Genomic DNA, 72,089 nt, shown 5'->3' with positions numbered 1-72,089 from the left:
TGAAACCTTTATTTTTACAGGTGCTGACATGGATGTGTGCCTTACAAACTATGGTCATTGTAACTATGTGTCGGGAAAACATGCCTGCATTTTCTATGACGAGGTACGTTGGCTTTGACATCATTGCCGTGTGTGCTTAACCACATGACCCTATTTTGGGCATCTTATTCTAGGTGAAAAAAGATGAAGCATTTCTTGTACAGTTAAAAACTACACACAGTATATACTCTGTTGTACACGGGTATCGTGTGGTGAAAATGGCTAGTTTCACTGTTTATTCGGCCATATAACGTAACCTCCCATCCACTTGCATTGAGTTGCTCACCGCAACTTGCATGAGGCGTTTTCACCCCGGGCCGAAAGCATGAACGAGCACCGCAAACAATATATTGTCCGATGGGGGTCGGCGGCCAAATACATATATTTTTGGGGGTTCTTGACATGAAACTGTTTGAGAACCACTGACATAGAAACATAGGGGTTTTTCAGAAAACTGTCCTGATTTAGAAGGCATTTGTAGAATCGTCCTCAGGTCTAAATGGGTTAAGCTACTTGTAGTTGTTAGACGGGGGTTTTATTTATTTGTTAAGACACAGTGTGTAAATTATCTTGTTCTGTGTCCCCTCAGAATACTAAGCATTATGAGCTCCTGAACTACAGTGAACATGGGACCACAGTGGACAATGTGCTTTACTCCTGTGACTTTTCTGAAAAGGCTTCACCATCACCACCTAGTGGCCTGGTGTCCAAAGTGCAAGGCATTATCCGTGAGTTTTCTACCCCCCCGCCATTCTTTGACGAAGCCATGGGGAGAGTATGCTTTGCACTCTGTCCGTGTGTGTGTGTGTGTGTCCGTCTGTCCGTGTGTCCGGATGCCTGACATCATGATTCATGAATGCAGAGTACAAATTTGTCAGCTTAGTGTCCGTTTGGCACAGCATTAGTGTCTTCACAACCGTTTTGTACAAAATGCAGTAAATCATGTACACAGCGTCCGATTGCAGTGAAACTGTGCATGCATATTCCCCCTAGGCCGAGGAAGAAATGCCACTTGACATTTGTCCAAAAACGCTCATATCCTGGTTGAGACCTGTGCCCCAAGGGGCACTTTTTCTAGTTGTTCTCCACGTCCATCAGAATAGCCCTGTTATGGAAGCACCTTTTAGCCACTGAAGAGAAATGATAAAAGCCTGAATTCACAACCGCAATTGTGCAAGAGAATAACATCTTTATTAAAAAAATATATAATTGGGAAATATAAAATTGCACTAGTGAGGGGAAAAAACGGGAGCGTACCTATGTTCCCCACCATGCAAAAAAGGTTCTTTGTTCCCCACTTAGAATAAACCTAAACCAGAAACATAACCTAGTAACTCTTGTAATTCTAGTAAGACTAAAAGTATTTTAGCAACATAGTCGTAGTGTTACTTTTAGTAGCAAATTCAGATTTAAGCATAGGCTACTTCCCTGGTTAGACATAATAATAATAATAAAACTTTATTTGTTTAGCACCTTTCATGACATGAAATGTAGCTCAAAGTTCTTTACAGAGCAATGGAGAAAGTTGTGGAACACACTACCACTGCACCTTAAAAGGGCGACCTCCCTTGATGTTTTTTAGAGCGAGCTGAAAACTTATTTTTTCAACTTGGCATTTGTTTAGATTTATCTTGTCTTCATATTCAATGTTCTGATACAATGTTCCTTACCATTTTTAGTTTTGTATTGCTATTTCTATTTGCTAATTTGTATATGTTGTCTTGTATGGACCTGCTTTTTTGTTTTTCGGCATTCCGCTGCTTGTTGTTTTTTATGTGAAGCACTTTTTATGTATGAAAATGTGCTATATAAATAAAGTTTATTATTATTATTATTACTTAAACTATCTAGTCTTAGCCAACAAAAAATTAACACTGGCATAAAATAAACTAAAACATAATTGCTCAGACTCTTCAACAAAGATGACAAAAACAAACATTCTTTGTTCTGTATCTGTACATACAATTGTATAGTACAAAACACTGAAGTCCTTAAACCAGAAACCTATAACGCTAACCCTAAACCCTAATGTAAGTGGGGAACATAGAACCTGGGGAACATAGAACCTGGGGAACAGCGCCGAAATATGGCTGCAGCTGTGTAGCTCTAATTGTTGTCTCTATCCCCTGTAACTGCAATGAGTGCCTGCACAACAAGAATTTCACCCATGTTACTTGTAATGTGTTGTGACAATAAAAGTTTGATTGATTGATAGGGATGACCCGAAAAAACATCATCATTCTGAGTTCGAAATTCACAATAGCGTTTGTCGCCAGTCTTACAGTAAGTGTGTGCTGGCTTTTGAAGTCTTCAATCATTCCAGTGGACAGGAGGTGTGTAGAAACGTGTACGTGCAGCTGCTCACACAATGCTTCCCTTGTCTCGACATGCTTCAGGCCGCAGCAAGAAGAGGGAGCAGCAGGAGGGGCCCAGGCCCACTCCCACCGTGGGTGTGATGCCGGCAGGCGGAGTGATGAGCAGTCAGCCCCAGGCAGGCCCCGGCCTCACGTGCAACTGCAAGGCTAGCAGCTCCAGCCTGATCGGAGGCAGCGGGGCCGGCTGGGAGGGCACAGCACTGCTCCACCACGGCAGCTACATCAAACTTGGCTGCCTGCAGTTCGTCTTCAGCATCACCGAGTTTGCTAGTAAGCAGCCCAAAGAGGAAGAGGCGACCAACAGCAGCAGCAGCACCACCACCTCATGCACCAGCACCACCACCAACGCCATCACAACCACCCACACCACAGTAACCATACCTGACACTGCCACTGTCGGCACCCCGTCCAATCAGGGCGGGGCAGACAAACAGACTCTGGTCATCCACCAAGTGCCCGTACTTCGTTGCAGTTCAGTTCCATAGCCCACAGAGTCTGCCCTTTTTTTGTTTTGCACCTTCTTTCTACTCACAATGAAGGGAAACGCTGCACAGCTGGTTGGTGAACAGGGAAGAAAATGTTTATTTTTATTTTTTCATTTTTAATGGTTTGTACCTTTTGCATGAACTTGAAGTATTATCGACAATCTCTTCCGTTTTATGAACGACTGACTGTAATCTTTTGTTCACTTAAGACCATTGGGACTTTGAGCGGACATTATTATTATTAAATACGCTCAATTTTCTTTCTTTTTATTTTGCCAGTATAGTTATGTATGGTGTAACATTACCTTATTTGTCAGTCAGCCCATTTAGCACAAACCTTTATTTTGTAGTATTGAAGTCATACAATATAATTTCTTTTGCTGCTTTTGCACCACAGGTAGCTATATATGTATGAAAACATACATGCTTATACACTTTTATATGTATATATTATGTAAATATATACAATTCAGTGCCTCTCAGTTGGAGAAACATTGGATTTCATGTAGATATACCATTTTTTGGTTTTTAAGTGTACAGTTCCTCATGGGATTTGTGATACTTGGTAGAGTAACAGAAGTTTTGTGATAAAACTTGTTCTTAGTCTGTACTTTCCTCTGTAGTCCATCTGTAAATAAGGTACTGTTTTAGCACTCATTTTAACATCTTGTGCTGCTCTGTATATAAGCACTCTTTGTCTGTACCTGCTTGTCTGTTAAAAACCTGTAAATACAGAAAGATTTTCTAAGAACAAAGTTAATAACATATACGAGTCCATTTATTTTTACATTTCTTTGGCCATAAACTCATGCATAAAAATTTAAGAATCTTTTAGATTTGTATTTGAGTAAGCCTTTGTCATAGCTTTCTGAAAAAGCACTGCAAACAAATAATCTACTGGGAGTTGTAGCTTCACAAATAAGGGGAAATAGCCTCACTACAAGCTGTAGCCTACCATGTGTGGTGTTATGTTCTCTGACCTATGACCTACGACCTACATTCCCAAAAATGGGGTGACAGGTTGAATTGGGTTAAAGGGTAAATCTGCACGGATTCACAGGGCAGAAAACTTGCTCCACTTCTCTGTGTCACACCTGACCACACCCAGTTAGTGATGTCAGCACAGGTATGTTGCAGTTGACAGCTAATGGAAAACACCTGCTCTAACCCATGTGATTCAGTTTGGGCTACAGCAAATCAACCAACACTGTGGCACTTATATGGGGCTGACACTGGCAGGTGAGTGATACTTTCAGTCTGTCTAAAAATCTTATGGTGGGAATTGCGGCGCACACATTGCGTTAACACCCAGTATTTGGGTGTGACTGAATGCTGCCTGTCATGATATGTTCCTCTGAACACTTGTCACACCAGGAACGGAGTCCATGGCCATGTCTGTCTTTCTGTTGGTCATCGGTGTAATCGTAGGAGTTGGATATATCTTTCATAATATTGTAGTGAAGGGGAAACGATGCACCAGCAACACGAAGCTGCATGGTAAAACGGTGATTGTGACAGGTGAGTTACTTGTTTAGGTACTGTAAAGTATTAGTGCTTTTTCTGGTTTTATCCTCTTAGCAGATTTTGTATTGACCTGTACTTTCCTTGAACTGTACCCATTCTACAAACTGTTAATAAAATGATCGATCAATCAAAGGTGGGATGAAGCTGTTAGCATATTCCCTGGTCGGTACTCTTTGTCTTGTTCCCAGAAGGTTTTAGAAGCGAGTTGATATCCATGTATTCTTTGTGACCATTCCATTTAGTGTTTTAAAAAGTGTGGAGGAATTTCATGGACTTGCAGAATGCAGAATGTCTTGCATCAGACTGGTGTTTGAATCACGTTGAACATTGCAATACAGTCACAGTTACCTCCATCGTCTGTTCAACTACAGGCAGCAACACGGGTATTGGGAAAGAGACAGCCATACACCTGGCTAAAAGAGGGGCCAGGGTCATTCTGGCCTGTCGCAGTCAACATAGAGCTGAAGCTGCTCTGGCTGAAGTCAAGAGGGTGAGAAGTTTATTGAATTATGTGTCGATAATTGTACATTTCACCACACAAAGTAGCCTACAAATGTATTCTTCTGACGGCAACAATGTTAACCGCAATCTGTTTGCCCTTCAGCTGGGTAAAAGCAATGAGGTGGTATTCATGCAGTTGGATCTGGGGAGTCTGAAGTCTGTTCGCTCCTTTGCTGAAACCTTCTTGAAGACTGAGCCCAGACTGGACATGCTCATCAACAATGCAGGTTAGCGGCAAACAATACCACTGCACAGATGACATTGGTACTGCTAAACTGCCAAAGCTTTGCATGGATTAGATTTGTTTTGTTGCAAGGAGTTGTGTGACTTGGGAACTCGGGGCTGGCCGGTGCGCCTTGCTGTCGCCATGTTGTCCCTCCCTTTCCTGTCCCACGGGCGTGCATTGTTTTTTAACAGTCCCAGTCCCAGTAAACCCACTCAGAATGTTTAGTCTACACGTGTAGTAAGTCTGCACGTGTAGTCCACCCAGGACTAGTTGAGCTGGTACATACCTGTTTGTCTGGTTGCATAGTGAATTTCGACAAAGCGTCAAAACAATCCAGACCTGGATTGATCACCTGCAAACAGTCCAACTGAAAGTGTTGTCTTTGTCGTTCTCTCTGCAATAAGAACTGTTTTCTTCACGTGACCGCAGTTTAATTTATAGGTATTCTATAATAGTTTAAAAAAACGTATGGTTACAGTGATGATCTATGAGGGGCCTGCATGTTAGGTACATACGCCAATCATTACCCTAACCTTGGAGCTGGAGTTGCTTGTTTAAATCTCATTGTAATAGTTAGGATGGGTTAAATGCAGATAACAAATTCCAGGTATGTGCAAATGTACTTGGCAAATAGGCTACGCAATAAACAAATGGGAATGAATCAAGGCTTGTAAAGACGTGTAAAATATTTGATGTTCACATGATTGGAGATGGGCTTGAACTTGAAACATCACCTTCCTTTCTGTCATACAGGCATTTACGTGCAGGGTAGAACGGAGGATGGCCTGGGGATGATGTTTGGTGTCAACCACATCGGCCCCTTCCTGCTCACCAACCTGCTACTGGAGAGGCTGAAGGAGTGTGGTCCCAGTCGCGTGGTCAACGTGGCGTCTGTTGCACATAATACAGGAACGATTGACTTTGATTCCCTGAACACCCACAAGGCTCTAGGGTTGGGGGAGTCGTTTGTAGCTAGCATGAAGATCTACAGTGACAGCAAGCTATGTAACGTCCTTTTCACTCATGAACTGGCAAAGAGGCTACAGGGAACCCAGGTCACCTGCTACTGCCTCCACCCAGGTCAGCTCACAACTCCTATTCTATGCTATTGAGGCAAAATCGGGAGATATTTGGTTTGTTTGAAGCTCTTTTCTCTCGTAAGACAATCTTTGAAAGCTTTCTTTTACAGAGAATATGCTTAACCACTTTGGAAAGCAGGGGATTGTTTTGTAGGGTGTACTGTAAATGATACTAAAATGTCTACCATCAGGATGCCTTAATACCCTTTCATGGTAACCACTAACTACCATATGTAACTGTTATTTGGTCTTTTTTTTTTACAACGCAAGTAATATTACTTCTACTTGAGTTTAACTCTAACGAGAGTAGAATATTCCCCCTTTTTTTAAAACTCAATTATTTTTTTATTGATGTAGCAATGAATAAACATACCTGTATTAGAATATTCCCTTTACGCCCGTGCTCACAGTGTGTTGAAATAAGGGGTTTATCATAATGCCTTGTGCACACTGATCCTAATGGCTCTTCTTTTATTTTGTCAGGAAACATCAAATCTGAGCTTGGGCGGCACGCCGGCTTATTTCTGACAATCATTATGAAGCCCGTTACTGCCTTATTCTTCAAGAACATTTTTCAAGGGGCCCAGACGACTCTGCACTGTGCACTCCAGGAGGGCATCGAACACCTCAGCGGACGCTACTTCTCCAACTGTACCGTGAGGAAAGTCTATGCTAAAGCCAGGGATGATGCTGTAGCCAAGAAGCTGTGGGAAGTGAGTGAGAGACTAAGTGGACTGTCATAAAGCCTTATACCTCGTTGCTTGAGGTTTTTAACAGGTGGTGTTGAATTATTCTAAACCATCTTTCAGTTTAACCAGCTGAACCTTAGAGCCCCTATTCTGGGGATGCCATAAAAGGAAAACATTTGGCGAAGAATTCACAAGCTCAACGTGTGAGCACAAGTACAAGTACAATTGCTCTTTTTCTGTGAAAGGATTTGTAGAGGGGTGAAAAGGAATGGTCACTGATTTTTAACATGGCCTGTTGAACGGCCCAGGAGTTACTGTGATAAATATTGCCTTTTTTTTGTGTATGCTCAGAAAAACACTTAACATGAAACCTTTAACTTAACTGGACTAGATTCGTTTTTATATTATTCCACACCTATTAAACATAAATAAAAAAAACTTGAATCTAGTGTTTGTTTTCCTTTTGTAATTTATTTTCTGAATTCTTAAAGGGATATTGGCGTAATTTCATCTTCTACTCAGGCTTTTTAAATTGCTTGGTTAATTATTTTGATATTCATGTTAGCTGCCACGCCCCCTTCCTCTACAAACTAATGAACTTCAAACTCCTTGGTTCTGGTGACTATTGTTACATGAGGGAGCTGTTTTTCAATAGCTTTTTTATTTATTTATCTATTTTGGAAAAATGAATAATCCAGATACGTGTAAAACGAAATATGAAAAAGGTGATTGGGAAAAAACATGCCCCCTCACATATTGGGACAATATCTGTCACCAGAACCAAGGGTGTTTTTGATTAATCTAACATGGTTAAAATGTAGTTTGAATTACAATGTGTTTGTATAAGATGGGTGTGTCTACTGAATCAAGAACTTAAAAACTGAGTTAACAGTTCACAAAAGCCTGAGTAGACAATAAAATGACCCAAAATTTTAAAGTGAAACCCCCAGAATTGTACTTGAACCTTACAGACGCTGTTTGCACTATACTCCCTGGCCTGCAGAGGGCGGTGAAAGCGAGACATCTTCAAAAATGTAATGCGCTAATAAGGGTTGTAAGGGTAACAAATGGGTTGCCAAGTCTGCCTGTTTCCCGCCAATGTTGGCTTGTATTTTCCCAGAGTTGCGTTTTTCCCCCCGAATCGCGGGTTGCGTTTTTATTTAGGCTTGTTTTGAATATCAAACAAGCCAACATTTCTTTGATGTATACAAATAAAATACCCATAGGTTTGGGGTAGTGTGAATCTGATTCTGATCACATGACGGAATCGGTCTGGTGTTTCTACTGTGTGTAATTGAATTACACACAGTAGAAACACCAGACCGATTTATTATACTACTAATAGTATAATAAATGACCAACATTCATAATTATAGACCTACATAGTATTTATAACGATAAATGCACAAATTATTTATTATATGGCGATATTATTGGGCTTGTTTTGGCTTGTTTTTCGAGGTAAGATTTGTCTTATTTCTCTCGCTAAGAGTTGGCTTGTTTTGGGCTTGTTTTTGGAGGTGGGTTGGCTTATTTCTCTCACAAGAGTTGGCAACACGGATGCGCTTCCGTCAAAGGCTTGAGTTGTGGAGAAGTGTGAGCTATTTTATTTCAGCTCACCTCTCCACTGAGCTCAGCCTCTCACACAGTTATCCCAGGATGGATGCGTTTGTACTTATTGGAGTGGTTCTAGTGGGAGTTTATGTGATTATTTATAATGTTTGCGTTAAAGGAGCTTCATGCACAAGCAAAGCAAACCTGAATGGGAAAACAGTGATTGTTACTGGTGAGTCTTTCTAGTATTAATTCTGTTGATTATCCTACTGAAGATAACTGCAGCTTTATAATGTAGTTAAGTATTTGTGTATCAGATAATAACTTATGAGGATTAAAACTAGTTTATTAAACTGGAGAAAAGGAGGCACTGGAGCAACTCAGACAGTTGCCTTATTTTATTATCAGGGTGCAAGTAAAAAAAACACGTTTCGATGTTTCAGTTAACACAGTAACAACACAGTAAAGCTTAAGTACACACATGGTACAGGGACAGGAGGCCCAGTTAATCAATGTCACACAGCCAGCAGTAATCATTAGTTCATAGTACATATTTTTCAAGTCACGTGCAGGAACATTCAAGTGAGGAATTATCCCGATGAAAAGTAAAGTGTGCATTTAGACTATGAATATACAGACTATAAATACACAGATGTAGGAAAGATAAGAATACAAAAACAGTTTTAAATTTAAAAGACCACTATCAAGTTCAAATTCATATTTTCAAATTTCGTATTTAAGTACATATAAAAAATATATATTTATGAATAAATTAAAACCAAATATGAGGCAGAAGACCAAACCTAGTTTGGGAATGGATAGCTCTGGTCCATAGTATTACTGCTTCTATGATTCTGGGCAGAATGGTGGTGATGACACTTGACCCTACACTGGGGCCCTATTATTGTTTATTGTGCTGTATGTCCTTGGCCATTTACCTAGTTGTTTGCCCCCCAAAGCAGTCTATTCCCAAACTAGGTTTGGTCTTTTGCCTCATATTTGGTTTTAATTTATTCATAAAAATATATTTAATATGTACTTAAACCAAAAATATGAATTTGAACTTGATAGTCTTTTAAATTTAAAATGTTGTACTATTTTTGTATTATCTTTCCTACATCTGTATATTCATAGTATAAATGCACACTTTTCATCTGAATAATTCCTCACTTGAATGTTCCACGTGAAAAATATGTATGAACTATAATGCTTGCTGGCTGGGTGACATTGGTCAACTGAATTAGCCTGGCTAATAAGCCAGACCGAATCAGCTGTTGGCAAAAAACAATTGCCTGCCCACACGACAGTGTGATTTGAGTCTGGGTTATTAGCCAGGCTACAACTGAATGGCCTGCCCCTGTACCATGTGTGTACTTAAGCCTTACTGTGTTGCCCCCTCGGGCTATGACCTGACGGAAACATCGAAATGTTGTCGCTTTTTTACTTGCACCCTGATAATAAAATAAGGGCTTAAACTGTCTGCGTTGCTCCAGGGCCTCCTTTTGTCCTGTAACCTGTCCTGCCTCTGAGATGCACCAGACTGGCCTGCCATAGGCTAGAGGCCTGGTTGGAACTCCCTTCTGCGTAGTTTATTAAACTGTTTTTGCACAATATTTGATGGATGCTATAATGCACAGTGCATGGTCTCAATAATGGGATTCTATATAGTGATAACTACACAAACAATGTTTGTTAATACAGAGGACAATACACTACATTACTTTCAGGAAGTAACACAGGAATTGGGAAGACTACAGCCATAGAACTGGCAAAGAGAGGAGCCAGGGTCATTCTGGCCTGTCGAAGTAAACAGAGAGCTGAAGCTGCTCTCACTGACATCAAAAAGGTAAAAGAAAACAAATAACCCTGAAGCTAAAGGGTCTTTCTTGCCACTTATGTAATGAATCATGGTCTCCTGCAGGAGAGTGGGAGCAATGAGGTGGTGTTCATGCAGTTGAATCTGGGGAGTCTGAAGTCCGTTCGCTCCTTTGCCGAAACCTTCTTGAAGACTGAGCCCAGGCTGGACCTGCTCATCAACAATGCAGGTAACAATGATTTTTTTCTAGTTTAAAGTCATCTCCACATATGGGCATTTTATTGACACACCATGTCCATTATACGGCCATGCTATGTTTGTGATGCCCACCGCCCACCACCCCTCCAAGGTCGTTCTGAGACGAGCCCTAACCCATCATCATCGCCTCCAGTCATCCCGGTTCTGCATACATCTGGACAGTTTGCCTGTATTTTATGCTGCTGCATCTTTCTTGAGTACGCCCACTATGTACTGTATATTAATGCAGGACGATCTTGTGACGGATGATTTATTTTCTTCAGGAAATGAAGATAACCACATATTATTAGAACAAAGCAATACTGTCTTATCAAAGTTGGTACTGTGACATTATATATTGTCAATTTTGCATTGGTCCAATGGAGTTAAGAGGTTTTGTCCTTTTTAATACTTTCTTTGGTTCAATATTGTTTTAACCAACACACAGACGTAAAGGGTGTTCAGTAGCACTGATTATTAAAAAAAATCAAAAACCTCAAAATTAGAATTGGGTGGTTTCCTCCCGAAAACTACTAATTATATAAAATATTATTTAGAAACAGCAGGATCAGTGCTTCCTGTCTGTTGTGGTTTGGTACAAGTGCCAGCTTTCACCATGCTGTCCAGGTACGCCAGTGGTTCATAAATGTTTGCCTTCCTCGGTCCACCATACAGACCTTTCCTCAACCCAATAGAAGAGTTTTTCTCTGCGTAGATCTATGACCAAAACACACACATACATGGCGAAATCTATTACGGGCAATGAAACTAGCCTGTAGTCACATAGCTGTGGAGTGTTGCCAAGGCTGGATCCGGCACACCAGAGGGTTTCTTCCCCCGTTGCCTGGCAAGGACAACGTTGTGGACGAAGTTCTCTGTCCAGACCCAGCACAAAGGGGGAGGGAGAACAAATCTCTCATTGACAATATTTTGCACACTATTTTTGAGTGTATTGCAATTCACTTGGCTTTCTTGGTTTGTGCAAGTCTGTATTTTTCGTACCTCTGCTGTACAGCGAGGTCATATATATATATAAAATAGTTGTTCATGGATTTACAAATGCCGTATATAACAGCACAAAATGTTTGGCAATGATGACACACATGTTCGAGACACCCTGCTCTGTCTACTTTCACAGGGATTGTCATGCAGACTGAAACAGAGGATGGCCTGGGGATGATGTTGGGTGTCAACCACATTGGTCATTTCTTGCTCACCAACCTGCTACTGGAGAGACTGAAGGAGTGTGGTCCCAGTCGGGTGGTCAACGTGGCGTCTACAGCTCACAACTTGGGAAAGATTGACTTTGACCTACTGAAAAGACACAAGAGGCTGGGCATGGGCGACTCATTCATACAAATACTTAAGACCTACAGCAGCAGCAAGCTGTGTAATGTTCTCTTCACCCATGAGCTGGCCAGAAAACTGCAGGACACAACGGTCACTTGCTACAGCCTCCACCCAGGTCAGCGCTGACTGGTTATATATTTTTATTTCAAAATGACAAGTTGGCATTTTGGTTAACTCTGTTGTTTAAATGTGCTTCGTTGTTTGTGGAGATATCTTCAACAGTTTAATATTTAGCTTAAAATAACGGATTGGAAAAATGTCATGGAGTGTATTCTATGGTAGCGTGCACTGATCCAGCGTGTGTCACGGTGTGTGTGTGTGTGTGTGTGTGTGTTACACACACACACACACGGATGAGAAAATAATTTCTCGCTTTATTTTGAAAGCTACATTGTCCAACTTTAGGTGAAGTGAAGTGAAATGAAATGACAATAATATGGACTGCATGTCTTTGACCCTTAGGTGTTGTCAGCACAGAGATATCCCGTGATGCCAGCAAGCTCTTAAAGCTGTTTTGTAAACCCATCTCCGTACTGTTCTTAAAGAACCCTGTTCAAGGGGCCCAGACCACTCTGCACTGTGCACTCCAGGAGGGCATCGAACACCTCAGCGGACGCTACTTCTCCAACTGTACCGTGAGGAAAGTCTATGCTAAAGCCAGGGATGATGCTGTAGCCAAGAAGCTGTGGGAAGTGAGTGAGAGACTGAGTGGACTGTCATCATTTAAAGATGGAGTGCCATGATTTTTGTACTTTTTCCAATTTTTCATGTTTAAGAGGTGAAAGTACTTCATTAGACCCCTTGGTATGGTTATGTGCAATGATGTCTTCCCTTTGTATTTAGGGTTTCTTCCTGGAGGCTAAAACCTTGACAGTCAAACGTGCCAATGAAAAAAACAGTAATATAGTGACATCACACTATCAGCCCACATACAAACGACATTTTAACAAATACTGTACACTGTACAAAATTGTGAAATTTTTACAATTGTGAAATTTGTATGCTATTTTGGAAAAGCTTTGACCATATTCATGTTGCACCAGATCTAAGGGACACATATTTAGTAAAGGCACAGTCAATAATCATATTTTATTTTAATAATGTATTGGAATATCTTTCCTCTCCCAAAATTTGTCACTACCGAAACATAGACTTTTATTCCCCCCTGTACAGAGTAGACCATTTTTAAGAATTTAGGTAGGTTCCACAATTTAATACATTTAAATTGAAATTTAACAATGTTTTTATGTTGAATTATTGAGAGTAATCAAAAACAGCTTTGAACTGATTTTAGCAGAAAAAACGTTTTTTTAATTTAAAGAAAATTCACAAAATCAATCTAAATATTTCAACTTCCCTTTAAGATAAATCAATAAGATTGATTTAAAACCAACATTTAATAAGTTGACAAAAATCATTTAGATATTGTTTTCATGAATTGAAATTTAGGAGTTAGACGTTGGGACAGCCACCTCCCAAAAGAAAGTAAGTATATCTTATATATTACATTTTCTTCTATCTCAATAAATATATTGTGATTAAATAGATTGTTTACTGCAATTTGAACCAATTCGGTAGAATGGCTCATATAACAATAAGACCTGATGATCATGTTTTAGGGTGGAAAAAAATCATGGCACTCCATGTCCAAGTCTAACTTATCCTGTACTTTACATATACCGGTACTTATATTTTCGATAAGCCCCCACTGACCCATTTAGTGACTTAAAATCACACCGTAATCCATTGTAAGTGTGTTTTATAAATAATGCATCATGACATGAGCTTCATGTTACCAACATTAATTACTTATGAACTGGAAAACTAAGAATTAGAAGAATTACTAACAAAATCCAGACCTAATAAATAATTTAATGTAGTGTATTTCTTTTATAACTTTTTTGTGGTATGTATTTTCTGACTTAATTCAGTATCTGTGTCTAGTAGAAGCAACATGTACTGCACTACAACTCCTGGCCTGCAGTGGGTAATGAAAGCAATAGATCTGCTGAGACAATGTGCACAACAGTGTGCTTGCATCTACAAGGGGTGTGTTGTGTTTATGTGATTTCAACTCTCACCCACATAAGTGGTAGATGCCGACAGGGTGTGACAATATTGAAGGGATGGATGCATTTGTGCTTATTGTTTGGTGGGGTTCTAGTGGGAGTTGATTGTAAGGTTTGTGTTTAAGGACCTTTTATGCACAAGCCAAGCAAAACGGTGATTGTTACTGGTGAGTGTATTTCTAGTATTCATTTTGTACCCTGCAAGACCCACCGTTGCAACATTACAACCATTTATATTAATATATTAATTCATATTCTTTTTTTCACCTAAACATCATCATTGATGTTCATTGTTTAGTCTTGCAATGCCATTCGTCATATTTGCATATAAATACCCCAGAAATTACCCCAGAGGCAGAAATTCACACAACTTCAAAATCTCAGGACTTTTTAAACTTGACCTTTAACCTTTAACCCTGAAAAAGGTAAGTAAAATGCCTGTAATATATGTTTTTGTGATCATTAGAATGGCTAGAAAAGGTACATTTATTATTGTGAAAAATATCCCCCAAAATGCAAATGTAATTTATTTATTATTATTATTTTAATAATTATTAGAAATGTGCATAACATTTGCATAAAACTTTTTTTTTTTTTTTTTACATAATTTCCTCTAGTCCTAGTTTCTGCAAGTAGAAATATATCCGGGTCTTGCTTAGGAATGTAATTAAGGTATTTAACTACTGTACATTGAAACTGTAGTTCATTGAACCATGTTATTGCATAACATTTGGAGGATGATTGCATTATCCATAATTATGGAATATATTTTTAAGCATTGGCCCTGAATCCCAAACTCTGGCATTGTGTGCTAACCCAATAGCTTTGCAACAGATTCCAGAGTACTTTGCATACTACTACTAACTGTGTTTGATTATATGAGGACAATGCATTTCTTCCAGGAAGTAACACAGGAATTGGAAAGACTACAGCAATAGAATTGGCTAGAGGGAGCCAGAGTCATTCTGGCCTATTGCAGCAAATGGAGAGCTGACATAAAAAAGGTGAGAGAATGGACATTTGGCTCCATCTGCTGTGTACCTGTGTGAACTTAGCGGTGCAACAGTACTGTACTGTACTCTACTATACTGTATTTCTCGTACTGTACTGTACAAGCACCTGTGTGTGTGTAAGGGACACTGCGCAACAGTACCATCCAGTGTTGCTGAGGTGTTTCAGCTGTCCGTGCTAGGACAGACACATACATAGGGAGGGAGTGGGACACACATAGCTGCGTAATGGAGCGGAGGCACCGCTCAAAAAACTAGGGGCCCTATCCTGGGCCACCCCTTACCCCTAAACTTATTTGTCATCTTATACTATTTTGAAAAACATTTTAAAATAGTTCAATTAGCCGGTCTACATCGACACGTTGTGAGCTTGTAGATTTCAATTTTTTATTTCAAAATTTGAACTATTTTATATTTATATTTTATATAATATATTTAATAAATGCATGCACATGCCGTAATATTAGACAATCCAATAATCTCCATGCTCCCCTCAGCCGTATCACTCATAGCCAGTTCCCCATTAAACACAGAGGTTCTTTAGTCTGGAATACACACATACTTATTGCCAACTCCACATTTTCACCATAGAATTAAGATCTTCACTCAGTAACTTTAAACTTAAACTCTAAGCCTCTCCACTTGCTTCTACCATATAATGTATATAACTACTTCTGGCTGGTGATCTGTATCCTATCCTGTGCGTTTGATGATTTATGTTTATTTTGTATGACAAAGTATAGGACTTTAAGCTAATAAATATAATTTAATTTCTACTCGATCGGTTATTTTGATCACACGTCTGAACTTCCTCGGCAACCAGTATCACCCAAGTATAGGGACTTGGGCGTTACAGGTGGTATGCGACTCCACCTCCCCATTTCCACACACAGTCTATGAGAGGCCAACCGAAACCGTGTAAAGGTTATCCTCAAATAGTCCTCAATGTAAGGTGTACTGACTGGTGTTGGCATAGAATGGACTCAGATAAATATGGGTTGATGTCTCATGATGTCTTATATTTTGTTCCCTCTTTGGATTGCAATTCATGAATCATGTCCCTTCGGTCACTCTCAATATGATCTTGTTTCTCCATTTATCTCAGATAAATGAGAATACATTACTTGGTTGGAGAACGAGCCATGGTGCAATCTGTCTAGCCGGTGTGTATATGGTCTGCATTCTACTCTGTGGCAGATTGCCAGATTGTATATAGTATAGCTTGCCTGACTAGTTTTCCCAGTTTAGTAGTTAGCCTGTTCACTTTGTGAAGTGGCAGTGCACATCTTCCTTGTGAATTTATCACCGACCCTGCTTTGGCTATAAACAGCGCAGGGGGGCACTGTACAACAGTTGCGACGGTACCTGACGCAATTGTGCTGTCGGGGGCACTCGCTGATTGGCAGCAGTGGCAGCATGTAAAAACAACACTCGCCACAGACACTTCTGACTTCCTTCACGTTATTAGCCTACACTACAGCCTGGGACCGAGGCTACACCAAGGAGAGGGAGGCGGGGCACATTAAGACCGGAAAGGCACCCGTGTCAAATAGCTGATATACAAGCTCATAGAGAGTTTGTAGATCTGCAATTATTTTGAAAAATCTAGAAAATTTGTGCAAATCTAGAATTGTTTTAAGCAAACATGTTTTACTATAATGGCCAATACAATTTTGGGTGTCCCGGGTCCTTGACATGAAAAAGCGTTTAGATTTGTATTGTAGAATTGCCTCGGGTCAATAACTGGAATATGTTTACACTAGTCCACACAGTCTCTCACTTACATCCCACAGCTTCTTAGCCACAGCATCATCCTTAGCTTTAGGATAAACATCTTCGACTGCACAGTCATTAAAGTAGCGTCCGCTGAGGTGTTCGATACCCTCCTGGAGTGCACAGTGCAGGGTGGTCTGCGTACCCTGAAGAGGGGTCTTTGAGAAAAGCATGAGGTTCATGAATATTGCAAATGCACTGGAGTGGCGGGCAATCTCAGTTTTGATTGTACCTAAAAGAGAAAGAAAGCTATGTTAATAACCAAGTGGGGACTCTGGTTTGATGTGGTTTCTTGTAGTCTTTTAAGCGCTATTAGTCGTTATGCCGGGTGTAGGACAGACTTGCTCAGGGTTGGTAGTAGGAGATGGTTTTGTGGAGTGGTTTGGTCCTGATTGAACAAAGCATGTGTGATAAGAGGTTGGGAATGAAAGATGACCCTACACAGTACACAACTACACACCAAAACCCATTTATCTTGACATCTAGGCTGGGTTTTACGTAGTCAGCCCTTGAAAGCAACGTCAACACACAGATGCTCACCTACGGCAGATGGCATAAGGTAAAGTAACATATCATGTGAAAATGTTGTTGTGGACCTTTAGAGGTCAACTTTCTCAGCCATGAAAAAGGAAATTGTACATTATCCTAACCTAAGCTCATAATGTCATTGTGAGAGGGAGGATGACTGATTTAAGCAGTCACACCTGGCCTGAGTCAAACTAGAACTGGACTCAGAGCTGGATGTGGCCACACCCAGCTCTGATTCCAGTTCTAGTTTGACTCAGGCCAGGTGTGACTGCTTAAATCAGTCATCCTCCCTCTCACAGTCATGTCTAGAAGAATACTGAATGTACCTGGGTGGAGGCTGAAGCAGGTGACCTCTGTGCCATGCAATCTGTTAGCCAGCTCACGGGTGAAGAGGACATTAAACAGCTTGCTGTCGCAGTACATCTGCAACAATGCTATCGAACTACCTCCCGCACCAAGATCCTTGTGAGTGTTTAGGTAAGTGAAATCAATCTTGCCCTGTTTGTAACCTACAGACGCCACATTGACCACCCGACTGGGACCACACTCCTTCAGTCTCTCCAGTAGCAGGTTGGTGAGCAGGAAGGGGCCGATGTGGTTGACACCCAGGATCATCCCCAGGCCATCCTCTGTTTTACCCTGCATGAAGATCCCTAGTAGATACAAAACTAATAAATAACAAACTAAAAAATATATCATCGATGGATATGGCATAATTTCCAGATTCAGCAGCAGTCGATATAAGCCATCGTGTCTTTAGGACATTATCAAAAATTGTTTATGTTGATTGCATAATATGACCTGCATTGTTAATGAGCAGGTCCAGCCTGGGCTCAGTCTTCAAGAAGGTTTCAGCAAAGGAGCGAACGGACTTCAGACTCCCCAGATCCAAGTGCATGAACACCACCTCATTGCTCCCACTCTCCTGCAGGAGACACAAGGTGACACAGGCTAAAAGCAGTTTAATCCCTTTAGCTTTAGGATGTTTTTTAAATAGACATGATGGAGACCATAAAGTAAAACTGGACACACTGCACAACTGCTTCCATTAATTGGCCAAAAATATTTTTTGTCCATTTAGTGTCTGGGTTCTTTTTAAAATTTTAAATATTTTTTTATTTACCTTTTTGATGTCAGTGAGAGCAGCTTCAGCTCTCTGTTTACTTCGACAGGCCAGAATGACCCTGGCTCCTCTCTTTGCCAGTTCTATGGCTGTAGTCTTCCCAATTCCAGTGTTGCTCCCTTAATCAACCAACGTTGGTTTCTTAGAAAATGTCTGCATCATTGATGGAGCAATAATACCAATCATAGTCATGCTTCTTTCATTCTAAATTATAGTATTATTGTATTATTATACTGCAGATTGCAGTATAATAATATGTCAGTGTTTCTTTTTCAACCAAGGTTCATGTTTTAGGTTGTTGTAAAAGTAAAAAGATGAGTGTTATTATTTTATTTATTTTTCATTTCAGTTTAGGGATTTTAGCTGGGTTTCTTTTTTGCTTTTTACAAAATTTTATAGCCATTTCTTTTTTTTATTATTATTTACTATAGGCCTACTAGACCCCAAGAAATTACATCTGGCCACAAAAGATAACAGGATCTACTGAATGTGAAGGTAGCCTACTGGAGGGAAGCCACACTGTGTCATAGGCTTGACACAAGTAGATCACGTGATCTTGTGTGGTCAGATGTAATTTATTGGGGTGGACTATAGTAAATAATAATACATAAAATCGCTATAAAATGTTGTAATAAAAATGATAAAATACATATTTAGCCCCATGCTCTAGCCCCATGCCCACCCGTCAAAAACAGCTAAAATCCCTAAAACTAAAGAAAGCAGCTAGCAAATGAAAAAAATATAACATATCTTTTACTTTCTCTAATAACAACCAACAACCTAAAACATGAATTGGTCGTTGAAAAAAAGTTGTCCTGTGGTGTATTATCACTGCTTTCAAAATAGACCACCTGGGGCGTTGGCCTTCCTGTTTGACTGATAAGTGACAGAGACATTCTTTGGCTATAGTTTGTAGAGGCTACAGTTTGTCTCTATGCATTTTATCACACACACACACACACACACACACACGCACACGTCTCTATGCATTTTATCACACACACACACACACACACACACACGCACACACACACACACACACACACACAGGAAATCAAATAACAAAAACGATCTTGCACAAATATCGAATTTCACCAACACCTGTAAACCTGTGAGCGCGACAATGACGTTGATTCTGAGAATGAAACAGACAAGGTTAACTCACCAGTAACAATCACCGTTTTCCCGTGGAGTTTTTTGTTGCTTTTGCATGTAGGCGCTTTGATTCTATAATAAATCAAAATTATCACATAAGCCACCAACAACAGCCCAGCAGCAAGTACAAGGCCAGGGGTATCCATTTGGCTATAACAACTGGTAGCAAGCAAGCGCACTTGTTTACTTCCACTGTCCCACCGTCCTCTGTCTACTATAGTAAAAAATAATCTATATATAGATTATTTTTAATCTATAATCTATATATGAATGACGCGTCACCGCGTCATTCAAAACCTCTGGCTAGTCACTGAAGGTCTGGACTCTGGAGGACAGTTCCAGGACACTTATTTTGTAGACTAATTAGTTGGAGCGACAGAGAGAGAGAGGAGTGTGTGTGCGTGTGTGCGTCAATTTAACAAAGGTGCAGAGATCAGAAATCAGCAGAGTGGTCGACGTTTGCGCTACTCTATGCCGAATTGAAGTGGACTCGGACCCAGACTTTTTTTTTCTCTCCCTGGAAATAAAAACGTCTGGGTTTCCGAGGCTACTTATTTTGCATCTTTGTGGCATTGCTGCCACCTACTGGAGTTTATTTTGGGCTCTTGAACAAAACACGAGTTTTTCAACTGAAAATGCATTAGTTTGTTCAGGATCAGGAAACATGTAATTGTGTAGTTAAGCCTAACTCAAGCCTTGTTTGAGTTGATGCCAATTACTAATCATTGTGGGTGCATGGGTCTCTCACCTGGTAGTCCAATATGATGTTGTGTTGTATAATGTTATAGTGTTAAGTGTTGAGCATGAAATGCTCAGTTTGCAAAACTCCAGGGGAGAGCGCTAGGGCTTTGAGAAAAGGGCAATGTTTTTTCTTAGTTTAGGACTTTAGGTGTTTGTGTTTATTTCTTATTTCCTATTCTTTCAATTTTATTTTTGTCCAGTCCAGTCTTAAGACATATTTTAAGTAGGCGCATGGGATCGTTTTATCGGATTTTGAAGGTAAAATAAATAAGAACAACCTGCATTCCTGGACTTTGTTGATTTTTGGAGACTTGTTACAACTAATCAGGCCTAAATTAGCTTAGCCTATAGATATACACAAATTTATATTAAAAATATGTTCCAACATTACGTTACCAATATGAGTATTTCTCACAATTTTGACAATCATCATATCAGAAGCCCTAAGGCAAAATAATTTCAAATGAGTCGACCCCCCCCCATTTTAATGATTCTGGTGATATTAATTATGAAATTTAGTATCTGGATCTGTCACTGTTACATGAAAAGCTTTGAAACTTGAACTACAGGCCTATGCCTATCCAAATCAATATACCATAGTTTTGAGGTATAACTGTCTAATAATCATGATAATAAATAACAATAATCATAACAGAAGGGTTTTCTCCAAAGGGGGAATATATCACACTTGAAAGATGCAAATGTGTTTTTAAAATCTACAATCTACACTGACATTACATTATATTGCCTACATTTGCAGTTTCAATTGCAGTACATTTGGATGCTCTCACATAGGCCTAATGTTATTAGGATTTTAACACTGATGGGAATTTGATGTGATTTGATTTTTAATGGCTTAGCAATGCACCTTACTACTGAATCATACTGTATGCCCTGGATTCTGGGAGTTATTTCTCTGTCAAATCGTCACTTGTTGTCAACACATCCATAATGCCATGAAAACCTCTGATCTTGCCTGATTTACTTATATAGGCTATGCTCTGTCAAGTAACACATGTTCAAACCTTCTGTGAAAACTATTCCCCAACCACTTGTATCCTATTCTGGCCTGGAACCCCCCTCAGGGACCCCATGGGGGGTCCCCGGACCACAGTTTGAGAATCACTGGTCCATGACTATGTCACATGCCCGAGCGGGACCAATGGTTCAGTACTTGGTTATGACAACATCTTCTGCTGTGATGCTATTGGTCAAAAATCATCACTGTGTGCCCGACCATGCCCGGGCGCGAAACAGCCGTAAGATGTAAGATGTAAACAGTATCGTTGTCCGTAGTTATAAGGATATTATTTAAACTTATAACAAACGACATAATTATGGACTCTCGCCGATGAAAGCGTCCTCGAGCTCAGTTGTAATTTGTTAGCTTGTTGTTATCGCCCATGGTGCAGGTTGCTGTGTAGCCCATGCTCTTGTAACCTGTAACAGCACTGCCACTGCTGTTAAGGTTAGCAGTAGCTAACGCTAGCTAGTCAGCTGGTTCCAATCAGGTTGGTTCAAGTTATTGAACTGTTGTCCAGACTGCTATTATAATGACAGTTTAACGAAGCCGTGCTGCTAAAGTTGCCGCATAAGGATGACAGTTACCATAGCTGTCGGTTACACAATAGAAATCGAGTGTTCAGTTCATAGCTGAGGGTGTATTGTTTAGAAATCGAACCAAATAATGACAGGTCTATTTGGCCCATGTTCATTTCTACACTCTAGTTACATGTAAACAAGGTCCATTTATACACACTCAGGATCATATAGTAGACTGTATTTTTGTGCCTAACTTGAATGAATAATCAGTGTTGAATTTCTGATTTGTCAGAGACGGATGAACATGGCTTCTTCTTCGCCCGCCGCCGTGGAATACACCATTGGAGGAGTCAGAATCAATTTCCCATGCAAAGCCTATCCATCCCAGCTGGCCATGATGAATTCAGTGAGCAATAAGCACCCTCACAATTTATAGCATGTCAAACTTCAAATGACCATAAGTGCATTTGATCAAGCATTATCTGTCATACTCCATCCTCCATCCATCCAAAATAAGTAATGTAAATGAATAAGTAAGTAAGCAAATAAATTAACCACAGATACGTTTGTTACTGGGGCTCTCAAATATAGCCTTGCATGTACTCTCCATTGGGCTTTAAATTGACAATGTATTGCATTGTTGTTGACCCTAACACTAAATGCAATTATGATTGTTTCTTTGTATTGCAGATAGTAAGAGGTCTAAATCATGGCCAACACTGTCTACTAGAGAGTCCTACAGGAAGTGGAAAGAGCCTGGCCCTGCTCTGCTCTGCTCTGGCCTGGCAGCAAGCACATTCTGGTAGGACTGCTCTTTATTAGTGTGGTTGCCTTAAGGTATTATTAATACTCATGATCAGAGGATACATCAGGTGTGTGGGATTAGTTTCAATAGGGTTGTGACTGCACTTTTATTCAATGTATTTTCAAATGCTAAATAATGAACAAAACTCAAATTCTTGCCCACAGGTTAAAATGGAAATAGGCTAAAAGTAATAGGGCAACCAGACTATAGTAATTGCCCAACTTTATTATGTATTTATAGTGTAAACATTATTCCGCCCCCTGTTGACGTCATGTATGTCAATACGTCGTCATCATACATCAGCAATCACACTTGCAATTTTCCAGAATTGTGTAAAAACCCCTTCATATTTATTATATATTACTGTACATACTGTACATTCTGTACATTCAACTACAAGTATATTTATTCCCATTACTGCATTACTGTATTGCACTCTGGTTGGACGCCACTATTCATTTCATTGTCAAAGTATTTGTATACTATGTGCAGTGACAATAAATTGAATCTAATCTAATCTAATTAACATAATCTGGCAATAAATGGTTACTGTTCCACATGAAATCAAGTTTGTAACAGAATTGGTCCTACTTACTTTATGAAATCAGCAAGAGTGTTCTTTTTTTGTGAACATTTCAGTCGCAACAGGGAATTTCACTGACTTCTAAAAAGAAAAGATTTGTCTATGGAATAATAGAGGTGTGATATGTTGTTTGTCATGGCCATGACCCTGTGTCATGTCTTTACAGTCAAATCTGAGCAAGGAGCAACCTCCCAGGATTGCAAAAGTCCTTCTGAAGGCAAGACACATACAGATGATAACAGTAAGACTCCAGATGTCACCACCTCGTGCCAGTGTGCCTGCCACGACAGGACTGTCTGTGCCCCTCCTACACCCACACTAAATGTTGTGGACTTAACAAAGTCACCAGACAAAATGGACTTAACAAAGTCACCAGACAAAGTGGAACAGCTGCTACCTTCAGCCTCTGAAACTGGTAAATATCTTTGACTAACTATTCTAACAATATGACTAACCATTAACAATTTGACCATTTAACGATTTGAACCATTCTAACGATTTGATTAACCATTCTAACAACCTTTCATTGTTCATGCAGAAGGACATTTCAGAGAGGGAATACATGTGTTTTTGTAGTTTTTTTCTTCTTAAAACAAAACAAAGCATTACGTCTAAAACAATGCTTTAGACTTGAAAAGCATCCTGGCCTACATTCACTACTACCTCTAGTGACCCTAGTAGCAGAATATTGTTTAAATGCTACCTCTGTATTTCAGTGTCCCCACCAGAAGATTTTAAGTTGAAGAAAGAGTCATTGGCTTCCCGTCTGTCTGAAAAGATGCATACCTCCCCCAACTCTGACCATGAGGCGGATGACTTTCAGCCGGAAAGGAAGCGCATTCGCACTCCTGCCGTTGAGGACAAGGTAGCCAAACGTGAAGTTGTGCCCTTTCTCACTCTCTCTCTATTGAATGATTGCAATATTTATTTCCAGTTTTGCACAATTACAGTACATTTCAAGCACAACTCAATACAAAAACTGTTAACTGTGAGTGGACGACCCAATAAAGCATTACACTTGAGGGCCCACCTTGTTCAATTCATCAAAATTATTTATCTATTATAGATAAATGTATAGACTATACATTTCTATAGTCTTGAGTCTTGACCAGCAGCTACATTTGGACATTTTGTTGGTTCCAGTTGGTATGGTACTACATTACATTGACACAGAGACCTATTCATAATATTTTTAAATCCGGCATAATTATGTGTGTCATCCTCTCCTACCCATCTTTCTTCACAATATTGTCTGGCAAAGCAGAAGTGTCTTCCAAATGGTACTGGACATCAAAATTACGGTTGGCTTGTTAGGGGTGGGTGATATCGTGATAATGTTTCCACGATATGCAGTTATCGTGATACAGTCTATACCTTAATTTATTTTTTTCTTCTGTAGAACGAAGGTTTCGTTTGCCAAACATAATAAGTATTTTGGTCTAAAATAAATGGTCTCTTACTCCTTTTTCTTTTAGTTTTTGTTACATTGTAGGTGGTTGTACTGTTAAATAACTTGGAAAAATAGCCATAAAAAACTCATGACAAATATCGTGATAATATTGTGTACCGTGATACTGCTTGAAAAAATATTGTGATATTATATTTTTCCATATCGCCCACCGCTATGGCTTGGCTAGTATCAGCCCAAGTGGCTTGTTGCGGAGTCACAGCCGCAATCAACGCGTGTGCTTTTCCTGACCATTTTAAGATTGAACCCTTTTGTTTGTACCGTCATGTTTTGTCCTGCAGAGTTGTAAAAGGAGGTGTGGGGACCGGGGGGTGATCTTCATAGACGATGTGGAGGATGATGAGTTGGACATTGGCCCTCGGCCGCCGGGGCCACCAAATTGGACCATGAAGCTGAGTAGCCAGGCCCAGGCTTTGGAGAAGAAGACCTCACAGTGCTGTGTGAGTACCGGTACACTTCAGAGAACCCATATGGACAGCTTGTGTTTAGAGTAAAAAATGTAAGCTTGATATTCAAAATATTGTCACCCTTTACTAGTACCACTAGGTGGCAGTACACTCCACACAATTGACAAGCTAAATTCATTTGAAATGTTGCCAAAAGAATAGAAGAGATTTAACTTCAATTCAGTATTAGTACACTAGATTTTTTTCCTTCCGATTATGTATTTATTTGAGCATCAACTCAATTGTTGATGCTTAAATAAATACATAATTGAAAAACTGAGGCTGATTCTTCATTTTTCAAAGTATTGGAAAGGAAGAATGATTTCTTTATTTTAATTGTAATACCAAGAGGATTTATAAAGGGCAACTTGCAATACAATAGACGGTCACAGCCAACTCAAAGGTGGCTACCGGTATGTCACTTGTTGAGCCAGAGTCACTCCTGTCCGTTTACCAGATGGAATTTCAGTATTTCCTCCAGCGCTTAACTTTTCGTTCCAAACTGAGCAAAGGAAGCAGTTCATCATCACAGCTCCCAGTCAAGTCCGCGTCAGGTGGCTGGATGGCGGTACATGGTACAGTCCAGCTTGTTGGAAGGTCACGGTGGCACAAACCTTGAATGGCTCAGGAGGTATGGGGAGTGCTCATGATTGGTCACTGATTGGAGATGATATATTTCTATTCCAGATTCCGACTTAGGCTATTATGTAATCGTATATTACATAACATATTTTCGTTTCTATGTTTGTACAGTACACCGGAAATAGCAGACCTATAAGCTCACAGCGCACGTTGTGAGATTGACGTTCATACAGAGAAGTATAAATCAGGCTTTGGTGGCAAGACCGGTTTATGACAACATGACCAAATGCTGTTCCTGAGGGTAATATAACGGGGCTGTTTCCAGGTAGCTCAGTCGGTAGGGCACTCGCCTCTCGACCGCAATGTCATGGGTTCGAACCCGGGCACCGCCAACTCACGGCTTGATGTCGTACAAGTACTGAGAGCTGATGGTAGGTGTTGCACTCCACCTCAGCAATCTATCTCCGTGCCCTGGCTGATACTGACGATAAGCATCTCTGACTTACTTATAACGGGGGGAAAACGCATAGAACCAAACCAAAGTACCCCTGAAATTAGAGGCCCCAATACTTTGAGGTGAAATTATTTATTTATTTTCTAGTAGGGGATAAAACATTGTGCAATATGTTTTTATTGTCTCAAAGCCTGGAAATGTACTGTGTATATAATATTTATTTGAGACACTACTGTGAGTGTTAAAGGTTCACATTAGGAATATCATTAATCTGAAGGTAATGGCAAACGGAAGAAAACACCTCTTAATTACATTGGTGGTCAAGAGTGTGGATGAATAATCCATGTTACTCCATTCACCCCACGTCCCACAGACCCGACCCGGGGTTACTTATAATCATTACACAAGCTCGGAGTGAATGCTTGTTCTTGTATAGAGATCCACACAACGGAGTAAACTCCCAGAGCCGCGCATCCAATACTGCCACAGGTGTGTGGCTTGGATTTGGACCGGCGGATGGCGGGAGGTGGAAAAAGAGGAGGAGGGAAAGCGAAGAGTCGAAAGAGCGCGGCCGTCTCTGGTTTCCCCGCAGCTACCTGACCCTGGCTCTTTTGTCCCACGAGCGCTGACTGACGGCCTGAATGGGGCCCTTTGAAGCAAGCTCCAGTTTTAATTAAGAGGGTTTGCCTCGCTTGGGCCGATGATCTGTGAAAGCCACGGGGATAAATATTGAATGGGGTTCACCCGCTGGTTAGTGCGCCCCAGGGATAAACAGGTGCGTTGGAGGGCGGATATTCGCCGAGGGCCCCTACCCACACGGTGTGCCCATGCACGGAGGAATAGGAGGGAGTTGGGTGTCCCATGTCTTCCGAGGTATTGGGTATTGGAGCCCACCCTTATTGGAATGCATTCCAAGCCTTCGAAGGCCGAGGAATGAGGAGCAAATTGGCGTCCAGCGAGAGGCGCCAGTGACACAGAGCCGGCCCACAGCCTTGCGGCCCCTCAACGCCCTTTGACTGGCCCCCCGGAGTGTGAGATTTCCATCTCTCAGGTGTTGGCAGTGCGATATAGCAACAGCAGCAGCAGAGAGGCCTGGGTATCATTACCTGTGAATACTCTGAGGTATTCAGTGACACCAATGAACTTAGCCCCAATCCCACCTAGTCCCCCTATTTGAAAACGCCACGTTGAATTGAGAGTGTCCGTACATAGATTATTAGCCAGGTACACACCTGGTAACCTGACAAGAGAGGTGTACTGTTGCAAAATGCTGAGTGTTAATAAGATACATCAATTCTCTCAGGTCCCCTATAGTGTGACAGAGAAAGTGGAGCTTTTTCTTCAGTGGCGTCACCCAAGAACCAACACCAGTGGAATTGTCCGGTGCTGAATGAGTCGGTGTGTGCTTGCTGCTAGCAGAGATGGTGCCCTATTTGCCCCTTTCGACAGTTATCTACATTCCTTTCCAGGGGGTGTCTGCTCTCGGCTGTGGGGCCAAGCTTGAAACCTTGTCGTACTGGCATCTCGGTAGGCAGGCGCGTAAAAAGATACCCTTGTGTCAGCTGTTTCCTGCTGCTGCCTCTTGACAAGGGCCTCTATTCATCAACGGCCCCCTTTTTCCCGCACCCCTGCCTGCCCCTCCTCCTCCCACCTGCCGATGAATAAGTAATTATTGGCCATCTTGGGGCAGGATATTTGGATGGCTCTATTTAATGTGGCAGTAGCAGGTAAGGTGATCAGACCCGGGGCCCGGGCTGTGGAGCGTAACTGTTCCAGAAGAGAAAGGTAACTCGAGCCGGTGTTGGGGCCCCGCGGCACCTCTGTTTATTTTTCACATGGGCTCAGAGCTCCTTATCCCTCTTAACTCTGAGGGACAGCTCTCTAAGGGCTCTCTTTGGCCTCCACTCCATCACACATTGTAATATTTGATGGGCAAACATGCCTGGAGAGGGTGAGTCGGCGGGTAACGTGACCCCCTCATCTCTCGTCAGAAGTGCTGGCTTCAGATCGCCAGCGTAAAGTTGTAATGCACGGCATCACATAGCATTCATTTTTACATGTAACCTTACCGGTTGGACGTGGCAGACTGTATAATTCACTGGGAAGGAATGGGTTTGCTACATTTGGAATTTCTGTTTTGTCCAAAGTGCCTGATGTAGCAAAAGAAATGAAGAAGAAATCTGACAACTTATTTTTCCCGTCTTTCTTTCTAAAAGACAGTATACCCACTCAAGGACTTTGGTTCATTCAAAAGTTTGTCTTCCTCATTTGATGTAATTACCTGTCCCCCAGTACATCGAGTCGTATGTTAATCACCTCTGCCAAGTACAGTAGGTAATGCTTTCGACCACTGGTCATTCAATTGGGAATTGATTTGCACACAATCTGGGCCGAGGATGAACTGAAACCTTTGAAGTGGGTGTGGCCGACTAGTACAAAACGATGTTTAGCTTATGAACGGATTCGCGTAATGCCACTCGAGGAAAGATATGTCATTAGGAAAAGACCTCACTGGCAAGAGGCAACACCCCCTTCCAGGTGTCTCCAAAGGGCATCCTTCCTTCTGGGGTCACTCTCATCAGACTTGGTGTTGAAATTCCCTATCAGACTTTAATGCTTCAAAACAAAAGACGATTCCACAAAAATAACTGAAGAGATACAGGTTGCAACAACCCTGAAGTGGCACTATTTTTACACAAAGGTATTTGTCATCAGCTGTTATCAAAAAAATCACTTCATTTTGAATGATAAATATGCAAGCCTATACTTTTCACATATAGCACATTCATGAATCACGAGTGTAATACTCACCCCATACCCACTCAGACATACACATCATCCCTATCTCGTTGTTCCCAAAAGAATATTCTTGGAATCTGGACGCAGGTCATTCCACTACAAAGCTCCATCTGACTGGAACAATCTTCCGCTTTCACTCAGGTCAATTACCGCTCTTTTTGGCCGCTTCAGGACTTCCCTGTATTCACATCTCCAAACAACCTGTTCATGCTTCTAATACTACACATGTTTACTTCTTACTTTGATACAGGTAATAGTACTGTTTTCTCCATTATTTCTGTATGTACATGAGTCGGGGGGGGGGGGGGGGGGGGAGAAGCTGGAGCAAGCTAACTGTACATGTTTGTGTATCAGTGTATGTCTTGTGTATTTGTACTGTATGTCATGTTGCACCTGCAGTATGTGTCTTTGGTACCGTGTACTTGCACTGCTGTAATGTTGTAGTTGTATGTATAGGACCCACTCTTTTTAGTTTGTTAAAACGAGATGCTTCGTCTCAAGGGGCTATCCTCCCAATAAATTTCGGACAAATTCTGACCATTCTGAGTCTATATATATATATATATATATTCATTATACTAGTCTATATACTGTAGTAACATGCACAACCGGAAACCATAGGCTTCACAGTGAATTGCAGGTTGACCCTGGAGGCTCATAGATGGAGCTCTTCCATTCAAGCATCTGTTCCATTATAATGGAACGGATGCTTGAATGGAATCCAAAAATGTCTTGTCTCCTGAAAATCATCTTGGGCACTGACAGTAGATGGTCGTCTTTAAAATTAACACACAGAGCGCTGAGATTTCTTCCAAAATAAGGGCTGAATGGGTGTAGCACACGGTGAGGTGGTAGGAAAAAAAATGAAGGTGCTTGCCCTGCTGCCCCACCTGTCCGGTTTATCTGCGCCTAGCATTTAAAATCCATAGGTCCGTAGTTTTCAATAAAGTTTGTTTTGTCTGTCTCTGAATCTTTCCGCCATCTTGGATCTGTCCTCAAATCTCCCCAAATGAGTGCAACTGGCTGCGTAACCCTGTCTGCGCAGTTGCAATCATTGGCGGGAACCTCTTTTGGTGTTTTAAACATTGTTATAATTTAGCTATTGAAAAATAGCAGATCTACAAGCTAATAGCGCGCCACCAAGTGGCGCGCTACGAGCTTGTAGGTCTGCTATTTTTTTTTAATCGTGAAAATATTTATTTCAGAAAACTGGAGGATTTAGAAGAATTTTTAAAAATGTTGAGGTCAGGCCTAAATGGGTTAAAACACTTTTTATTGAAAACTACGGACTTACGGGATATAAACGCTAAGCACAGATGCACTGGAACGGTGGGGCAGCAGGGTAAGCACCTTAGATTATGCATTTGTACATGTTCAGAGCTATTCAAGGGCAGTGGGATTTCGGGCACCATGGGGAATGAAGCCATAGACCATAGACTAAATACTATCTAGTATTTAAATACTGGTAAATACAATCTACCAGAGTCTAAATCTTAGGCTAACCTTGGAGTAGAGTTGAAAGATCATATAAGTCTTGGACATTGCCTATTCATCACGGAATTCTATCTCCAATAGCAATCAGTGGAATTAACCACTTAAACCCTGTATACTTTATTGTACGTCAAATAGCCAAAATAGGCGTGATACAAGTTCATGACATAATTGCCTTGTAACACATTGTGAGCTTTTCCGTGGACTGTTTGCCTATTTTTGTCTATTATGACACGCCCAGAATAAGGGATGCTAGGCTTCAGGTGGTAATGTAGTCCGGCTTTCTGAGAGCAATTACTGAAAATGACAATTTTGTAACCCGGCAATTTATTTAGACTGTAAAAACATTAGTACTGGACACAAGAGTGTCAAAATGTTGGAACTGGGAAATCGGTGTTTTGGACGATGCATGATTAGAGCCTTTGAGAGAGTCGGAAAGTAGGCCACTTAGAAGAGCTCATCACCTGAGCAGGATCGGTTTCATAAGCGTTGTCGGCTACACTTCGCCTGTGTGCCGCAGAGAAAGACTTCCACCACATGTCACTGGACGGCCAATTATGAAGCGGCTAGATTTTCTCAGCCCACGACAATGGCGGCCTATCATCTTTCGGGCCCAGAAAAGGTCATCTGACACAGACTGACAGCACTGCCTATGTATGGATACAAATTCTTTATGCTCCTCCGTATGTTTTTCAATAGAGTATACAAGACAGTCTGTCACATGGTCCTTTCAGGTGGGGATAATAGTGATGACTTGATCTTTTTTTTTTTTTGTACCGCAGTACACCAAATTGACTGAACTGAGTTTAGACTGTTTGGCTGGGCTCTAAACAATATTCCTTTTTAATATCACTATGGTTTCGTTAGCCAGAATAGCCACCGATGACAGAAATCCTGTATGTCAGTTATTCACATCAGTTGTCATGTGAGAAGTTGGTACCCATTTCTAAAGGCTATGGCTACTATAAAATGTGTCGCACAATCGTGGTAATTGACAAAATGTATATATCTTTGTCGAGTATACCCATTCTACGAGCTTGTAGGTCTGCTATTTTTGAAAAATCGTGAAAAAATATTCATTTCAGAAAACTGGAAGATTTAGAAGTTTTTTTTTGAAATTTCGAGGTCAGGCCTAAATGGGTTAATTAACCATGAGTTGCCTTTCTTTGTATCCTTTATCCATCCAGACACCTCCTGTGCCATGTTCCCTGTGTCCGTGTTCTATGGCCAAAGCCAGCACAAAGGCCTCGGAGGGCAAACCATCCAAGGACGGCAAAGACGGCAAGAAGAACTTCCCCAAGATATTCTTTGGCACGCGCACTCACAAACAGATCACGCAGGTCACCCACGAGCTGAAGCGTACCATCTACTCCGGCGTTCCCATGACCATACTGTCCAGCAGAAACCAGACGTGTGTCAACGACGGGGTGCGGCACCACACCAATCGCAATGAGCGCTGCAAGGAGCTGCTGGAAGGCAAGGATGTGAGTATGGAGACGCGTGCACCGCACACACACACCGACGTTTAGATACAGTAGGACAGAGCAGAGCGGCACACACAACACATGCAGCACAGGTTGGCATCAGGCTTGAATTGATCACAGTACAGGACTTTACGATCATATGCACATCTGATCAGCTCTCGGTGCTACCCAGGCACACTATTAAGCCTCATCTCATCCTTCACAACAACCTCTGTGTGTGTGTTTTCAATATTCTTTTATAGATTTATTTTTATATGACAGTACATGACACCACGTTCATCATAAACCCCTTCCTACCTGCTACACAGTCCCACCCAATTAGGCGTAGGGAGAAGAAATGACACACATTGCATTACATTCACCCATTCACACACGCATTCATACACCGAAGGGGGAGGAAAGCAATGCAAGGCACCACCATGCATATCGGGAGAAAGTAGGGGTTCAGAGTCTTGCCCAAGGACACTTCGACACCAACTCTGGGGGAGCCCGGAATCATCGAACTGGGAACCTTGCGGTTCCCGTCTACCCCTGAGCCACTGCCGCCCTTTAAACTTAAAAATGGCTATCCTGGGCCTGAATTGGAGTGATTTGACCTGGGCGTGACCCCAATCCAGTACTATTCACCTGCCGTTTTCTTAGTCTTAACACTGTACGTTCATTTGAATAGAAAGGAATCTCAATCTGCAGGTTAGTTACATGCCAAATTGCTCAGCCCCACCCCTCACAACATACATCCACACACAAACACAAAGCTCTGGGGAACCCCAGGGCATATGACTGTGCTAATCCTATAAACCTCACCCCTATCTCTGAGTTTTAGAAAGACCCTGTAATACAAACCCACAGTTAACGACTGTGGGCAGACAAAAAGCTTCCAAACTGTAGCCTCAGAGCACCAATTATGCCGCCACTGTATCCCCAGTCGAACCAACAGGCTCTTTTTGACGCAGTAAAATGTCAAGAGTCATAGAAACGAGCTTTATTTAGAAACGTAAGACTCTTGAGTGGCTTGCGTAACCGCCCCGGCTGTCCAAAAAGGTGAGACGCAGACTCGAAGAGTGTCCCGGGGACAATAACTATGTCAGCGGAGGTGTCTATACCTCCTATTGCCACCGTCCCACTTCAGGTCGCAGTTATGAAAGAGCTGTCCCAGTCATAACCCCGCGCCAGAGACTCGGGCGTCAGCAATGTTGTGCGCCTTCGTCACTTAAGGGCCCGTCTCCTGGCGGCACGCATCGGGTTTCCACACTGTACAGACACACAAAGGCTCACACACGTAGAGACACACAGGCTTTGACTAATAATGTTTTCGCTCATTCTCCAAGTCAAAGCCCTCAGTTTGACCACGGGGCTAAGCTGTCTCTACTGCTCATAGAAGTGGCTGCATGGCAGTTAATCCTTCACGGTCCCCTTTCACTTGAACCGACGGCTTCGGTGTCAGTGAAGTGTCTGAGCAGTATTTATCTCCAACGCATCACTGTGCGAGACGAGACACCGTTAACCCATTTTGGACGATTAGGTCGATAAAAAAAAAAAAAGGCTTCTAAATCCTAACGTTTTTCTGAAAATCCCATGTTTCTATGTCAGTGGTGATCACCTTTTTTCATTTCAAGGACCCCCAGAATTATCTCTATTGGGCCACGGACCCCTGTCTCAAAATATGTAGTTCCAGGGACCCCCGAAAAGCAAATATTTGAGTTAAAAATGTTCGCTCTGAAATATATATATTCAATGATTTGCACCACATTTTAACCATTTTTCAAAGATGGCAGACCTACAAGCTCGTAGCGCGCCACTCGGTGACGTGCTATGAGCTTGTAGATCTGCTATTTTTCAATAGCTAAATTATAACATAATGCTTAAAACACAAAAACGGGGTCCCGCCCAAAATGAGTTAAGACACGCCCTTTGACACCATCGTCGCAGACTGAGTGAGAAGAGTTGATTGCACGCACAGGTTACCGAGTACAGTGGTTTGTGTGTGTGTGTGTGTGTGTGTGTGTGTGTGTGAGAGACTGGCTGTCCATTACCTCGAGCCATAGCATTCATAAGGGATGTAGGGCGGGACAGAGTGGCGGCTACTGCAGGCACCTGTACTGACAGGCTAATTGAGGCTTAGTACATGATTCTCCTTCACACATCCGGTGCTTTCACCACGTAGGTTATATCACAACATGCAAACCCATATGATGATGGCATGTACACCTGACTGGATTAAATTCATAAAGACTTTTTATATTTTAAACCCTTTATCTCAATTTCTGGAGTAGTTCCAACGGATTGTGTGGCCCTGGTTTTGCCCTAGTGGGACTGATCGAGGGTAGCTACTGGGACTTAAGTCGGGACTTGATCACCCCGGCTGGGTCGCCTGAGTGAGGGGTATGATGTTCGAGAGACGGGAAACCCGATGGCCTTGGGATACATCACTGAGGATACGTCCCAGGTGCATCCATGCGATGTTTTTTGTTATAGGAATATACTATGTGACAACCAGGTATAGCCTGGTGACCACCGGAGAGACGGGTGACAGGCAGCCGGAATGTGAATGCTAAAATGGTGCATTTATATAGCACCTTTAACCAAGGCGCTATACATGGATTGTGCATTACATTACACCCATTCACACACCGATGGCGGCGGAATCCAATGCAAGGCACCAACCAGCACATCGGGAGCAACTAGGGGTTCAGTGTCTTGCTCAAGGAGTCTTCAACACTAACTCGACACTAAACCCGGGTTCAAACTGGCAACCTTGCTGTTGCCATCCAGCCACTCTACTCCTGAGCCACCGCCGGCCGCCGCTGTTCTGTGTATAACTTTGAAATGCCGCTAACGTGCGTGAGCAACCCTCTTGAAAAAACAAAACAATGCTTTGTTGGTTTGAGCGGACAGGCCCTTTTCTATATGTCAATCAATCAAGTCGCATTAAATTAAAGTGGCAGATGCCAAAAATAGTTTTAGTTTAAATTTAAATGTATATATTTTTAGGGGAATTTCATGTGGTGTACCTGCACAGCCTTCGCTACTGGAAATCACGATCTACCTTTTTGGGCACCCCTGCTTCATAACAATTCAAAAATGTTCACACCACGTATTTATTTATCCTGCCACTGCTAACCCCTACAGTTGGTCATGTGGGCAGGTGTGGTAGTAGTAGATAAGCATGAGTAACTGTGATACACACATGAAGTCGCCAGCCGGGAGAGGAATGTGGAGGAACACCATTTGCGACACAGTTTCTCTCGCTGCTGATTTGTTTTTATCGCAGTAATGAATCACTGTAAATCACAGTATTGAGTGCTACCTAAAAAAAAGGTTTAAATGAAAGAAATTGTATTATAATAATAGTTATATTAATGATGATAATTTAAGGGGCATGGTGGCGCAGTAAGAGGGAGAGTAGTGCCTCAGTCAATTGGCACTGTGTTACAATCGTGGGATATTTCTTTTAATAAACGTATAATCGTGTTTATGAACTCGATATTGTGATATGCCTAACACAACCACGGTATTGCGGTTATTGCACCCAAGCCATACTGTAGGTCTTGCTAACCTACAGGAGTCACTAGTGCATGGACAGAGATCAACCTCTGCCCGGCTTCCCATCCTCTAAACACATTGGCAATTGTGTTCACTGGACCGCCCGACAAAGCCAGAGGCATCGCAAAAGATTCAAAGACCTCGTCTGTGCCACGATGGGACGGAACTTTACCCCTGCTATTAGTTAATAGCAACCTGCACTCCACAGATTACTCTGCCATGGTTCTCGGCTAATTACCCCGCCCACAATGTCTTCACATATTGTACAGTTAATATAAAACCCATTATTCAGGCACATTTCAGCCATCTCTTTCGGCCAGTAGGGCAACGTCATCAAAAAACGACACGGTTTCTGCGTTACACTTTTTTTCCCCCTCCCCCATGGCACTTTAGACTTCTAGTTACACTAATTAGATTACACTAATAAAGTAATATTCTCTGATCCCCACCACCACCACCAGGGCAAGAAATGTCTTTACTACCACGGCGTCCACAAGATGAAGGACCAGAACTCCTTGCAGTGGGGCCACGGGCTCAGCCAGGCCTGGGACATCGAAGACCTGGTGCGTCTCGGCGAACGCCTGCGCGCCTGCTCGTACTACGCGGCCCGCGAGCTCATGGCGGGAGCCTGGATCGTCTTCTGCCCCTACAACTACCTGCTGGACCCCCTCATCAGGGAGAGTGTGAGTGAAAGGACGTCTGCTGGATACTAAGATTCAGAAGTTTAATTTGTCCCTCACCCATAGTGTGTGTGTGCAGTAAAATGTCTGTGTGACATAAGTAGATGCACATTGACGAAGAGTAGTGCTGCGATGAGTAGTTTTCATGAATCTATTAATCCGTCGATAATCTTTTCCATGAATCGACTGACCTACATGGTACTATTCTCTGAATACCAAACGACTCGCCCCTTTACCAACTCGCCCCCGCAAAATGTTTTAATGTAGTCAACAGTTAATTTGGTATTTCCCTCCCTCTCTGAAATCTGAAATTGTCTTGTATGCAGATTTATTTAATTGTATAGAAGTCGATCTCTATAAGAATAACATGACACAGAGACGGTGTCTGCTTAATTAAGTTACTTTCGTTTTATTAAACATTTCTTCCATGTAGCGGTAGCCCATGTTTTGTAATGGCATCATCATGCTATTATGCCCGTGGATATACAGAGTGAACTTAATGATAAATTAAGATAATACCTTTTATATAATCACCAACATGAATTATGTTTGTTATTTAAGGCTAGGTAGAGTAGTGGGGCGAGATGGAAAAGGGGCGACCGTACCTGTTACCCTATTCTCTCAGTTGAAATGGCAAATGGCTTACCGAACCTCCCACCCCATCCCACCCCTTCACTGTTGAGCAAAGCAGGGAGTGGCCGAGTGGGTAATGTACTCTACCAAGAATGATTTGATTCATTTGGTTTGAGGTTTGCCAAATTATAGGAAAATTAGGTCCAGAAAAAAACGGAGAAATATCTTGCTAGCTTACCTTGCTCTCGATTTCATTTATACGATACATGATCCAGAAAGCGTTCATATTTTGAACGCGAGGCGGATGAGGAGCAGAAATGAAGTGCTAGTATATCCATCAGATCAAAACCACGGAGAGACGAGGCATTCTTTCCGCCGCGCTAACAGGCTAGTGAACGGGAAGCTAATATGACCGTAGAGTGAAGAGTCAGACCAAAAAAAAAAGGACAAAATTCTGAATATTCTCCTGGCCTGATATTGAGGATGCACTAGGACGTGTACACACGTCCTATGTATGCGTCGATTGGATTCCCTATGACGTTTCCAGAGACGTCCTATGGATGGATTGTGGGTTTATATGTTTTCCCCCATTGCACTCCATCTGTCATATACTGTACATCATCAGAATATGATTGCGTTTAATAAATAAAATATGCCTTGATCAGACAACATGTTTGTTACCCAGCTGTAAACGTTTACATTTTATAGTAGAACAAAGACGAGCATTCATATTTTGGGAAAGTGGTAAATAATATAGTATTATAAAACGGAACCTATTACAAAAAAAAATATTTTAATAATTGTCCGTTGATTGATGAATCGATTAATCAACATGTGCTTCACTAAACAAATGTTTCGAATGCGGTTTTACTTGAGCCAGTAGTATTATGTTTTTGTATAACTGCTTATACATTGACGCCACCAAACGTAAACGTGTCCGGTGTACCAATAATTGTAGGTCACATATAATTGTAAGCCTCTACGGCGAGCCATCTTGGCTTACATCGTAGTAATCTGAGTTGGTCGTTGAGAGACATGCTTTGCTCTGCGTCTTGGAAAAAAAACTGTCCTTGAGGGCAAGTATTAAAGTAAAAATTGTAAATATAATGAATTGGGGCGGACCAAGTCAGAGCATTGTGAACAACATTGGAAGTGTATTGATGAGTGGTGACTGGTTAGAAATATAGCATTAATATTGCCATTGATTTGTCTGTTCCTCAGCTGGAGATCAACCTCAAGGACCAGATCCTGGTGCTGGACGAAGCCCACAACATAGAGGACTGTGCCAGGGAGAGTGCCAGCTACACGCTGGACCAGAACAACCTGAAGTTGGCCATGGACGAGCTGGACGGCATGGTATCGCGCGACATCCGGAAGGCTGACCACCAACAGCTCAGAGCCTTCTGCTACAGCCTCTTCAAGTCAGGGACCTGACGTTATACATACAAAACAAACTCTGAATTAAGCCATACATATCTATTTGTGTACCAATATTATGTTTTTAAATATTAAGCCATACATATTGTGTGCCAATATTACGTTTTTACATAATAAACTCAATGTTTTTTGGGGGGTTATTTTCCATAGCTGGATGGTGGAGAGCCAACGCCTGCTTTTGGACCGGGGCTATGATACGTCCTCTAAAGTGTGGACCGGCAAGGAAGTCCTGGGTATATTCCATGGCATGGGCATCACTGCTGCCACCTTTGCCATGCTGCAGGTAAAAAGGAGTCACCTGACTTTACTTGCAAACTCATTAGCCTTGTTGCCACTTCCTGACAAAAAGCTTCTGTTCTCTCTCTCTCTCCCTTCTCATAGAAAAGTTTAGCAGCAGTGTTGGAGAAAGAGGAAATTGTTGTGCATCTGAGTAAAGAGGTAGAGATACAGGTTCAAATCATCAGTTCAAACACTTCCATCATCCTCAAAGGTCTCTTCATGGTGTTGAACTACCTCTTCAAGGAGAACTGCAGGTCAGAGTTCCAGGCTGCCTGGTTTTGATTTCTGCTCACAAATCAGTAGTAATTTGTGTCAAGTGCCAAAAATGTAATTAAGTTTAAAAAAAACTTAATTAACATGTCAGTTTATGTTGTGCGACGGGCATCTGCAGCCACCCTGCTGACCCGGAAATGTAAACTCTGGGTTGTTTGACTCGTTTCTAGCGCTTATTGTGTTACTCTTTGGGTATATTTGTACATTTCCACCTTCAGTCGATGCTTCATATCCATATGAGTGAAAAGGCCGGGATGATCGGTTTATTTTTCAAACAGTTCTTATATGAAGAGATCTAAAATGGGGATTTCAATGCAAATTAAAAGTACACAAACCTGTGGACTGGCGCCCTCTACTGACAGTGAAGTCAAGACTTCGGTGCTCTATTGTATTATAAACATACAAATAATATTATTTTCTATTCAATCTTTCATTTCCCCCCATATTTGAGAAATATTTGAAAATCTAATATTTTACCAGCCCTAGTGGGTGGATCATATGTTGGATATTTTTTATGTTTGAATCTGATGCTATGCTAATGGATGGATTCAAACTGTGTGTCTGTGTGTCTTTGTGTGTTTGTGTGTGTGTGTGTGTAGGTATGCTGAGGACTACCGTGTGGCCCTACAGCAGACCTATGCGTATACCACTCAGGTCCAGCCAGACGTCGCTGATAGCAATGGCTTCTTCGCCCGTCCCTCACGCGGGAGATGGCGGGGGCAGAACACCCGCGTCAAGACGCAGGTCCACACGCTCAACTTCTGGTGCCTCAACCCCGCTGTGGTGAGAGGTTAGGTCTGGCACATGCAGGCTCCATAAGTCTCCGTCGTTATTTGGATAAGCGGTTGAAGATGGACGGATGTTCGGGGTAGAATTGTTCGCTAATGCAAATTACGTAACTTCCGATGTCACAGCCACTACCTAAACATGGCCAGTAGAGCGAAGATAACTGATAAAGCACACTTTATAATAATGCGACCTGCTTTTTACACTTAATTAAGCGAAATTATCATTAATTGGTTGTACTAAGATATGGGCAGTGGAGAGGTATAAGAGCGTCTCTGCTCTGGCCTACTCTAGTACCTGTAACCTGTTAATTGCTTCCTGTTTGTTGGACCAAATCACAATAATACAACTGTTAACATGATGCTACACTAAACCGCACAGATTGTTCAAATCATGTTCTTAAAAGTGACTTGATACTTACTTGATATAGCAATCCGGTGTTCTGTGCAGTAGCGTAGGTCACCACTGTGTTCACTAGACCAGGGGGGTGAGAATCCCTGCACTAGACCACACTTAGCCACTACGGTCCTTTGTGTTCTGAATGATTTCCCATTGTGGTCTAATGTACTGTAGCCTTTTTAAAGGCTTGCTTGTTTTGTTTTTGTGTACATACTGTACTATACATCTCTCTCACAGGCCTTCTCTGACCTGAGTGGATCGTTACGTACCATCGTCCTAACCTCAGGCACGCTGTCTCCCATGGCCTCCTTCGCCTCAGAATTAGGGGTCAAATTCTCCATCCAGCTGGAGGCCAGCCATGTCATCGGCAAGTCCCAGGTCAGTAGACGTGGACGGAGCTTCAAAAGGCTGAGCTTTGTAGTTTCTTTTTGCCCAAGTCATGAAATAAAATCTATATTATAATATTGATATTTCTTATTTTGCAAGATCTACTGTACACTTAAAACCAATTTTGGTTGAATTCGGTTATACACACACATGTGACTAAAAGCTGTGTGTGTGTGTGTGTCTACTATATTACGAACATAGATGGATAGAAAGTCAAAGAAGAACACTATTAGCTTGTGGAAGTGTGTGCTTTTCATCGTGGAAAAGTCAGGGAATCAATTGTATGCGGTTTGATGGAAAACATGGCAGAGATCTTAACTCACTGTTCGCACAGAAATAGCTTGACGCTACACAGTTATTCTTCAGTGACAAACGTAGCACAGATACAAAGTGACATGCCATGTACCCTTTAAAAGGATCCCTGGCTAATAAGATTTATATGCCTTAACAGATTATACTTGCCCTCTATAACTAAAATTAGAAAACACTTCAATATTTTATTTATCGTAGAAATTGTTAATCTTTCACTCAATAGGGAAAACTCCTGTCATAGGTTGATGTGTAATTTGCCCATGTGTGCCAGTCCAGCCCTATGGATTGTGCTAATAAAATGTGTTAATAAAAGGTATTTATAAAATTGCTTTGATGCTCATATTAACCTTAGGAAGTATTAAGTTGTTTTTATTCACACATGCATTCAATAAATGTCATAGGCCTGGAGCACACAGGTACAGGCTTTGGTTCCGACACACCAAAGGTATGACAGTCATAAGACCGTCAACCTACCCCTAACCCTAACCGCAAGCCAACACATGTCGGGAGCGACGAGCGAAAAACTGACGAGATAAATCAAATATTTAATTTTAGTTATAGAGGGCAAGTAGAATGGTTTAAGGCATATAAGTCCTATTAGCCAGGGATCCTTATAAGGATCATATTATGTTTGTAATATGTTTTACATATTCCCGTGTAACACTGTTATCTCTATAGCATGCTTCCAAAACGCTTCACAAGTTTCAATTCCCCCCTTTTCCCCAGGTGTGGGTGGGCACTGTGGGTGCAGGTCCCCAGGGCAAGAAGCTGCTTGCCACCTTCCAGAATGTTGAGACCTTCTCCTTCCAGGACGAAGTGGGCGGCCTGCTGCTGCACGTCTGCCAGACCGTGGCCAAGGGTGTGCTCTGCTTCCTTCCTTCATACAAGGTAACCAAATTAACCTCCTGTGAAGAGTGGACATAGGTCATTACTAAAACTACAGTAGAAGCCCTACTAGCAGTCCCTACACTGCCTGCTGCTCCTTACACCCAATTGGAACTTCACTCTAGGGACCGGCGCTGGAGGAAAAGTGTTGGGACATTTTGGTCTTTGTTAGGAAATGCCATTGGGTCACCATAATGAGTAGGGCTCATCCACCAGGGAGTAGTGCCTGTGAGGTTTGTGTCAATCTGCCAAATCGGATTTAAGATATCTTGTATGCAAGTGGGTATTTTGATCTAATGGTGGCGGTAGAGGAAGGTTTGTTTGTTTTGGTCACCAAAATAACGAAGGTGCACATTTAATGGCAATCCAGCTAGTAGCTTTTGAGATAAGGTACGGTACTAAAGTGGTGGATGGACTGACCATCCACAACACTTAGTTGTTACTGGGGCTAAAATAAGAGCATTTAATGAGCTAAATATACATTCTTTGACAATTGTATATTTTAGAAATCTATACGTTCCATGTCAACAAACATTTTCTTGCTGTATGAGTTGAGTAGCAGGATTCTTTAAATGATTTCTATGTTTATAGTGATAGATAGAATGTAGATGGATATAGAGTATTGTTAGTTGAGGTAAGCACGGAAGTGTCAAGCTGCTCCAATCACATGCGCCCACATTCCTAATGGCTATAATAACTAGTCTTTTTAAGCAGACTGACTTTCACTATTACATGCTCAACATCTCTCACTGCTTCCACTTTGACAGCTTGTCAGCAATCAAGCTCTCTCCAGTCTCCACCTCCCCAACCTCCTCCTGTAGTAGCATTTATCTTTCGGTATTGCGATGTGAGAAGTTTTTGTTTATTAATATTATAATTATATCTTTAGGCTCTGCTTCAGGGGGGTTTGTGATCTTTATTCTGTATACATGGAGTAAATACAATTATCATTGCAAAAAATAGTTTCATTTTGATGAGTGTGTGTCTCTGGCCACAGTTTAGTTATATACACAGTATTGATGATCTTCTTGTTCTTTGTGTTAAGTTGTAATACAATGTCCTTATGTTTCCATACCAATTAAACTTGGTGGACAGTCGATAAGTTTCATGTGACACAGTCCTGGATTGTGTCGTTGTTTAGCACGTTCACTTCCATTTTGTGCCACAAGGAGGTGTAAGAGACCACACTTTAATGGCAAGGCCAAAAGTTCCATTGTGTGAAGACTAAAAGCATTTAGCATCTATGACAGCTTTTTGCCCATTCTTCTTTCTGGACAAGACGGATTCCAACACTAATAACGAGCTGTGGATGATGTCATATTGTTAAAGCCGGTCATTACCAAACAATACGCCTACCTGAGAATCCCAAAGATGTCGCCTTTGTCTCATGATTGACTGTATCCTCTTTCAGCTAATGAGGGCACTTCTAAGGGCCCTCTGATAGACACTTTGTCGTCCTTTGTTTGTTATGCATTTTTGCCGATGAATAATTAATTTCCACTCTAGCTCAGTTGTCACATCAGCTGTCTTGATGGCCAGCTGGTTTTCACATATCATTATCTGTGTGTCCGTGTTTGGCGTGAGGCATTCTCAAATTTTGAGCTCTAATGACATTAAAGCAGTTTAAAAAGTGGCGATGATGAGAACCTGCTAACATGGATCAGTGCCTTTTTAAAGCAGGTCATTAAATGTCAAATGTTTCATCCAAATGACACCAAGTCTTATTTTTTTTTAAAGATTTGTTTTGGGGCTTTAATTATAGGACCGTAGACTGACAGGGAATGGGGAGAGAGATGGGGAGTGACACGCAGCAAAGAAAATCTTCTTTGCATTTATCATTCCGTTTTTCACCTTTCAGAATATGATTACGTCCTCTCCACTGTGTTTGTTGGAATTTTCATCCAGGCTTCCTTTGTCTGATATCCAGTTGCAATTCTTTTAAGGGAAGCTGAAACACTAATCTTCGGGACGACGCTTTTTCCGCATTTTTGCCCTTCATTTTGTCAGCCTGTGACGCCGGCAAAACGAACACTGTGCAGTGGGATACGTTTTTCATATTTTTTTTTGTATTATTGATGGCCGTGTAGGAGTCTATCTCTCTCTCTCTCTGTGTCTCTCCATGGCGATGCATTAATATTTAATCTGCAGTCAGCTCTTAAAGATGAGGAGATGAAGGGATATGAGGGACTGGGGTATTAATTGGAGCCCATGGAGGCCTTGTTGGAGCCACTGAGTCCCGTCTGCCCTGTGATATTTCTGGCGTGCGTGCGTGCGTCTGGGTTGGGCGTGCGCGCGTGTCAGGAAGGGTCATCTCCAGGCGTCCCTCTTCAGTGTGTCTGGGCGATTCCTATCAGCTCCCATATATATATATACGCTGCTGAGAGAGAGAGAGAGAGAGTAGGCCGACAGGGTCAGAGTGTCGTTCCTCCAGGCTGTGTCTGCTGCTGGCCTCAGACAGTTTCTCATGCACACGCGTGTGCCCCACACACACACACACACACACACACACACAGCATATAAACATGCATGCTCTGTCAGACATGTCTGCTGTATGCACTGTATAATACAGTATACAGTACCTCCAAGTACATAAACACCAACATGCTGCACATTTGGCTTTTGCACATTTGCTGAATAAGTTTCCATTGTAAATCTTCAGACCGACAAAGTGTGGCCACAAACATGATTATGTGCACACACACACACACACACACACACACACACACACACACACACACACACACACACACACACACACACACACTTTCCCTGAGAGAGCCCCCACTGGTGCTGTGGTTTTGTAGCACTTCAGCCTCAACAGCCCCCCAGTTAATGCCCATTAAAACCACAGCAGCCATCGGGCCGTCTGGTCCCAGCCACGAGAGGACGGGACCGAACACACCGCAGGAGGGGACTGATGGGTTATTATGAAGAGAAAAAAAAAAAGAATGGCGGCGTGGTAAGAGAGGTGAAAAGATCTGGGGGAAATACAAGATGCTTTTAAAGGAGATTAAGATAAGGGCCATTAGGGGTGATGTCGCCTCGCTGTCTGTGTGAAGACGCACCCGCCACTGGCGCCTGGGGCTCGGGGCTGAGGGGGGTGGAGTGGGGGGGGGGGGGGGGGGGGGTGTATGTCATATCAAAGTCAAAGTGGACTGCAGGGTGAGTGCACAAACCAACACATGCTGCCCTTGGTATCTCTCTGGGTATCAGGAGTGCCCTGTTGGCGAAGCACCACGGTGTGTTTGTGTCTGTGGGTGTGCATGCATGCATGCATGCATGTTTTCCTGCTGGGTGGACTAAAGGACTAAAGGTGACTCATGAGGGTTCATTAATGTCCTCCCAATGTTGACATTTTGAGAGGTTAAAGTCAAAGTGAGGACCTTTCGCTGGTCCCGACTAGGGACGTGTACCGACGAGACATTTTGGCCGATATCGATAATATCCGATATAATGAATTGCTGTTATGGCCGATAACCGATTATTGTCGATATGATCTCATTCTGTATTTAAAAAATTATAATAATTTTGTCCATTCTGAAAAATGGCTTATAAACACTGACCTTGGAAAAAACTATGGATGCGCCGTTATTGAAACGTTGGCCCATATCCGTAACATAAACGGCTTGAATGTAGTATTTTTTTATTGAAATGTTGGCACATATTATCCAAACAAACGGTTGACTCGTTGACTCTTTTGAAAGCTTCCCCAGAAAACACGGATGGAATTTGCAGCCTTCATGATCATGACAAAAGGCGTTTTATTTTTCAACATAATTATTATAAAATAAAATATCTGCTAAACCCGATATTTTATTACCGATATTGCATTTTAAGGCCGATATCGGCTGATGCCGATTAATTGCCCATCCCTAGTCCCCACTTTTCAGAGGGCAATCTTCGGTTTAGTGATGGATATTCGTGTTAGGCTACGGTTTAATATTGGGTATTACGGTTAGGCTTATGGAGTGTATGTACTCATTAGAAAGTCTTCATAAGTATAGTTCTGGTCTGTGTAATGTGTGTATGTACAGTATGGGTGCGTCCGTGTCTGTACATATTAGTTTCTTTGCCCAGTGTAGCATGTCCGTCCTGATAGTTAAAGCTAAGATGATGTTTTATATGAGCTTTTACAGTGGAAACTTCAAGGTTACTGCTGCTGTGGTATGTCTCGCTAAGTTGGAGGGTTTGTAGAGGAGTCTTACAGTGTCAGACTTTCCAGAAGACATTCTTTTACAACATCAAAAGTGACCCCCGTTGCCCTTCGTCCTTTTGGACATAACCACTGAACGTTGTTGTATTCCTGGACCTTTCTCTTGAGCACTGCGAAGAACTAGTCAGGTTTGTGAGGTGACACCTTGAGCGCCTTGTTTCAAGGAATCGGAGCGTGAGATTGTCCCATGGACTCGTTTCTTGCCGCTTGACGGCCTGAACAGATAAGAACAAGCAGGCGTTCCAGCCGCTGTCAGCTCGTGTGAGAGCAGCTCGCCGTGTTCTTCTCTGTGTTACTTTGACACCACCAGTGTGGAGCAGAGGAGGAGTGGCAGGCTGGAGGTGCCAGGTGGCTCAGGGCTCCACTCTCTCCGCCACACACGTTGGCGTGATGGTCGCTGTGATATTTGGAGGCTGAATAATTCACGGCGCCACAACACGTTTCCCCTCGCCACCAGCGAACAGCGGTGCCTGGCCGCATGTTTCTTTAATGCCACTTGCCTCGGAACCCCCTCCATAATTCAACAGGCACATAGTGGAGCCGCGACGTGTCGCCACACAGCTCCCTGACACCAGGGACGGAGGGATACGAGATAAAGAGAAGCCAGATGCACAGGAGTGAACGATGGAGAGATGGCGGGGTTGGAAGAAGTGCGAGAGTGGTTTGCAGTCCAATGGCTCTCGCTGTTAGTCTTAAGTTACCACCCTGTCGCGGTTGGACTGAAGAGATCTGGCCCACTCTGCCTGGAGCCGAGCATTGCACCTACTGTGCCCATAAAATCTACAATGAATTATTCAAGTTTTGTTGTGCGTTGTGAACCAGAATGATAAATGCTGCCCGTTGCCAGCTGTGTGTTGTTGCCTGGGCAACTGTGTTCTTCTGCAACAACTTGGAACGTTGCGCCGATGGGTCACGAAATGATTGGCAAGCTAATTGCACTGTAGATCAATCGGGGGGGGGGGGGGGGGCGGGGCGCCAAGTGCTTGCAACGTATGCCTTACCTTGTTAGTGAGTGGTAGCATTAGTAAATCCTGCTCACTTACAACTGTCTTGTGGGATCCTGTCTTAAAACCCATTCTGGGCAGGAACCCCTTTTGGTGTATTAAGCATTATGTTATTGTTATTCTTTAGCTATTGAAAAATAGCAGATCTACAAGCTCATAGCGCGGCACCAAGTGCCACGCTACGAGCTTGTAGGTCTGCTATTTTAGAAAAATCGCGAAAATGTGGAAGCAAATCTTTGAATGTATATTCTTTCAGAGGGAACGTTTTTATCTCAAATATTTGCTTCTGGAGGGTCCCTGGAACAACATATTTTCAGATGGGGGTTTTGGGGTCCTTGACATGAAAATGTTTGAGAACGGCTGACATAGAAACATGTGTTTTTCAGGGAAACTGTCAGGATTTAGAAGACATTTGTAGAATCGTTCCCAGGTCTAAATGGGTTAACGGCGCTTTATTGGGCAAAGTTTCAAACCGATTGTGAAATTGTCCGATCAGTCTGACCTCGTTTAAGTCGCTTGCTCTGTCATACCTCATTGTAGTTAACACTAATACCTCATTGTAGTTTAGACTAAAGGGCCTTTTGTACAATATGTTCTGAACGTGGATGTACGGTAACATACATATGTATACATCCAGTGCACCTTGCGTCTACGTAACCTTTGTATCCGTAAGCTTTCAGAAATCGTGCACGAAGATGAATGAAATGAATTCATAGTACGGGACACAAGTATCCATACATGTATAAATGGGCCTTAATGCTGCACATAAAGTATATTGCAAAAAAATATATATATATATTCTATTTGATATATATATATTTTTTACTACTGCTTAATTAATTTGAATTATATTAAAACATACATACTTAAAACTGATTTGTCCCCTTACGATTGTATTTCACAGCACGTTACGGTGATACGAGTATGTGAAACTACAACAAAAAGGTGCCAGTTATATATTAAAATAAGGCCCATGTTGAAGTTTTTTCTCTCCTTTTGCCATGTTGACACAATAAGACGCCATTTATTTTCTTTCCCACATTTCATGGATCCTGATTGAAGAAATGCATCACTGGTGTTGAATTTATCTTGCATTTGTTATTTCTATGCGCTAACAAGTGTATGGTTTTATTTGAGTTTGTCTATTGTGTGAGTGTGTGTGTGTGTGTGTTATGTGTGTGTGTGTTATATATGTGGTGTTGTGACCCAATTGTATGACGCCTTTGGGTTGCTTCTGTCGTGTTTGTGCACCTGAGCGTAAGCAGACTGTGCAGATTGACATTTTACATCCTGCTGCAGCCCACCGCGGTCGGCCAACCTGGCGTGGGGCCTGTGGAAACACCAGCCTGTCAGAGAATGGTCCTGAATTAGTGATGATGGCCATGTGCTCACCCATCGCCACCATGAATCACGTGCGCGCGCGCACGCACACACACACACACACACACACACACACACACACACACACACACACACACACACACACACACTAAGATAATTGGATATTTTTGCCCACATAGAGGTGAAAATGTAGAATCACAATCAGTCTCCTCAGTTTGGCCTCTTAATGACCCATTGATTGCATAAGAGTGAAGCGATGAAATAATCAGAACATTTAGATGGCGGTCCACACTGACTGAGGCCAGCCCAGCCCCACAGTCACCCTGCTTCTGACCGGCTCCAGCACAGCTCCGAACGACACAGGCTCCGCTCTGTCAAGATGAAGGATACGGAAAATGTGCCCGTAATTAAATGGCAGCATCTCAGACAGACACAGAGTGATGTTTACTCACAGCGTCTGTAAGATAAAAGCATTAGGGACCATTACCCCCAGCGACCCATGGGGTAACCTAGAGTGGGACTGGATTGAGTTTCTCCCTCCCCTGCTCTCGTATAAGGCCTTACAAATTACAGCTCAGGGAATATAAACAAGTTTGCACAAGGACTCTTTGTGCGTGCATGTGTCCCTGTCTTTTAACCCATTTTGAGCGGGAACCCCTTTTGGTGTTTTAAGCATTATGTTATAATTTAGCTATTGAAAAATAGTGGATCTACAAGCTCATAGCGCACAACCGAGTGGCGCGCTACGAGATTGTAGGTCTGCTATTTTTTTTTTAAATGTTAAAATGTGGCGCAAATCTTTAAATATATATTTCAGAGCGAACATTTTTAACTAAAATATTTGCTTCTGGGGGGTCCCTGGAACTACATATTTTGAAATGGGGGTCCGTGGCCCAATAGAGATAATTCTGGGGTCCTTGACATTAAAAAGGTTGAGCACCACTGACATAGAAACATAGGTTTTTCAGGAAAATGTTAGGATTTAGAAGCCTTTTTTTATCGACCGCAGTCCAAAATGGGTTAAGGGCCCTGGCGTTTTATTATCAGGTTACGCTGGGGTTATTATCAAGTTACCCGCCATTCCCGGGCAGAAATTAATAATGTTCGGCTGCAGGAGGAAGATCTAAGACGCTGACTCGGCTGACCCTTTCCCATCAATTTTATCAGTGAGAGCAACTTCGCCCGCAGCCTCTTTCTCTCCTTGTGGAATCAGCTTCTTTTCCAAGTGCAGCCTGCCAGATAATGGCTGTTTTGTTTAGTGGATAGATCTGCCTAAAGTACATAGCATGAATAATTCACATCTCGGTCAAGTTTGAACTGGGAAGCAATTGCGGGACAAACAGTTTGCCGAGTTGCAGGCATGTGTAAGAGGAGGGGGGAGGGGGAGGGGGAGGGGGTGGCACTTGTCCATGTAACGCCGCGTCTTACTCTTTAGCGACTGTCTCATGTTTTATTAATGGGGGAACTTCCTGGAGCCTCGCTTGCATCAGGAGGCAACAGCCTGATGAATTCTGCCTCATGCTTCATTTCACCATCACAGTGAGGGCAGTTGCACTGGCATGCGAGGAACTATCAACGCTCTAGCAGTCTCGTCTACATGTTCGCATCTGTTCTCCGTGCTGTGGATACCTCGCAGACCGAATTTATTTTCAGAGCACCGTGGTCTGGTGTTTTCACGCGGCGTTGGACTCGGCTGTTCTTTCTGTAGGTAAACAGGAGAGGTTCACGCGTGCGTACAAGACCCTTATGAATATTTCCCCCTACCCTCCCATTGGACAAGCAGCTCCTTGCCTTGGTCCTTCTGCATCACACTATCAACCCTCTGGTGGGAAGTTTTCTGCAAACTACATGAAGAACTTCTACTTGGCACCTTTAACACATTTCCAAGCCAGTGATGATGCTCTTTGTTTGTGAAGCCGTGCTTTTTCAACGATTTAAAATCTACACGGTCCAGACACGACTAGAGCTCTGCTGGGGAGAGGGATTTTAGATCAATGCTCCTCCCCTGAGAATCGCTGAGTTTTTGCACTAACAATTGTGCAGCAATAATTAATTTTGATTATGAAGGGGCAAGTTTCTAAGCTAAATGAGGACAGGATGGATGGATGCTTCAAAATCCGTTAACTTTGAGTATGGGACTTTGAGAGTGCTGGAGGCTATGATCGTTTTTTTAGCTCCTTGACAGGGTTTGCTACTGTTCGCCAAGGCATTTACCAAAATGAATAACCTAATGTTGCAACATTAGGTTATTACATGTCCTGTTTATCCTAGTGATGAGAACATGACTATTATGGGATGTGTTCACTTCACTTCACTTCAGTTGTAAAGCGACTATGGGCAAGCAGCACTTTGCAAACACTTACCCGACATTTCAAATCACAATCTTTGATTGCCTGGTGGACTGGCACTGGTACAAACATTCTGACACAGACATGACAATTGCACTGCAGGTTCCACAAAACATTGAATGGCAGAAATCTGTTCATTTTAGTGATCATTTATTTATTGTAATAATTATGTTCACACTTGCAGGGGAATTAATGAAATATGACTTGACTCCAAAAGTCAGAATTGTCTTAACTGGCACTATAGGCTGTCCAGTGTCTATAGTCTGCCCCATGACAAAAGCTAGGCCTACGTTAGTTCTTGCCTTTGACTTGAAAGTCCTGTCACACAGTCACCGTCATCTTTGTATGATATTTATGATTGTTCTCTTGGATCTACCCCCACTCATTTTTCATTTGGCTGTCTTATTGAGAGCCTCCACTAAGCTACAGTACATTCAGTTGCTGATATTGCCTCTTTTACAGTTTTATTTGTCTCCCATGAAATTAGCTTGGGCAAAAACATTTGTATGGAGTTTGCATCTAAATGGAGTTTGATCTCCAGATACAACTGCAATTTCAAACATCTGGTGCACTGATTCCATGGTGCATGTTTCCATTATCTGCTTTCTCTACATCAGCGGTTATCAAAGTGGGGGTCTGGGCACCCCCAAGGGGTCCTTGAGGGAGTTCCCCAGAGTTCTCAGTATAAATGAACATTGCTTTCACAATATAAATTGGGGGTCCCAGAGATAGAAATGCCATTAAATGGGGGTCCGTAGCCTAATGCATGTAAATCTGGGGGTCCTTGAAATTAAAATGGTTGAAAATTACTGCTAGAGCTGTAGAAATCTTCTCTCCCTGGCATATGTTTTGGGGGCTCTGCAGGCTAATGTTTCAATTTGGTGGTCCTTGACACGGAAATGTTTGAGAACCTCTGCTCGACGTTGTCTTCTAGATGCTGGACAAGCTGCGTGAGCGCTGGACCCAAACGGGCCTGTGGGAGAAGCTGGAGGAGATGAAGACTGTGATCACAGAACCCCGCGGCGGGGCAAAGGGAGACTTTGATGAACTTCTGCAGAAGTACTATGACGGCATCAAGTACTGCCAGGACAGAGGTGAGCGCCTACTATAGCACTAACCTTAGGACTTTGTTGTGGGAGGTCTGCGTTGTCGTTTTATGTTTTATTTATTTTGTTGTTTATGCTGCTGGTGTTAAAGGCAAGGCAAGCCTATTTGTATAGGGATGCACCGAAAGGGAAATTCTTGGCCGAAACCGAAACCGAATATAGGAAACCGAATATCCGAATATGATTAATATTATATATATTTTTTCCTACCATTGCTGTCATGGCCGTACCTTAAAGCTACCTGATTTATGGCAAAATAAATGGTTATGGCAAAACTTAACTTAAATAATAATCAATCTACCACAGGTCGTTTCGAGGAAGCAATCTGATTGGTTAAACCAGCACTGTTCACCACCTAATCAAAACAAAGAATTCAGCCGCTCTGTTCTCCCAGAGCGCTAGCAAACTCGGTGGCTAGGCTAGCTAGTTTCTTGGGACATTTGTGGTCGTAGAGACTACATCTGTCATTAAAAATATATATTCTTTCAGCGATTTTCTTAGTTTTAAGGGTAACTGTGGTAGAATTGCAATATTACACGAGAGGGTGTGGGTTAACGTGATTATTGCCACTTCAGTGATGCTTGCGGAACTCGACTCCGTCTCGTTCCTGACCGCATCACTGTCATGGCAATAATGACGTTAACTCACACCCTCTTGTGTAATATTGCTTAATTATTATGGGTTATAAACATTTATTCAGCTCTTCTGAATGCATTAATTGCATACACTATTCAGTGATATATTTTCTGGATATTCGATCTGAAACCGAATAGGCTGAAAATGCATTTTTTTGCCATTTTCTGCCGAATAGTTTCTGCGGACGAATATTCGGTGCATCACTATATAGCACATTTCATCAACAATTCATTTTCAAGTGCTTTACATAAAAATATTAAGCATTAAGACCCAGAACATTAAGACGAAAGGATAATACTAGGGGAAATTCAGTTGTCCTACTAGCAAGAAACACATAAGCAGTGTTGGTGAAGTTACTTTAAATTAGTAACTACCGTTGTAATTAGTAATTATTACTAGTTGCTGCTCTCAAAAAGTAACGTACTTTGCTAGGTACTACTGCATTATAAAAAGATTAACCCATTTTGTTTTAATTATGTTGTCATTTAGCTATTGAAGCTAATCGTGTGATAGATGGAGCATTGCTGATCGCCGTCTGCAGGGGTAAAGTGAGCGAAGGACTGGATTTCACCGATGACAACGCCAGGGCAGTTGTCACCATTGGCATTCCCTTCCCAAACATCAAAGACCTCCAGGTAAGAATAAAGGAAGCCTTGGTATTGACGTCTCTGTTCATCTACTTTCCTACTCATGTTCACTTTGTTTTTATTTTATTGTGATCAAGTTTTTGATCCCTACTGAGAATCATTCTTTTCTCAGTAGGGATGCATACTGTATATTTTTCATCCCCCTCACTCTACTTTTGTCCTCTCTTCTCACGGAATACTGCAAAAAATAATGCACGAGAATATTTATTTCACCCACCTATAACCCTGTGAAGTGATAATGGTACCGATTCTGATTCTCTACTCTCCATCACTGCTCCTTACTTACCTGTCAGAGCAAAGCCAAGCTTCCCCTGAAGACGTGTAGTTATTTAGCCTGGGTGCTGGATGGTTACCTAACTGCTGTTACTGATCGGGTTATTGGTGGCCGTCTGACATTATAGACTCCAGGTGAGCAAGCCTGACCCTGACCCACAGTCCCATATTTGAGCATTACTGTCTGACTCATCGTGACCTCATTGTCAAGACGGAAGCACCCAGAAAGAAATGGACTGAAAAGGGTAGGAGCCAAACCCGAGTTCCTGTTAAACACAAAGAAATCAAGTCCATATTTGGGCATGACTGACTCATGGTGACGTCATCGCAATGACAAGCAAACACAGCTGGATAGTATATGAGCAGATATTACATTGTCCTTCAAGCCGGATCCAGGGCCTACCACACCATTGTGAGATGTCAAGTCCACTGTGTAGTGGACAAAGGCTTTGCATGGCGGGCGAGTCAAGGCGATGGTCACGCGCCCAGCCCACTTATCAGGACTACGACCTTCTAGCCCTAGACGGTGGACGAAGACTACTGTCGGCGGCAGCAACCGGACACGCCTCAAACGACGAGCCGCTAAACTCGCCACGATTTCAGCCCACGGCCTTGACCTCTTCAAGTGGGCAGTCAGGCTGGCCAAACGACGACGAGATCAAGGACCTGCTCGGGAAGCTGATTGAACAAGGTCACTACCAGTCCGGCTGCCCGCCCACACACGGTGACCGGCCCCAGCGCTCGAGCGTCTCCCCCCGTCCACCGAGGCATACTGGATCCAACGAGTCCAGACTCCCACGGAGATTTAGCGAGTCGGAGCCCCAGTGCTCTGGTGACTCCCGCTGTTCACCGAGACATACCGGCTCCAATGAGTCCAGGCGTCCGCCGCAGAGACGTAGAGACTCGTCACAGTCCCAGTGCTCTGGGGACTCCGGCTGCTCACGGAGGTGTAGCTCCAACCTACCCGGATGCACAGAACTACGTCGGGACCCATCGGAGCATTCCGGTTCCTCTGATCATAACTGTACGTCGAAGAGACGTCAATCCCATTCCTCCGTACACGATGTCTCCCATGAGTCTAACCGTACGTCAAATAATCACCCCCGGGGATCTCGAGAACGAAATGATGTACTGTCCATTTTGTGACGGTAATAAACACAATCTCGATGGCTGTGGCAACTTCAAAATACTAACCACAGACCAAAAGAGAAGCTGGATCAGGGACGGACACCGCTGCTGGCAATGTGGACGAGCCCACACGGCAAGGGATTGTGATCTGAGAGTGAACTGCCCTCGGTGCCGTGACAGACACGTGCTTGCCCTCCACGACCTCAGCCCAGGCCTCGGCCGCAGTCATAAAAGGGCCAAGAAGAAGAAGAAGAAGCAGCTTGGACTCCTCATGCATACAAGGAAGCATGAGGTCAGTCCACTGTCCCCCCAGGTTGGCAGAGGAAGTGTAGCGCCCGCGTCATACCAAATGCCTAGACGGGTTGTGCAAGGAAGCGCTGTGATTGGCCAGTCGCTGTCATCGACAGCCTAAACCTAACCCTAACCTCAGTAAATGTAACTTGCCCCGGGGCGTGGTTATAAGCATGTGTAGGAATTAGTATGTCGCATAGCAGCGCCCAGGAATACATTAGATAATTGACACTGGGTGAAAAAAAACGGGTTGCAAAATTGAGGGATACAAATTACCAGTAAGACGTGCAAACGCGGGAAGCGAACGCAGCTGAGACCCTGCAGATAATGTCTGTCTGTCTGTGTGTCTGTCCCGCTGTATATGTGGACCTGGCCCCTTTTGTGCCCATATATGGAGCTGAGTGATTTCCCATTATTTGCTAATGTCGTGACTCCAATCTCGCCACCATAGACAATTCTCGAGCGGCTGTTCTGGAGCGGCTTTATGTCTATAAATGGAGATCACGGATGTTATCGGCGCATGCCCCCCCTTTTGTCTCCATATATGGAGCTGACTGATTTGTTTGTGCCTGATGCCGCAGCTGCGTTGCCATAGTGAAATGGCCACGGTTTTGTTTATGGTTTGGTTATGTTGTCATGGGGACGTGGTGGCCCTCCCATTGACCACGTTTTGAATAAGGATACTTACTGGTAGGCATACAGGATACTCCATATGCATATACTGTACATGGAGATCGGTTTGTGCAGAATTGCTTTATGCTGTATTGCTTACATATGCCCCAGATGTCAACAAAAGGTTGATATCTGAAGTCCTATATGGAGATATAGGCATAAATGGAGATCCGTTTATCCAGAACCGCTGCTCTGACACTTATGTCCTCCATATATGGGAAATATACTGTATTGATGTCTAGCCCATTTTAAACGGGAACCCCTTTTGGTGTTTTAAGCATTATGTTATACTTTAGCTATTTGGAAAATAGCAGATCTACAAGCTCATAGCGTGGCACCGAGTGCCACGCTATGGGCTTGTAGGTCTGCTATTTTTGAAAAATCCTAAAAATGCCCTTATCATACATCATTTGCATCATTCATAATATAAAACCTCATGCTCAAAGAGCTTTACGTTTAGAATACAGTAAATGTATTTAGGAAGGAAACACAGGAAAACAAATAGCTTTTTCATGAATAAATAAAAGAAGACAATGGAATATTTCACTTAACATGTTTGGGGTCAATTTTTATCTCGCCTTCATTCAGTATTGAGATATTTATGTTAGATTAATTAAAAACACTCGCCCTTGGTTCTGGTGACTGACATTGTCCTTCTAATGCTCGAGGGGTCCGTGTTTTTTTACATTACTTTTTTCATTCATTCTCTATAATTCTTTGGGAAAACTTGAAATATAAAATAACAGAATAAATGAAAAAAGTAATTGACACAAAACGGCCTCTTACCGTACAAGGGGAATTGTCCCTAGAAGGACAATATCGGTCACTAGAACCAAGAACGTGTGTTTTCAATTAGTCCGTTTAATCTGAAACGGTTAAAACTGGTTAAAATAAGTTTGACGTTTCAATGGGGTTATATAGGAAAGGGGCGTGTCTGATCAAATTCATGTCAAATATATTATACTGAATTGAGAAACTTAACCCATTCTGACCTGAGATCAGATTCTAAGAATGTCTTCTATGACAGTCTCTCTTCGATTTTTCAAAAATAGCAGACCTACAAGCTCATGGCGCGCCACTCACGCGCTATGAGCTTGTAGATCTGCTATTTTTAAATAGCTAAAGCATAACGTAACGCTAACACCAAAAGGGGTTCCCGCCTAAAATGGGATAATCAGTCCCCCACTCCCCCAGACATGCTCGCGCATTCTCTAACCACGTCGGTGGAGAAATGTCGACTTGAATGGACAAAGTACCGACATTGTGGAAGTGCATCTTTACCTAGTGTTCAATTAAGCTTATCTCTAACCATTCAACTTGATCATTGTCCTGTGTAAAGGAATGGAGAAAGCCACTCAAAGCTTAGCATACACATCCAAATGAACTCCTGGTTACCTGTGCTGTACATGGAGAACGGAAAAATGCGGTTCATGTCTCGAGAGGCACGAGGGAAAGCGCACAGTTAATGCGCCCCAAATATCAGTCACTCTTGACAGAACGGTACAGAAAAACCCTTACAAATAACACACATCCGCAGAACAAATGAAATATGAGTGTTAAGTATTGCTCTTATACTGCACGCACCTGCATTCATAATCTCTTTTTCTTTTTCCTTCAAATGTAGCTCAACCATGTCATTTAATATGCTACTGTACTTCAGCACAGTATAATTTAATATCCAGTACTTCATATACATTCACACACTACAGTACCACTGACTATGCCCACAATTCTTCACATAATGCCCAGCCTTAAACTGACCCAGTCTTTTCCCCCGCTTAAGGCGCCACTTTCCTAGATGCCTGCTCGGGCCCACATTCCCAGAGAACCTGAACTCTCTCAACTCAAGCACACAGCGTAGCATTTTACTGGCCCAGTTGTATTATTGCGACCAAGATCAAAGTACTGAACTTGAAGAGTCCTCTGCAGAGTGCCGCTTAAGCTGGTATTATACATGTAAACGTTTTTTTCTTTCTTCCAATGGCGTGTTTAACGGTGGATGGCCAAGTCCTGCGTGAGTGAGAGAAACAATCACTGCGTTTTACAAGCAATAAAAAGACACTTACAGCTGATAAGGCATCTGTCTCTCAGAATAATGAAGGGTCTCCACAGACCTTTTAAGACACCCATGCCGTGTTTGTCTCTCGGCTGTGATACTCGGTTAAAGGCGACTACCAGACTGTTTTATCTCTGCGTTTGCGGAGCGTGTGAAAAGGCCTGGAATGTTGAGGAGCTTTTGGAATAAAACGGATATAGGAGGGATGTATAGGAGCGGTAGTATATGATTACATTATTAACGTTGGTTTATATGGTGCTGTGCTCTTCAACCATATCAAAAGCTTTGCAAATTGTACGGTATCGGAACAGCACGAGCCCTTTGATGCCAGCATTCAATAAATAACAACATACCAGCATCATATATAATGTTGTCTATCACCTTTGCGTGTGTGCGTACAAACATGCACCCATGATCACTCTGTCTGAGGAGGAGGAGCTCGGTCACGAACAGCAGATGAGGTGCTCAGCAATCTCAGTGACAGGCACAAGATGTTGGACAGCCAGAGGCAAACACACTTGCTCGTGACACACACACACACACACACACACACACAGTCTCAAATGTAGTTCAAAAAGACAAATCGTGCCTAATGGTCAAATAATGTATTTAGGGATGAACAGGTACCTGTGGAGGACAAGGCCTCACAGCAAGTGAGTGATATCTTGACATTTTGACTAATCCCTTCCAGCTTGTGCTTTCTTGCACATTTAGGAGATTTGCTGGCAGCCAGAATTAGCTTTTTCACATTATGCAGCCTGTCATGTCAGATTGAGCCGTTGACATGGTACAGGCCGGGGATGCGGCAGGTCGGATGCTGAAATGGAACTCTGATTGGATTTAGATGACACCAGCGTCCCGGGGCTACTGGCCTTCCCGTCGGCGCGCCTGTCTGGGAAGTGGATTCTATAACCGCTCTGGTGTCTCATAGACTGGCAAACATGTCACCACGCAGCCGCCAGCCTTTGTGAGTGTTTCCATGACATGGATATACAATTTGTCTCCAAACAGAAAGCCTCTCTGCTGCGGTTATATTGTGTTAGACTGTGATATTTTTGACCCAAGCAGGCCCCATGATCTCAAACCCTTTTTCACGAGCCCAGGCCTAAGTTGAACAAACGTTGTATAATGTTTGTTTCAGCTTCCATTATGGAATGCTCATATAGCGAGGGTCAGGTGTTGTGTATCGCCATTTGAATGCTTCTGAGGTGAAGATGGGTCATTCTTCTGAGGTTTGTCATGGTCCTTTTGGTGGACCCTGCTTTTCATGTTTCCGTCCACAATGTACAGTAGCAGTTTGTTTTTATTGACTTGTGCTTTAGTTTGAAATGTACCCATTCTACATACTGTAAAATACAAATTTCAATCAATCCAACTTTTGAAGCGACAGCGTGACTGCTGTGTATTTGTGTTTATGTGCACCAGTCGAAACAGCCCTCATGGTGGTGTTTATATGTCTCGTTCTTGTGACAGTCAGAAGAAGGCGTTGGGGCACACAGTCTATAGTGTACCTGCAACATGGCTGTGTCTGTTTGGGCACTCAGGGCGAACACACGGTAGATGTCAAAAGCAATTAGTGCCCCCGTTCACAGGCGTGCTCCGCAAGCCAGCCCGTCAGACACCAGCTGAACTTTGCACTTGTCAATTAAGAAAGGTTAGCGCTAAAATCAACGGCGACAGATGCGAATGGATGGATGCTTAATCCCTGGCATTTTTGTAGAAAGTTGGCTCACATTTGGCCCGACCACCTACTTTAGTCCCCTCCCGTCTCTGCTGTTGTCTCTCCGTCATTGCTTCCCTTTAGCCCCTCTGCTCTCCTTTCACAACACATCCATCTACAAAGGCAGGAAAGGACAAACGACTTCAGGCCACTGGCTGAGGGTTGGCTCCGTCTCATATTCCTCGCCCCCTCACCTTCCTTCTCCACAGCCCTGATTAATCAAATTAAATTAAATCTTCCATAATAGCCATGCACGAAACCCCTCACCCAGGTGCTGCCCCACAGCTATGCTTATAATTTTCTAGAGCGTATTTAGTGCTTCAATGTTTTTAAAGAGTGTTAGCCTTTGTCCTAATTCTCTCTAGTAAAACCCACTGCTGTGAACAAAATGTAAATCAGTTTGATATATTACTTTGAAATGTTACTCCTACCAAATATTTACATTAACACATGTCTGACTGATTAGAAGAGTAGGAAGTATGATTAAAATCAGCATTGATTTTAAACGCGATGTTTTAAAAGTGTACAAAATTGAATGGCTTTCATGGTGTGTCTTTTGATGTTTTTCATGTGGACACGGTTTCATAATGTCTCATAATTTTGTATTTGTGATTTCAGTTGTTTTCCCCCGTTGTGTTCAGTTTGCCAAATGGCTTCCTGCTTCCCCGCCACGCATACAGTCCTTTGAACGTTGTGGGCCTGTTGTTTCAGGTGGAGCTGAAGATGAAGTACAATGACCAGCACTGCAAAACCAGGGGTCTTCTCTCGGGCCACCGCTGGTATGAGATCCAGGCCTACAGGGCTCTTAACCAGGCACTGGGGAGGTGAGAGCATGTGGACGCACTCTACAAGGCAATCCGTCTTCTGTATTCCGCCTGTCATCAAAGGCTTTGTGTTCTGCCATCAATCTTTCTTCACTTAATCGGTACAAGAAAATAAAAGCATGTAATGAATTTCTCCAGGTGTATCCGTCACAAGCACGACTGGGGGGCTCTGATTCTAGTGGACGACCGCTTTAGGAACAATCCCAATAGATACATCACAGGTAAACCGAAAACACTTTCCACTACTATACGAATGAAGGCTGCTCTTTTTGCCTTGTTTGTGTGCTGAAAAGCCTCTCTGCTTGGGCACTAGATGGCAATGGTTGTCCATGCTGAAAATGCTCGACTTAGCCATGTCGTCTATACGTTTCCTTTCCCTGAAAGTGGTGTATGTGTATGGTGCACATGTAGATATCTGGTGTTATATCTTGGTGTTAGCATTATGTTGTGCTTTAGCTATTGAAAAATAGAAGATCTACAAGCTCATAGCGCGCCACCGAGTGGCGCACTACGAGCTTGTAGGTCTGCTATTTTTGAAAAATTCGAAGAACGACTGACATAGAAACATAGCTTTTTCAGAGATTTTTAGAATCTGATCTCTGGTCAAAATGAATTAAATCTCACATTGCTGTGCCAGCACGTTCACATTTCCCCGTCTGTCCTGCATGCGTGTTGTCCCTGTTGTATCTCAGGTCTGTCCAAGTGGGTACGCCAGCTTGTCCAGCACCACGACACCTTCAACGGTGCCATGGAGTCTTTAGCTGTGTTCTCGCAGGGTCAGCAGGGGGCACTGACGGCTCACGGATTCAGCCAGAAGAACATCTCCGACACCTCCTCCTCGTCCCAGGCCTGTTCCTCCCAGTCACCACAACAAGCAGTGGTGGGGAAGCTGTCTCCGACTTGCCCCGGCTCAGTCCCCCTTTGTCGGGGTTCAGGGCCCCAGACGGCTGCCTCGGTGGAACAACACCCTGAGCGGTGCCATCGGTACCCTGAGTTGTGCCATTGGTGTGTTTCAAAAGGAGGTGAGTTGAAACAGAAATCAGAGATTTGGGCTAACGGTGAGTTTCGGCAGTTTCTGATTCGCCGCACAACGTCTGTGTCTCATTTTTGCCGCAGTGCGTGCTACTCGTATGCACAGTACTTATCCCCCCCCCCCCCCCCCCCCCCAAGTTAAACAGTAGTTTCTGCTTCTTTTGTCTGTATTACTACACTTAGTCATTATTGATTCCAACAAGTGAGATTCAGCTAATCGGTGTGGATGTCCTGTAGTGCTGCCAACGGATATTCCATATTCAAATTAATATTCCAATGTAAAAATAAATAAAATAATCTAATTTATTAAATTAAGATTAAAAAAAAAAAAAAATAACAATAAAATTGCTGTGAGAGTCCTGGCGAGACTCTGTGCCACGTAAACTAAAACATTATACAACAATTAGGCTATTTTTATGAATCATTCATTTGATCTTGAAAGACCCATACAGGACCGGACCATATAGATAAGGAAAGAGAAAGTTGTACATATTAGCATATTAGGCTGCAATATTCATATCATATACATTCGACATTCGAAATTCGTTCGAATCCATGTGTTTTTAAAATAAATATTCAAATGTCATTTTTGGCCAATTCTGGCAGCACTAATGTCCTGCAGCTCCATCTTTAAAAAAAAATATATATTTTCTGGTCCATGTAAAATATTGTTTATAATTTACATTTACATATAAATTAAGTCTATAGTTAGGCAGTCTTGAAAAGATTCCCAGCAGGAAATTCTCTAATTAGGATCTTACAGCGAATCACTTCCATACCGTTATTATAGGACTGAAATCGATTCAAAAAATGTATGTTAAGGATTTGGGATTCTGTGTACAGAGAAAGTTTCTTTGAGATTTATTTATTCATTTCTAGGTTCAATTCACACTATTTGCTGTGTGTGTACTAACTAACTAACCAGGTTCTCTGATTCTCTGATTTGACTCGAGCGTAATTCTCCTAAGGAGGAAAAAGTAGTGCTGCATAATTTCAGTACCACCATATGTGCGTCCCTTCTGTTTTATTGATGACTGGATGTTATGAAGATGTTACAGTACCCCTCTCACCCCCAACCAAAAACAAAATAGTAGAGCCTGGAGGAGCCGCAAAATAGTAATGCATGATGCTCTGTGGGTAAGTCTGTGATAAATAAATGAAATGCCTTGCTGCTTCCAGTCTTCTTTTGAGACTGCCCACTGTCAAGATCACATGTTGTACATATAGTGACTATAACGTGTGCCTTCTTATAGGGGGTGGGGGGGGGCGCATGAGGATATCAGACCTGTATGAGAATGATGCAGCGATGAGATAATGTGGTGAAGTGACGTGTTTGCACATCGTCTCAGCTAGCACCTATTATCTGTAATGGTCACGTCGAGGGGGCGAGACATTTGCTCAATTTGCTTGGGTGTGGTGGATGGGGGTGGCAGGGCCGGGGTGGACCCATACAACCCCATACTGTGGGGGGTGCATGCATGGGGTGGTAGTTCGGTTTGTGGTGAGGCGGGCGGGGGTTGGGGTTGGGGCCCGACATGAGGGGCATGCCTCATTACTGTAATGTTTCTCGCGTGCCCGAGTGTGTGTGTGTGGCTGGAGCGAGAGCCGATGAGCAGATGTTGGACTGTTGCTTTTAACCCATTCTGACCTGAGATCAGATTCATACGAGGTTTCCACTAGGACACACACTGGTCTGATGAACCCATTCTGACCTGAGATCAGATTAAAAAAATGTCGATTTAAAGAAAATAGCAGACCTACAAGCTCGTAGCGCGCCACTCGGTGGCGCGCTATGAGCTTGTAGATCTGCTATTTTTCAATAGCTAAAGCATAACATGATGCCGACGCCAAAATGGGTTCCCGGTCAGAATGGGTTAATCAGATCCCCCTAACCTTTGTTTGGGTTAAATTGAGCGCGAGGATGCATGCACATTATCCGTCTACCTCGTGGCTTCATAGAATATTTCCGCACCTTCCCATTCTGCACATGCTCAATCTAACTTCGGTTGTGAAGATGAGAATCTTCTGCTTGAGCCCCACCGTCATTGTTCGCTACAGGTACAATTTGAGAAGTCATATCCTTTTTGTAAACGGACTAGTATGAACACACAATTATGTTTTCTTTGTACAGCTTCGCAGGGGAAAATACACACTGCAGAATCCCGACCCTTTGGAAGTACAGAGGCCAAAGTCCCTCAGGTCACCCCTAAGCCAATGTACCATCTTTTCACTTCCACCCCCGTGAGCGGCACCCGCTTCATGAAGCCAATCTTCAAGCAGAGGGAGCCTGGTGACCACAGGCAGTCGTTTGATCTTTCTAATGCCAGCGAGGGCAAAGAGAACCAGGACGACCCCCCCGCACAGGGAGCGAGACAGGAGTCTGTCCCGGACCGGAGTGGTGTTGGAGATGAGCAGAAAACTGCACCCCCTGCTGCCGCCGCCCCACTGCTCATGGAGGTATCTGCAGTTGCTTTCAGCCGTGAAGGAGAACAACCCTCTGCAGATGATCCATCTCTGTTGTGCGGCGACGTAGACGAAGAAGACCAGACAGTTTTCTTCACCCCTGAACTTTTTGAGGAGGAGGAGGAGGATGAGGAGGAGGAAGAGAGCCCACGGAAGGTGCCCACGTCCCCTCACAGGACCGTTTTAGAGGTCGACAGCCCGATGCAGCCAGGTGAACGCTCTGACCCCGGGCAGATGCAAAGAGAAGGGGAACCCTCTCCCGTGCCAAGTGTGCTAAAGACGGTAGATGAGGTCAAAGTCCTGTCAGAGATACAGGAGAATGAGACCAAAGGTCAGGAAGTGAAGGGCAGACAGACAGGCAGCAGGACACACAGGCTGTCCAGGTCCAGACAAAAAGCTCCCTCAACACCATCAGGTAAACTCCTCACCAACTACTTTACAGTGGCTCCTCCAGCAGCTAGCCCACAGATTACAACCATCATATTGGATGACTAGGCTTTCATGGTATTGGTATAGGCTCTCCTCCAGTCAAGCTAGCTCACATCTCAGATCAAACTCCCACTTATCCGCTGTGACAGCTCCAGCATTATCAAGGCCATTAAGGCAGTCGAGTCGCTTAATAAGGAAAAGCCACAAATAATGAAACGTTGGTGAAATTGCGGTGTTGATTTTAATGTGCTGTTCTTTTTTTAAAAGGACAAATAAATCGAGTCATTAAAATGCAAGAATAAATCCACCTTTTCCCCCAGGAAAACGGCTGCCTTTTTGGTTTTAATGATGTATTCAATTGAGAGTGAGGGTGCTGTGTAGACATGCCTGATTTAACCTAAATAAGAGATCTTTATTTTTACAGATTGAAATCACAGCCTTCCAAACATGTTAATGTTGTGATATAAAAAAGAAATTGTGCACATTAGTTTGTGTTTGTGTCTGTGTGTATGCATCTGCAAGTCTGTTAAGCGGTTATTCTGGGTTAAATAAAATATTGTCTAATGTTTCTGACAAAGAAGCTGCTCCTATCTATTTTCTTTAATGATTCAGGCCTTCTCCTAAACACCGTCCAGGAGTCTCTTCTTGCAACAACAAGCTGGGATGCTGAGAATGGTGGGTTGCAAAATCTATAGTCTACTGTAGATGATATAAAATAAATTGTGGAAATATTATTGACCAGCTATAGTGACATCCTCGCCGTACATGTGGGTGGGAAACGAATTGACAAAAGTGATAGCTAATTGTGCAGAACATTAGTGCAGTATGTGACTTTGTTGTTGTATATCCATTATAAATAATGTTGTCTTTAGTGTGTATGATCTCCAAATGTATGGACTGAGTTTTCTAGGTCCATTCAACCTCAGAGGGATGTTACAAAATGGTTGAAAACTTGAAATATCAACTATACTATTAACAATCCCGTTCTTTTTATATCTAAGCTTCTATTGTGAAATGTCCTCACCTGAGTAAATGTTTCATTATCCTTCCCAGTTTGCGCGGAGAAAAAAAAAAGCTCAATTTGCTCATTTATGGACAAAAGTGCTGTAGTCATGTTAAAAACAACATCATGTGATGGGTTAAGGTGGAGGGATACGAACAAATTAAACGTGATTAGACATGATTTGTCTCATTACTGTTACAACTTGAGCAATGTGTTGTTTGCTCAGGGGAGCGTAGAGCAGACAACTATTTCATTAAAGCCTTTCCGTTGCTCATCAGCTGCTTTACTGGGACCCATGCTTATGTAATTGCACATGGCTGCTCGTTAACGTCAGTCTCGAAGGAATGCGCACGGAGAAGGCAAAGCAAATGTGTGTTAAAAAAAGCGCCCTAATAGGTTGTCTACACTGAAAGACTAATGTCTGTGGTTTTCCCCTTTTTTATGTAATTATCCGGAGTACAATCAGTTTATAGTAATTTTATATTTATACTGTGTGTGTGTGTGTGTGTGTGTGTGTGTGTGTGTGTGTGTGTGACTGTGTGTGTGCGTGTGTCAATATATACAAAGAGACGGATAATTTATATAATAATTTCCTTTTTTATTGCTACTCATGTAATGTCCTAGCTATAGCCTGCAATTTACACCTTGTTTTCTAGTTAAATTGAGCAATCTTGAGTAGTATGGTAGTACAGTGTGGTGGTGTTATTGCCCCTTTTCACAGCCATGTTGAGGGGTGTAAGGAAATAATTGGGTTAGGTTTACCTTTTATTGTACCTTGGTTTTATTCTAATACATTATTTTCTTGGTTCTGGGTTTGTCATTTTCTATTTTACGTTACCTATCTTATGTTTTGTCATGTATGATCTTTGACGTCTTTGAAGCGTGTTTAGTCTACGCCTATTGTACGAAAAGTGAACACATCCGAAGTTATTGCCTTCAGCTGAGCTTTATACCCATCAAAGTAGCTGCTGTGAAAAGAGGCCAGATTAAGTACTGTATGTTGACGTATTTAACCGACAGGCCATGGTGACCTGGCCCTTGGTGCAGGAAGAGATCCAATTCACAATGCTCGGACCAGATGCAGCCAGAGGACCAAAGGGCAGGCTAAAGCAGGCCCCGATCCCAAATCTCCATCCAGGGTCAGGAGGAGCGCCAGAAAGACAACTGGTCCTAAAGCTAAAGAGGCCGTAGCACCGAACACCGTAGCTCCATTGTTGGCGCATGAAACGGCATTTGTCAAAGATGAGGACAGGAGTTTGGAGACGTTTCGATGTTGCCTCAAACAGGGCCTCGATGATCTGACCGTGTGCTCCAGGTTGAAGGATTCACTAAGCTCCTCTGGGTGCGAGAGGTCATTGAAGGGCATGGAAAAAGTGACTGACAGCCCTGTTGGTCCTACCGTGGTGGTGGAGATTGACTTTGTCCCTCCTAAATTCAAAAGTAGATTAGATATTCAAGCTGCTGATGGAGAAACATGGTGTAATCTGCCTGCTCTACCAGTAGATGGTCCTGGAGGTCAAGACATGAAGACGCCAGGTACCGGTAAGGTTTGCTGATGATAATGTACACGTGGAGACGTGCGCGTGTGTGTGTGTGTGGCTGTGCGCGCGCATTGTGTGCGTGTGTGCCAATTTTGGTATGGATTGAAAATAATATAATAATTAGGCCTCCATCGCTTTGGCTGAAACACTGAATTGTGAAAAGCCAGCGGCTGGCTCCCATTTGTTGAAGAGAGATACATTTTCAAATTGTATTATTATGCTTAATTACATCGCCTTGGCTAAAACGCTGAATCCCACTGATGAAGTAGGCTATGTACATCACTACAGGCATTCATAACTACAGACATTAAAGCTACTATAAGCAATAATATGTCAACATTTTAATGACTTTTTATATTTATTTTCTGGTATTCGGACAGCCAGCAATGTGTAAAAGGCTCCCAAAAATGTTTTGTCTCTGTGACTCATCTAGGGGCCCCAATTTGCATTAAAAGATTTTCCTAGAAGCTTTGTCATTGGTCGTTTTCGTCATTGTGACCGGGTTTTTTTTTTTTTTTCGACCAATGACAAAGCTTCTAGAAACATCTTTGAATTTTTTTTGAGAGCCTTTTACTCATTGCTGGCTGTCTGAATACCACAAAATAAATATAAAAATGTTGACATTATTGCTTATAGCAGCTTGAATATAGCCTACCGCATAGGATTGTACAATTGTATAGCCTACATTTAACAAACGAGCTTCATTGACATTTGTAAATGGGTCAATTAAAAAACTGCTATGAGGATAAAACCAGAAAAAGCAAAAAACGTGACATCGACAACCGTATGGAAAAAGGGGCAGAAGAACTGGGAGGTAGTGGGGGGTGCACTGCCCGAAGTGATGTAGAAACGAGTGCTGTGTGTTTGTGTGTGCGTGCTAAATTAGATTTTGTATTTAACATGAACCGTCTTAACTTTGCTGCCCTCTAAGCCTCCACTGAGCTAGTAACCAGGATACTCAGTCTAAAAACACTTCAGATCAACCAAGAAGATCATTTCTTATGCGGTTGACAAGAGTGCAGACATTTCAGGCTGTGGCCAATCATCAGTGCACTATTAATTATATATGAAATGGTATGTATTTTGATGAGCCAAAAGATGCATGCCCTATGCTAAAGGCCATTAAAAAGGCACTTGGGACTTGACACATTTTCGAAGGTTAAAACGAAAGTATTAAATGTATGCTAGAGTGTTTGTTTTGTGCTAGAATAACTACTGCCACCTGGCTTTTTTGCACATTGAGCAAAGGCTCATGCAAATAAGTGAAGCAATTAATTATACATGTGTTTTTTTGTGTGTGTGTGTGTGTGTGTGTGTGTGTGTGTGTGTGTGTGTGTGTGTGTTTATAAAGGCATAAAAATACAGCGGTCCTGCAAGCAGAAGAGCAGGAGAGTTCCGGCCACTCCAAAATCAAAGGTGTGATGTCACAGACTTTAATATTATTAATACTTGTACTTTAATATTATTTGTTATATATCCGGGACTTTGACTTTTTTGGTTGTGCAATGTTTAGTGCAATGTAAGCGTTTCAGATTACTTGTGTTGTATCCATTCTAGTCAGATATAGAAAGCTTGTGGTACACCTCTTACTTCATTTACAGCAGCTGAAAACACAGAAACCATGTGCTGTGGGATTGTACTGTGCAGTGTGTTCCCTAGAGCTACTTCCACTGGTGAAAGGTAACTTCAAATGAATCGTAATAAGATGCGATGTTCTCCCTGCTCAGAGCGAAGTTAAATCAGGCTGTTACAGCAATATCGTGGAACATTGGAATTTGGATATTGGTCTTAAATAATTGGCCCGAAATATCTAATCTTAATATTTGTATATATATATATTCTTCCCATAGAAAATGAAAATTATAAAAACAGGATACAGGAAGAGGGACAGCGCGCGCACTGCTCGGATCTAATAAAAATATATTTATTTGTTTTTATAACTTTTATAACTTTTTTAAAATTTGAATATACATTTTTAGAATCAAATATACATTTCTTCTGCATATAGAGTAGCCTGGGCACCATTTCATTTCTGAATATGATCCGGGCGGGAGCGGATCATATCGTTACGTCATGTTGTAGTATTGTTTTGTAGTTGACGGACAGGAACAACAGGCGGCGGCAACTTCCTTTTCCCCCTCAATAAAAGCTACAGGCTACGAGAGCTTGTATTGAGAGGGAAAAGGAAGTTCCTGCCGCCTGTTGTTCCTGTCTGTCGACCACAAAACAATACTACAACATGACTTAACGATATCATCCGCTCCCGCCCGGATCATACAGACTTTTGAAACAGAGACCAGGCTTTCCTCCGAGGTGGTGGAAAGCCTGGTGAGGCGAGGTTAAATATAGAGAGTATGTGCGTGACATCATCATACCTGGAAGTTATGCAGGAATGCTACTGAGTGGCAAAAAAACTACTTCCTCGACCTTGACAGCCCATACATCCAAACAGAAAAGTCTGATTGCATGAAATGACATTAAACTACGCCAAACTCACTTTGCCACTCGCTTCATGCATGCCTCTATTCGAGGAACATATATAGAATATTTATTTACCAGCCCTAGAACATGTAAATATTGTGGTGGTTGTTCCAGACGTATGAAGGATATAACTACTCACCCTGCCCCTTAGCCCATTTAGGCCTGACGTCAAAATAAAAAAAAGTATTCTAAATCTTGACATGTTTCTGTATCAGTGTGGTGCTCAATATTTCATGTCAAGGACCCCAAAAATGATATGTAATTGGTCAATGACCCCCATCTGAAAATATGTCATTCCAGGAACCCCTCAGAAGCAAAGATTTGAGTTAAAAACGTTCGCTCTGAAAGAATATATATATTCAAAGATTTGTGCCGCATTTTTACGATTTGTCAACAATAGCAGACCTACAAGCTCGTAGAAGTGCCGCGCTATGAGCTTGTAGAGCTGCTATTTTTCAATAGCTAAAGTATAACATAATGGGTTAGACATTGTTCGGTCAATGAATTGTTGGACACTGTTGGTCCCCGTATTTTGTGCCAGTAGTTTTTATCAGTGGTTCTGAAATGTGTATTTTTGTGACTCCTACAAAAGGGCAGGAGTTGTCTATAGTGTCTTCAGTATGTTTCACAGTTTGTGAATGCTTAATTTGAAATCTATCCCTCCATTTTTGGGAGTGATAAGAGACGACACAAGAGATCTAAAGGGAAGCCACAGTGTTATTAGACCCCGTCTTTGATACGTTTTGGAAAATGTCCATTCTGGTTTTGGGTACATGGCTAGCTGTTTAATTGCGACCATAGGCCGCATTTACTATGAAAACCGTCCGTCCGTCACCCATGCCTCAATATATGGTCATGCCACATGACATGTCTCCATATATGGTCACGCCTCATGACATCACGTCTCCATATATGGTCACGCCTTGTGACACGTCACACCACCATAAATGGCCATCTCCATATATGAAGATCACGACACTGACCTCATCTAACCCTGGATAAGCATACATGGATCATCACCTACACTGAAGGAAATAATTATTTGATCCCCTGCTGATTTTGTAAATTACACAAAAAAATACAAAGAAATGAGCGGTCTATAATTTTTTATGGTACTTTTATTTTAACAGATAGAGACAGAATATCAACAAAAAAAGTCCAGGAAAAAACATTATATAAACACCACCAAGTATCATGACTTAATACTTGGTGGAAAAACCCTTGTTGGCAAGCACAGAAGTCAGACTGGCTAGGCCACTCCATGACCTTAATGTGCTTCCTCTTGAGCCACTCCTTTGTTGCCTTGGCCGTATGTTTTGGGTCGTTGTCATGCTGGAAGACCCATCCACGACCCATCTTCAGTGCTCTGGTTGAGGGAAGGAGGTTCTTGTCCAAGATCTTACGCGGTGAAGTTGTCCTGTACCCTTAGCAGAGAAACACCCCCAAAGCATAATATTCCCAATGTTTGTTGCATTGACTGATAAATAAAAATCACACCTGTGTGATTTTTTTTCTTGTGTCCAATCTTTAAAGTCCCTGAATTCTTTTGGAAAATGACACATCATTTTACCAACTTGTTGTGGCGCTCTCACAGTACAAAAAAATGGGGTAAGCAGTCCTCTCAGACGTAGGCTTGGCTGGGGGCTGTGGACCTAGCCTGGGAGTACTTGACCGGATACTTGCTGTCTTCATCTTTAGGCGGGCAGGAGCTGCAGAGAAGGGCCCCTCCCAAGATGAGGAGGCCAGCGGTGCCCCAGCCGATGTACAAGGCGGCTCCCAGCTCCCTCCGCTGGGCGTTGGTCATGAGCGGGTTGTAGAAATCCCTGATGATGGTGTTTGCGGACCAGCTGACGGGGATGAGCACCATGACACCGGCGATGATGAAGACGATCCCGGCCGCGATGGCCACCCTGGCTTGGGCGCTCTCCTCCTCCACAAAGTTGGTGCACTTGCCCCCGGCGACTCCCAGCAGGACCCCGAACGCCGCCGCGATGATGGCAATGACCGTCAGAGCTCTGGCCGCCTGCAGGTCTTGGGGCAGCGCCAGCAGAGAGTCGTAGATCTTGCACTGCATCTGACCCGTGCTTTGCATCACGCAGTTCATCCACAGGCCTTCCCAGAAAGTCTGCGCCGTCACGATGTTGGCTCCGATGAAGGCCGTCACCTTCCACATGGGCAGGGCGCACACTATAATGGTCCCCAGGAAGCCGATGATGGCCAGGGCAAAGCCCAGCATCTGTCGTCCCATTGACACCATGGCGAAGCGTTCTCTTGATCTCTATGAGCCGGTTAAAAAAAGTAAGGCAAGGTTTTCTCTTCACTTCAGCTCGGATATAAAGCGGGATAATGGCTGGGTCACTTCAGTCTTCAGTTATAAGGCTGCCTTCAAGAAGGGTGGAGTTAATGTCAACAAACGTCCTTCCTGCCTGACCTGAAACCTTTGCCAGGGGGTAATTTTCCTGCCCAGCCAGATTCTTCACATAGTCACTGTGTGTAATGGCTGTAGTTTCGGTGAGATGAGCATCTCACAACCTTAAAAGCAGATAGTGCACTGTTGACCTGTTGACCCTGTGATAATGGCTGCCTATGCTGTTGTTATAGTTGTTTTATTTTTGTACTATTGTAAAGCACCCTGTGCACTCGTGCTGAGAAGGGTGCTATATAAATAAAGGTCATTCATTCATTCATAGTGCAACATAAACAAAAGGACGAGGCCGTCGCAAAATGCTCTATTCAAATTACTAGAGGAGCCAGTCTTCACACTGGTTTCAGGGTAATAAAACAAAACAAAAAGCCTATCAATGATGGCACTGGTCTAAAAGTATAATTGTCAGAAGTCAAAAGTTAGTCCCCTTTCTAGTTCTCTCTCTCTCTCTCTCTCTCATTAGAAGGCAACAGTGCAGCACTCTCTCTGTTTCTGGCACAACAGCGCCCCTACTGGTACTAATAGTCATAGCTACTGGTGCTCACAGTCACATAGGCGCATGGGTGGGTTAACGTCACATAGATAGGCGGACATGGACATTGCTGTTCCTTGGAGTGGTTGCACCACTCAAAAATCACACCCGTGTGAAGTGAAGGGCGCTCTTATCATTATACATCATCTCAGGAACAACTGAATTTATGTGATTTGCTTAGCCAATTTGTCTACATATGACGTAAGTTTTCCCTTCATTGTCAATGGCATTTAATGTGTTGCCACAAATTTACGTCATATTTGGCAGACATTTTTGACCTAATTTCTCCTTTAATTGTCAAGGGCAAATATGAGACGTGTGTGTGTGTGTGGACAAAAGGTGTGAGGGGCTGGCGGCGCGCAACTCAAAAATGACAAAAATGTAACAAGATTGCCCATAATGTTCCGTTAATAAAAGTTACAGTTGACTGACTTTGTGATTT

The 72,089-nt window shown here is 42.6% G+C and overlaps 5 protein-coding genes across 5 annotated transcripts in view; 3 read left to right on the top strand and 2 right to left on the bottom strand.

Annotated features, from left to right (window-relative positions):
• Nucleotides 1-3,641, top strand: part of phf12b (PHD finger protein 12b) — a 14,477-nt gene extending 10,836 nt beyond the window's left edge. Inside the window, exons 13-15 of the mRNA XM_080771433.1 lie at nt 21-103; nt 629-767; nt 2,436-3,641. Of these exons, the coding sequence (XP_080627559.1) occupies nt 21-103; nt 629-767; nt 2,436-2,899 (686 nt within the window). The 3' untranslated portion in view covers nt 2,900-3,641. The remainder of the gene's footprint in view (nt 1-20; nt 104-628; nt 768-2,435) is intronic.
• A 444-nt stretch (nt 3,642-4,085) lies between these two features.
• On the top strand, nt 4,086-12,618 carry LOC308321857 (uncharacterized protein; the record flags this gene model as incomplete). The annotated part of the gene is made up of 11 exons (XM_080772949.1): nt 4,086-4,138; nt 4,274-4,417; nt 4,795-4,913; nt 5,028-5,151; nt 5,904-6,230; nt 6,713-6,971; nt 8,568-8,704; nt 10,200-10,318; nt 10,394-10,517; nt 11,664-11,990; nt 12,338-12,618. Exons 1-11 carry the CDS (start codon nt 4,120-4,122, stop codon nt 12,616-12,618), a joined length of 1,980 nt encoding a protein of 659 aa, XP_080629075.1. The 5' UTR covers nt 4,086-4,119.
• Nucleotides 12,619-16,708: 4,090 nt separating this feature from the next.
• LOC308321856 (dehydrogenase/reductase SDR family member 13-like) lies at nt 16,709-19,823 on the bottom strand (the record flags this gene model as incomplete). Its single annotated transcript, XM_080772948.1, has 6 exons — nt 16,709-16,959; nt 17,582-17,908; nt 18,057-18,180; nt 18,379-18,497; nt 19,544-19,605; nt 19,816-19,823. The coding sequence occupies 6 exons, from the start codon at nt 19,821-19,823 to the stop codon at nt 16,709-16,711; spliced, it is 891 nt and encodes a 296-aa protein (XP_080629074.1).
• Nucleotides 19,824-21,529: 1,706 nt separating this feature from the next.
• brip1 (BRCA1 interacting helicase 1) lies at nt 21,530-64,152 on the top strand. Its single transcript, XM_080772333.1, has 20 exons — nt 21,530-21,785; nt 22,109-22,222; nt 22,507-22,618; nt 23,371-23,619; nt 23,921-24,069; nt 24,954-25,112; nt 31,632-31,928; nt 35,933-36,154; nt 37,946-38,145; nt 38,312-38,444; nt 38,543-38,694; nt 39,313-39,496; nt 40,136-40,276; nt 41,324-41,485; nt 51,323-51,482; nt 52,620-52,765; nt 59,629-59,741; nt 59,880-59,962; nt 60,434-60,763; nt 62,905-64,152. Exons 2-20 carry the CDS (start codon nt 22,115-22,117, stop codon nt 63,729-63,731), a joined length of 3,927 nt encoding a protein of 1,308 aa, XP_080628459.1. The 5' UTR covers nt 21,530-21,785; nt 22,109-22,114; the 3' UTR covers nt 63,732-64,152.
• A 6,077-nt stretch (nt 64,153-70,229) lies between these two features.
• Nucleotides 70,230-71,015, bottom strand: LOC308321445 (claudin-4-like). Its single transcript, XM_080772334.1, has one exon. The coding sequence runs from the start codon at nt 70,945-70,947 to the stop codon at nt 70,312-70,314; it is 636 nt and encodes a 211-aa protein (XP_080628460.1). The 5' UTR covers nt 70,948-71,015; the 3' UTR covers nt 70,230-70,311.
• Between the last annotated feature and the right edge of the window lie 1,074 nt (nt 71,016-72,089).

Source organism: Protomyctophum bolini, assembly GCF_963924005.1.
Source record: "Protomyctophum bolini genome assembly, chromosome: 9".
Taxonomy (NCBI): Eukaryota; Metazoa; Chordata; class Actinopteri; order Myctophiformes; family Myctophidae; genus Protomyctophum; species Protomyctophum bolini.
This window is presented reverse-complemented; position numbering and strand designations above follow the sequence as displayed.

What these genes read in the sequence shown, in the direction of transcription:
- brip1 (XM_080772333.1), top strand. Translation starts at nt 22,115, where the DNA reads ATGAACATGGCTTCTTCTTCGCCCGCCGCCGTGGAATACACCATTGGA. An exon ending in GCTTCCTTCCTTCATACAAG is followed by an intron (nt 41,486 to 51,322) that starts GTAACCAAATTA and finishes GTTGTCTTCTAG; the next exon opens with ATGCTGGACAAGCTGCGTGA. An exon ending in CAAGTACTGCCAGGACAGAG is followed by an intron (nt 51,483 to 52,619) that starts GTGAGCGCCTAC and finishes GTTGTCATTTAG; the next exon opens with CTATTGAAGCTAATCGTGTG.
- LOC308321445 (XM_080772334.1), bottom strand. Translation starts at nt 70,947, where the DNA reads ATGGTGTCAATGGGACGACAGATGCTGGGCTTTGCCCTGGCCATCATC.